The sequence below is a fragment of the Pseudorca crassidens genome, chromosome 7, assembly GCF_039906515.1.
Source record: "Pseudorca crassidens isolate mPseCra1 chromosome 7, mPseCra1.hap1, whole genome shotgun sequence".
NCBI lineage: Eukaryota > Metazoa > Chordata > Mammalia > Artiodactyla > Delphinidae > Pseudorca > Pseudorca crassidens.
In genome coordinates, this window is record NC_090302.1 from 114572237 (window position 1) to 114634143 (window position 61907).

The window sequence follows — 61907 nt, forward strand, 5'->3', positions numbered from 1 at the left end:
CACGCAATCTAACGAATTCCTGATTTAGATATGTGCAAATCCAATCTCATACACTTTTGTCAATAGGTTTTTCTTGAATAACCTATTGATAATCATTATTCTTGGAATAATTTTAAAGAGAGAAAAGAAAATATGATTCTATAGTTTTGTAATAATGCTACTAACAATGCATATTAATCACAGAATCTATATTTTGACGTGTCTCTGAAGATGAGTGCATCCTCCAAATTCTTCTTTTTATTTAGTAATCGTCAGCATCACCGGCACAGATGGCAAGCAGAGCCTTCTCGTAATGCCCTGAAGCGAAATGCTGAAAGGAAGAAAATGTAATGTATTTGAAATACAATGTCTTAGTATTTCTAAAAAGAAGCATAATTCCTCTGAACTATAGAATGAAAGACCATGGGCCGTTAGCATCACAAGAATTATTTATTTTTTTCATCTAAGTATTTAATATGCCCTGAGAACTATTCCCTGGAAGTTACTGAAAAATAATACCATGGTTATAGTCAATAGAACGAAGTTTATATAAAGTTGGTGGAACCCTAATGTGTTTTTATAAGAAGAATAACTTCCAGTAGAATCAAATCTTCTCCTCAACTTGAAAGAGGTGTCCTCATTTATTGTTGTAAATCAGTGTGGAGTCTGGAGGGCAGATTGGGCAGTATGCCTCAGATGGCTTAAAAATGTTTATACTCATTAATGCAGAAATTCTACTTCAAGAAATCTGTCCTAAGGAAATAATGATCAATTATTGATGAGCCCAAGATTTATGCTCCAAAATATACACCATAATATTATGTATAATAGTGAAAAAGTAAAAAGCAATAAATAATAATGTGGGGCAGTTTATGTACTTTAGAACTTTTACAGTGGGATCCATGATTTAATAAAAATATTACTTTAAGTAGTAAAACAGTTTTTAAAAGAAAACATGTACAAAAAATTTTTGTTATTGGTTATCTGTGGTGGAGAATTAGGGCCATTTTAATCCTTTTATCATGCTTCCGTAGTTTCTAAGTTTTCAAAAAAAAGATAGTAATAAATAAAAGGAATTATAAAACTTATCTTTGTTAAAAGTCAACTCTCACATCCATGTTCTCTTACACAAAGTTGTGTAATTATAATTCACTGCCTTAAATGCACATAGTAAAGTTGCATTAATCATATGTGAATATTAGTAGATTTTGAGGTGGCTGTCATTAATTGCTGTATAGGTATTAGAACTAGTTTATTCATTTAGAAAATGAGTTATGACACGCATTTCTCAATGAGAAATGTTTAGCACCACTAAAAGTTTAAGGTTTTGAAGGTGGCTGTAAGGAGAGTTTTATCAAAGACGAAGGAGGAAGATGTCTCTTAAATGCTCCCTTAACCCTTCCTCTTGGAAACCACTTCAGCTCCCTGAGGGCCTACAAGGTCTTCTGGGTTGTGTGATCTCTTCCTCCTTGGGTTGTCAAGTTTCTTCCGTATCTTTCAATAAACTAAAAAGCTATTTTATGCAATTGAAAATTTCAATGGAAACAACGTGGACAAGGTAACAGGACTTAGCTATGTGCAAAACATACATTAAGATACATTCTAGGGCCCTGTGCTTGGGTTAATGCTCTGAGGGTGCCGTCTTGAAGTTCTTGATACTTTTTTGAACGAGGGGTCAAACGTTTTCATTTTCCATGGGTTGCCCCAAATTACGTAGATGGTCCTACGTACTCTGATAATTCTTTGCTAGGTTTGATCAAAATCCAGGCTCAAGCTTAGGTGTATCAGAATGAAGAAACCATCGGCCTGTTGACTTCTGAGTCATCGCTTCTAGGCATGAGCTTCAAGGGCTCATGGGATGGCAGTGTGCAGAATTTTGCACCCGTGTGATGGGATCTGACTGGCTGCCCCCTCCTATGACAACACAGGAGAGCTGATCTCAGAAAGCTCTTCACAATTAATGGGCTCTTCTGGCGAAACGTTTTCTTGCTGGCGCTAATCATGCTTGGCCATTTAGCTTGTAGAGCCTCATCACACGATCGTGGGATGAATAGTTTGCATGACAAACCAATGACTTTTGCTTAAAACACATCAAAGAGGAATAAGTTTTGTCACCGAGGTGAAGGGATTTTTCTCACCTGTTGGTGCACTAAGGCTGCCTGACCTACTCATGTAGATGATCCCGGCCAGAATAGTTAACTTTTTAGATTCCACCGTGAGGTTACTTAAATTACAGCCCTTGTTTCAGTTTCGAGAAGGATCAAATATGGCTGCAAATAAGTCACGAGGAGGAGACTTACTTTGATGTCATGGAAGAGGGACTTCCCGTATCTCTCTTTGTATCGTTTCCTTATGGTCATCAGGTCTATTTCACTTCTGGCAATGAGAATCCTGATCACGGTTTTATTATGGAAACCAAAGTCCTAAAAGACACAGCCAAGGGGAGAAAAACAATAAGGAAACAGCACCTTAAAATCAGTCTCTCTAAAATCGACTTATCCTCTTTTCTGTGGCCGCAGGCTCCTGGTCCTGTATCCCTCAAGCCCTGGCATCCCCACCCACGGGCATCGACTCAGACTCCGCCTCCCCTCTGTGACCCGCCCCCCCCAGCCCCCCCGCACTGTACACACACAGTCAAGTGGTCCATCTACTCTGCTTCTTAAATGCCCTCTAATCTCTATTTCCAGGGTCACAGCCTTGATACTGGCCCTCATCACTTCACCTGATTCTGCAATAATCCTCCCTTTTATTTAAAAAAACATTTTTTTATTGGAGTGTAGTTGATTTACAATGTTGTGTTAGCTTCTGCTGTACAGCGAAGTGATTCAGTTATACGTGTACATATATATATATATATCCACTCTTTTTTAGATTCTTTTCCCATATAGCCCATTACAGAGCGTTGAGTAGAGTCCCCTGAGCTATATAGTAGGGCCTTATTAGTTATCCATTTTATACATAGTAGTGTGTATATGTCAGTCCCAATCTCCTAATTTATCCCTCTCCCCTTTCCCCCTGGCGACCATAAGTTTGTTTTCTACAACTGAGACTCTATAATTCTCCCTTTTAAACCTGGTCAACCTCCCCTCTGTCGCCTGAACACTGCATCTTAAGATGCAAATCTGATCATGTGCTCCTTCTAGGTAAAAATTCTTCCTGGGTTGGGAGGTGGGTCCCAACTCTGTTAGATGAACGTCAGCGTTTCTAAGACGGCAATTATATTTTTATTTTATCGTCTGCTTATTGTGGAAAACTGTAAAAGTAAGAATTCCAGGTACTCAAAATATTTGCTGATTTAACCTCCAATACTGAACAATACACAGCCATCCCTTTCTGTGTACTAGGTCCGGAACGAATACCGCTTCACAAAGCAATTTCAACTTGTCTGTTCAGATGGAGTACTGGTGACATCCAGTGGCCAGGAAGCAGCAGCTAATTTTTGATGTCTGAATGTTTTGGGTATAGACCTACTAACAAACTTTTCCATAATTTGAAGTGATAAAAATGAATGATCCAACCAACTTCCCATATTTAAGTTGTGTATCATTCGCTTAGAATACACAGGAGAAAAACAGAGATTTTCTTTGATGAGAGCTGGTGAAAACAGCTTTTGAACAATACTTGACATTGGCAGATGGCCCTTGTATATGAACACTCTGATTACTGGAATATACACTCCTCTGCTGTACCTGCAAACTGTTCGTGAGTACACATACCTTCCTTTTTGCATTGACACACACAGCAAGGGTAGAGTTTTTATTATTAGGATAATTGGCCGTCACTTTGGGCATAATTGGAATCGGAGTAATGTGATTATTTTCCCAAGGTCATTCACAAGTGAAGCTTTACTCTTTTTGTTGGAGAAGGAGATGGTTGATGTCATCCAACATCCTTGCCCAATACACTTTTAAATATATAGTTAATCAAATCCACCTTTATTCTTGGAAATAGAATCAAAAAGAAGCAGAGGACTGTGAACTCTGATCTTGATCCTGTGTTCTGAGGACACATGGGTTCTTGTACCTAATAAAAAATACTTGCACATCAATAAAAATAAATAAATAAAATATTCTTGATGATTCACGTATTATCCAAGCTTGCTGGCTACCTCTAAGAAGCTGGTGTATGACAATTACTTTGAGGATAAAATACTCCCGTGAAATTATTGTACCACTGAATTGTTTTTAATGATTTTCTTTGAGTTTTCAGGGCTATGACATGTATAGTGATTTGTATGAGACCTTTTCATTTTCTCAATATTTTCGTGCACATTGTGGATGAAATATGCATTGTCTCATGCACATAAGTGTTTGTTCCTTTGAAAATGAATGCACCAAAGATGTGCAGTTGACTATCACCCGAAACTAAAAAACATTCTCACTTAATTACAAAAATAGCTTTAGAGTTTATTGTTGTCTAGATGTCTCATTTTAAGTGTTTTTTAAAATAATACTTTATGTTTAAAAATGACCACTCACCTTTTGTGTTTTTAAAGCTCAGGAATGCAGCCATGTCTTTCTGAGAGTTTGTAATGCTTTGACATTTTCTGATTGATGCCGTATGTTGTGTAATTGCCTGAGTTTGAGGGGGTGGTCTTCATATGCGGTAAAAGTATTTGGACCTACCAGTTTCTCCAGATGCTAAGAAACGCTAAAGCACATCTCCCTGGGGGGAGAGGCCCCAAGGAATACTTCTTAGGTACCTCTGTTTGATACAGAAAGCAGAACATTATCTTTATTTGATGGGTCTCATTTTGGTGTATAATATGTTTCTTCACTGGAGCATATTTTCTCTGAAAATATATTTGCATACAAATTCAAATATGGGAATCAATATTTAAATAATTGAAGTAAAACTAGTCCTTTGAGAAAGTAGACATGATTTCTGGAGAAATTTTAAAAATTCGTGGCTCATACTTACATGGATTGCACTGTATAATCTGTAAGCAAAATAGCCTGGTTTGTCTCGAACACAGAGAACTAGGAAAAATCAGAGAGAAAAGAAGAAAGTTTGGGAGTGACAGTACATGTTTTCTTCAAAATTTGGGAAACAATGAGAATGCTTTTTTTTTTTCCAGTTACAATCCTGGAAGACTGATACTTTGTGAGTTCTCTGTGGGATCCCTCATTGTACATGGTATTAAAATGTCAACATTTAGAATAGCGGTAAAACCATAACCTTCTTTACAAGGGAAAGGAAGTTAGTATGTGCAAGATGAATTTAAAGGTGTGAGATCCCCATTACCTGAGAATTCAAGGTTTCCTAGTGTGAAAGTTGCCAGCTGTTAGGAAGGGTACGGGTTCATGAAAGTTATTAACTTGCCAGTTTAGTGCATTGTATCAGTAGCCGATGCATGTTTCCTCTACAGAGTTAACATTCTGTCTAAATAATTAAATTCAGGGGAAAGTGACTCAATCAAGAGCTTGCTCATGCATCTTTAATTCAGTCAGAGCTAATCAGCCTTCATTGTGCCAAACACATTATTACTCACCAATTGCAACTAGCAGCTCTTGAAAGGATCCATCGTAACATTCATTAATGGCATCTACTATGTCTTGCCCAGAAATAGTTTGAAATTCCTGGAAAACTTCAACAAATCGATATAATTCAAAGGAGATTTTATGAATATTATAAATTAAAAATGCAAACGTGGATTTGATTGCTTATACACAGTGCAGGTAAATAAAGTATGGGGTGGGTGTTGGGTTGCAGTGGGCCATCTTTTAAAATTTTTTAATCAACTTTTGTGTGTTATATATAGTAGAAAAAAAACAAAAAAGTATTTTAAAAAATAAGGGAGACAGGAAGGTACAGCAGTTTGGGGAAAGTTGAACAAAGTAGGACCAGTAAGGCAGCTTCACATAAATCACGACTTCAGTAATAATGGCCTTGGTTCATTATGGACTGTGTTCACCATATTCTTTTTTTTTTTTTTTTTTTTTTGCAGTACGCGGGCCTCTCACTGCTGTGGCCTCTCCCGTTGTGGAGCACAGGCTCCGGACGCGCAGGCTCAGCGGCCATGGCTCACGGGCCCAGCCGCTCCGTGGCATGTGGGATCTTCCCAGACCGGGGCACGAACCCGTGTCCCCTGCATCGGCAGGCGGACTCTCAACCACTGCGCCACCAGGGAAGCCCTCACCATATTCTTTTTAAGACAACATATGATGCACCTAACAGGAGATAGGTAATATAGGTAAGTTCTCCATCAGAAATAGAGGTGATTTTAAAAAGTTTAGTATTGAAAGGTTATGTGATTCAATTATTGGCAAAATAAAATTCTAGGGGAACTTCATCCTTAGCAATGTTATTAGATGAGGCACGTCTGTATAAACATAACCCTAAAGAGGTACCTTTGAGATAACTGGCTTTCCTCTCTTTATATGTAACACCCCCCTTTCCCAATTACCTACTTGCTTTTTATTCTCTAATCAGGGGATAGCTGTAAAGAACAGAGGGCAGTTACCCAGCCATAGCTGCTGGTAGCTCTTGTTACACAGGATCATTTGCAAAAGCGTTTTGTGCTCCCCTGTCCTCTTCTGGCAGCTCTCCCACAGCACCTGAAACATCACAGGCCGCCAGGTAGCACCGCGGCCGCAGGCTGGTGTGCCCAAGGTCCCGCGGTTGCCCCAGGGCTGGCCCGTTACCATGGCGTCCTGGGCAGCCGTGGCAGGGTCCGTGTACCCTTCTTCCCTGGTTCCCTGTGAAGTAAGCACAGGTTTCCCTCTGTAAGTGCTCTGAATTGACAACTTAGTAGGGTTACCGGGACGCAAATCTTTGAGCCACCAAATACACTGGAGACTCCTAAGAAAGTTCTATCATTAGTCGGAGTTAGTCTACATTTCTTGGGTACTTTATGCAATGCAGGTCTTTTTAAAAATGTGGGCACTTTTCATTTTTTCTTTGTAGCCGAGGTAATCTTTCAAAGGAGTTGACAAGTTTTTCGCTTTTCCAATTCCCTGAGCGGTATCTCTGCCGCCCACCCCTTCAATCAGCACCCACCGCCTGGCCGGCTGGTAGAGACGGGATTTTAACATCGTCAGAAGGAAAAGGCAGAGAGAAAGCGTGAGTTAATGCTCGGTCTCTGACTTGTAACATCTCATATTGGCAACAGTAAAATAACCATGAAATCCAGAGTGTGTGCAGTGAGAGTATTTTGTAAATTTGTTTCACTCCAGCCTCTTTATCATATGAAGAAAGAACAGACACGGCCAAGCTGCCCTAAGAGAAGTCCTTTCAAACAGGAGGGAAGGAGAGCTCACTAATGCAGGACCCTCTGGTCCCTGAGGGTTATGAGGACCAGAGGGCAGAAAGAGGTAGAGACGTGTGATGAGACAGTTTATTTAACCTTTCCTTTCCTTTGGGTCCAGATCTGGAGGAAATGCTTTTTTTTTCTTTTTTGACTTTGCTGGAAGAACACAGAGGTCACTGTCTTCTGCTCCTGTTGTCTTTTCGGACTCTGGAAATGAACTCGGTGACAGAGCAAGATAGGGCAGCCGAGGCCCTGAGGACACCTTCCTGAATTCATCTCAGTCCCGAAGCAGCACGAATGGGCCCCAAATCTCTCAGCTGCTCCTGATGGAGGAGCTTGGCAGCGGAGCCTGACAGGTGGAGTGGTTTATGGCCACAGCAGGGCAGACCCTTCCAGCAGGCCAGGGCTGTGAGACAGACCGCGCTGGCTGGAGCCCTGTGGGGAACACACCCGGGCACTAGTGGGAGTCTTAGGCTCCAGAGGGAGCAAGGGTGAGGCCAAACCATCATGAAGGTTACTTGGTTCTGATCAAACTGAGACAGAAAAAGCGATATAAGTTAACCAGCTTAACTGGTCAAGTCTCGTCTTCTCAGTGGGATTTGCCCTGACCAAGCTGTGCAACATCATAACCTACCCGCCATCCCCTCCCCTGCCCTGCTGTATCCTTCATCGCCTAACATGCTGTGAAAGGCACCAATTTATTAGATTTCTCCTTAGCTGTCTGCATCCCCCGACTAGAATGCAAGCTTCTTAAGACTGGGGTCTTTGTCTCTTTGGATAATTCCCAATTGTCCTTGGCACGTTGTAGGCTTTTGAGAAATATTCACGGAGTCAATACTAAACGAAGGAAGGGAAGTTAAAGAAATACCTTTTAGATGGCAGAATTTAAACACCAGTTAGTAGAAACGGGAAGATTTTCTGGATCATTGAAGTGTTTTTTGTGATTGCCAATCAAACGATGTAGCTAACTAAACACCTACGCATGCAAAGTTTGTGAGAAATATTTAAGAAATTTCTGCAGTTCTGAAATTTTTGTGAGATTTGATTTTTGGACATTTAACTTGAAATGGTGCCCATCTGTCTACTTCTTTGTGCAGTTAATTGCCAAAAGCACTTTAAGCAGACTGGTAGATTAAAAAAATGTGTATCAGTTTAATGTGTGATTTAGCTTTTCCCAGCAAGTGGATTTTGTTGTATTAAAAAGCCTAAGACAGTAGACTGGCAGGTGATGTAATTGCCAGAGAAATGGCGTAAATGAGAATTGGGGTTAAGGGCAAAATCAAAATGTGAAAGGAAGCAATGAAAGGAATTGAAATCTGGCTGGAAGTATTTGGAGCAAAGTGGCTACAGATGATCCCCAGAGGCCTCAGGGCATGAGTCTGAGGCAGCATCGCCGGAGACTCCCGGCAGCCAAGATGAGGACAGTTTCCATTTCTTTTGTCTGTGGAAACATTTATCATCTGCAGCGTGATTTGCACATATGGATTAATTGATCTCTAAGTGACTAACTTTTCATTATTTGACAGATAATTAGATCTCCTGTAAATCTGGTTTAATAAAAGCACAGGAAGTGCTGTGAGCCAGTTCAGTGATTGGCATTAGTTTTCAAGAAGAACGTGTTCTGGTTGAGTGGTTTTCTTATTAGAAATAGCCCTGTTGGAAAATTCTTTATAGATTAAAAGCTCTTTTTTTTCCCCAGAAAATATGACAGTAATTTAAACACTTCACGTTTCATGAATACCTTAAAGCTTCCAATTCCCTCAATCTCTATTAATTCACAAAAAAGAGGTGTATCTGAATGTTCATGATGTCAAAAAGATGAAAGCCATGGGCGGTGTTTCCCTTGATTCTGGAAGTGAAGCTGCAGAGGGAGGGAGGAGGAAGTGATTTTAATTGCTGAAGAATTTTAGAATATGGGTACTGGGAGGGAATGGAGCAGAATGGGTTCACTTCCTTTAATTTACAGGGTAAATATCTGGAATCTCAAGAAAGCAAAATGATAAACCCAAGGACACACAGCTGACTTAGAGCCAAGAGCAAAAGATACATAGATATATACCTGGTTGTTTTACACAGAGTATCTATCTGTCTGTTATCTATCCGTCATCTATCTACCTGTCTACCTATCTATATCTCTATCTGTCTATCTATCTATGTATCTATCATCTCTCTATGTATATATGTATGTATGTATCTATCATCTACCATCTATCAAACATCTATCTAGAGAGAGAGATAGGGGCAGAGAGAATAAGGATCCCAACTAGAGGGTAGAAGGAACTTGGTCATGTGACAGTGCCAGTTATTTGGCTGGAACTCATCACCTCTTTTTGTAAGATGTCTAGACAGAGTCTCTGAAATGGTGTACACCACAGACAGTGGTCAGAAGTGATAGACTTCTTCAATTCTCTAGTTAACGTTACATCATTTTCAGTCTTGGAAGTTTACTGATCCAAAGCCTAAACCAGGAGGTCCAAAATGAAGAGCCATTAATGTAGAAGTCAGAAGTCAGTGGTCAGACTTCAAAATATTTAAACATCTATGAGAAATTATACATTTTACTAAGCATTACATGGCACTCCTGATCTTGAAATATAAGTTTTTCACTTCCATTTTCAATTTTGAGTTAAGTGCTTTCTTTGAAATATGTATTATCTTATACTCGTAAATTGTGTTTTACATTTTAAGGGGAATATACTATGAAACCTTACAAATACATAATATTTAAGTAAACCTCATTAATTCCCCTTGGCTTCTTATAAAATCTGGGTCTTGCTTCACCATCAATTTTTATATTCTATGTTGAAAGGACAATTTTACTGCTCTGAAGAGCTATTTCAAGGTTAAACACACACACACACTTAAGTTCCAACTCTAGAAATTGAACTTAAGAAGTAATACTTTATCCTGTAAAGTCATAATCCAAATTAGGTGAAACCCAGTGATAAAATAAATTGTGTATTATTTTAAAATATGTGTGTCTATACAAATAATATTATATATACAAATACACCTCCTCACCTCCTCACATTTATACTCTATCAAAAATAAAGCATTATTGTTTAATTTCATTATTGTTTAATTTAATCTTATGCAATTGTGCATAAGATAGATAGCTCTATTACATCAAGGGAAAATATCGTTCACTGATTTTTTTCCCCTTGTGATTTATTTTCTCTCAAGTTTAGTTTTCAGAACTGTGTGTTTTTCCCTGAAATATAAGAGCTTTGCTTTATAAAAACACACTGCGATCCTGATTCTTGGCTGTCAGTTACTTTTAGGGGGTTTGTAGCATAACCTTTGATGAGGTGCAGAGATTCTGAGAGGTTATTTGAATACCTGATCATTGGAATTTTACCAGATGGAAATAGAACTGGAGTACAAATAGATGGGGTTGGAGGTGGGAGCAATCACATTTAACAGTGGAGGTGGAGGTATGGTGTCTTGGGGCTGTTTTCATGTTAGTCTCTCACTCAGCAGACGTGAAACGTCAGGCCAGCCACGGAGCCCATCTGAGTTCCCAGGGACGGGGTGCAGCCATTCGGCTCCCCTGGGGAGCTGACTCTGAGATGGAGACCAGCAGGTACCTTGTTATATTTTTTTGCCTTTTTAAAAAAACAATTATTGAAGTATAGTTGATTTACAGTGTTGGGTTAGTTTCAGGTGTATAGCAAAGTGATTCAGTTATACACGTACACATATTGAAAAGATACCTGCACCCCTATGTTCATAGCAGCACTGTTTACAATAGCCAGGACATGGAAGGAACCTAAATGTCCATCAGCAGATGAATGGATAAAGATGTGGTCCATATATACAATGGAATACTCCTCAGCCATAAAAAAGAATGAAATAATGCCATTTGCAGCAACATGGATGGACCTAGAGATGATCCTACTGAGTGAAGGAAGTCAGACAGAGAAAGACAAATACCATATAGCGCTTATATGTAGAATCTAAAACATGATACAAATGATCTTATTTACAAAACAGATTCTTGTTATTATAGGATGTGCTGGGGATCAACCATGGATGGGAGAGAAAAGAAGCCAAATTTGGAAGGAGAGGCTGGACTGTGATATAGGCCTAGTGGAATGCGACATAGTCCTAATGAAATATATTTTTTGTCTTCCTAGAAAGCTTATATATTTCTTTAATAAATTGACATAAATTTCTTTTCGGATACTAAGAAAATAAAAACGTGTTTGCTATTAAGATGCAACTCATGGATTTATAATAGGGCTTTTGGTTTTATTAGGGGCAGTCCTAATGCCAACACGAATTTCTGACTGGAAACTGTTGTTTTAATTTACATTACGGAGCATCAGTCCTAGAAAACCAAAAGATGAAGACCCTTCTAAATTGAGAGAATGTTTTAATTAATGTTACAACGTTGAAAAGTTAGAAAATATTCAACTGACGTTGCCAAGTGAGATTATTTTTAATATTAATAATGATTATTAAAACCTTTTTTCCTATAATGACTCAACTTCTGTCACAAATTTAAATAAGCTTATTTCTACAACACCTTACACAGAAGTCTCAAGTTGGACGATATCTATTCTCTATTGATGTTCTCATCCCAGAGATTAGGATCTTCAGAATAGGACTTGAGGAATTGATACAGGCAGCTTTATGAACTATGCGGCCATGCCATGCACATGCAAATTAAACCACAGCAAACCAAATTAAACAAGAAAGCAAATTCTTGATTTTGTTTTTACAAATAGAATTTTTACTTTAATTGAAAGGTCAATAGATTTGCTCAGTACTATGCCATTTTTTTCGGTTGAACAGTTTTGAAGAAATCCAACCAGCCCTAGTCACCAATCTCTCCTCTGTCTGGGGCAGCTAATACTTGCTTCTTCTGGAATCTTTCCTTTTGGGTTTCTTTATTCCTAATTCAGAACTGACAATAACTTGGGCTCAAAAAAAGAGACAAAAAAATTTTAAATCCTTGTTGCCTGGCAATGAATGGAATTGTTAGTTTGTGTTCTAATCTGGCTGATATATTTATTCATTCTTAAATTATAGAGACTGTTGTGAAGTACAGTATAAAGTTTTTAATCACAATAAACACACATTAAAGAAACCACACCTCCTGTGTTTTATTGGATGTGTTAATCCACCCCGAAGGAGGAAGATAGCAAAATTGCCCAATCAGAAAAGAAGGAAAATGAAGTAGTCACTTAAATTTGCACACTACCATTGATATTTTAAAAGAAAAAAAATCATTATCAATAGTTATTTTCTCATTTTAACTATTTTCTGTATATAGAGTAGTTCTAGACAGGGTAGAAAGAATTCTTAATTTTTATCTTTCTTGTGTAAAGTAATACAATACTTTAACTTGAGAAATAAAGTTGTTCATTTTTGTAAAAAAATCTTTGTAGAATTAAAAAAAAAGAACTCTCTCTAGGTAAAAGTTGGAACCTGCAATTTCAGAAAGAAAAATTAGCATATGGCTGTGGGTCTGTTTTCTGGAGTGGTTGGGAGATTTTCTGTATTTTTTTCCTGAACTGATGTTCCCTTGTTTCCTTTCATTCTATAAGTTCTATAACCTGCCCTGGAACATCGAGTTCCATCCACTGCTCTCCCTGCTAGAAGATGGCTAGTCAACAATCTGAGTGATAACACAGAGGAACCGAAATAGCTTGTCTTGCCTAAATCCAAGCCCCTTGTTTCCTGCTGAATCCTCTCCCGTTTCCTGCATCACTTCGTCGGGTACTGAGGGTGTGTCTGATTGATTTGGTCAACACAAGCTGAAGGAGAAGATGGAATTACAGAAATAAAGAGATGGTAAGAAGGGAAAACTAGTTTTTATTTTCAGTAATCCAGATTCTCCTCATTTAAAGTCATGCGTGAGGCTCCTGGATCCCTATGTGTATTGTACTCTCATCTGGTGATTCTAACTGTTCACCTGTTGGTGCGGTCCTGGGTCCCTGGGGCCTTAGGCAATGTTCTCATTCTAATTGTAACCGTAGTATTTTAAATCTGTTAACATCCTTGTAATATATAATCATTTATGCATTTATTGATAATTATAATCATTTTACTTATAGCAGATTGTTTTGAGAACAGAGATGGTGTCTTATTCATATTTGTTTCTATATCCAACCCAAGTTTCTATCATAGTGCCTTCAATTTAGCTGGCATTCAGTACTTGTTATTGTACAGAATTCACTGTTAAACTGGGGTAAACTGGAGTTTTCTGTCCTATTTTTTGAAAACGAAACATACCTATTTTTTTAATAGTGCAAAATGGTGTGAATTTTGGAGTTTCATACCTGGACCAAGTTCACCAGCGTATCTCTGAAGTGTCCCGAGGTCTCTGAGTAAATGTCCTCCTGCAGGTCCCGGCTGTATTCTGGGTACGAGAACGCGCATGTTGGAGGGTTGGTTTATGATAGAACCACGTATCGCTGTGCTTGCCTAGGTCAGCGCTACTTCCCCCGTATGAGTGGAAAGTGAGGAGACATCTAATCTGCTGACATTTCTTTGTCTTTTACCACATTCTACTCACATGAAGCCAATAAACAGTCCACCCAAGTAATTTGACAGCAATGGTAACATAGGCCCAGGTCGGTTTTCTTAAAAAAAAAAAAAGTACTATGTCTATTCCAAAACTGAGAAACAACATTGAGAATCATTTTACATTCTGCAATCTTTTTTTTTTTTGCGGTACGCGGGCCTCTCATTGCCTGGGCCCCTCCCGTTGCGGAGCACAGGCTCCGGACGCGCAGGCTCAGCGGCCATGGCTCACGGGCCCAGCCGCTCCGTGGCATGTGGGATCTTCCCGGACCGGGGCACGAACCCGTGTCCCCTGCATCGGCAGGCGGACTCTCAACCACTGAGCCACCAGGGAAGCCCGCATTCTACAATCTTTAAAATTCAGAATCCTGCCTTCTCTTTCCTTAGCGCACTGCCCAGCCCAGCTCTCCCCAAGTCTTTGTCCTGTCTTAATATTTTCAGTGAAGAGTTTTACTTCACTCCCCTTGGGAAAGTCTTGTTTTTGTCTGAATGCAATAGAGCTGATTGTCTGTAACATTTTCTTGACAGTTCAATGTCACATAATACACGATGCAATGGAACTTACGGCATTAAGCCTTTTTAAAAATGAAAAGAGTTAACCTTTCTACTTTTAAAATGTGTAAAAACCTGATTCTGAGGTGGATCGCAGTGGTTATGAGGTTTATGTAAATTGAAGTAGTTGCCCATATTTGTAGAATTTGCTGAGCGATCATCGCGCTTTGCTTTGTTCTGTCTTTATACCTGGTCCCTCCTAGGTAAGAGATACGATGCTCCCTGAGCCACTGTGCCAAGTACTTGCTGTCCTAATGTAAACACCCACCTCATAGAAACTAGTAATTATTTTCCTGGAAAGTCCGCTCAACTTGATTGTCTAGGGAATTGTTTCATTTTTAGTACCCTAATCATCGATTCTACCTAGTGAATTAATTAGTCTTGAGTGAGTGGTATTTCACACATGAGTGTCTTAGAAAATTCTTTAAAATACATAAACTGGAATATTTTACATGTTATTTGAAAAATATAAAGTTTATATGAGTGTAAAACATATGTACAAATGTGTATTTCCTTACGCAAATAGTAGGCTTCTCGCATCTGGAAAATTTCTCCGTTTGTTCTTGAAGCTAATATATCAATGAGGCAATTCTCATCAGTGCCTGCTCCCTAGAAGGACAGAGTGAGAGAAATATAAAGGCATCTGTGCTGGAAATAACAGTGCACTCTGTGCAGTAAAGGGATACAGCCTCCCTGGTGTTCTGAGAGGTGGCAGAGGGCAAGGAAATAATGTTTGGGTTAAAGACAGGCCCAGTTCAGTCTGCCTCTGCTACTTACTAGCTCTTTGGTCCCAAGAAGATAATATTATCTGAAACTCTGTTCCTTCATAGAGTAAAACAGCATGGGCATTTCTAAATAATGTGGGAAAAGATGTTTAAACAATGCTCATGACACTGATTTTTTTCCTGCTAGAATATCAATTCTTGGGCAAGCTCGAATTTGATCCTGGGTCTCTTAATTTTGCACAGATGTTTTAGAGACGTCTCCCTGCCTCTCCCAGGATGTGGACTTCTGCACCGTTTGCCTAAACATTTGGACTGGCTACTTTCTGTAGTCTCTTTCAGCCATAGGCATAAACTCTTCTCTGATGGTGATTTTAAAGACAACACATCTTTTTCAGAAAGCTTCAGAAACCCTTTCCATCCTATGAGACATCGATACAATGTAACAGTGGCATCTAAACAGTAACATAGGACTTACTTCACATCATTTTGCAAGAGGTAGGGATTGACATTATGCAACACTCAATACTCTGTAATAGGCTATATGGGAAACGAATCTAAAAAAACAAATAAAAGTGGAGTGGATGTATGCACACGTATAACTGAGTCACTTTGCTGTACACCTGAAACTAACACAACAGTTTAAATCAACTATACTCCAATAAAATTTTTTTTAAATAGTAAAAACAAAAATCAATACTTTTGAGATTCATATCTACTCACTGAATTTTAATTGAGTAAATTCCACATATGGAATTGTAAAAAAGAATTAGTTGAAATTCATATTTTACATAAGGCTTATTCTGATCTACAAATATGATGGCCAAGATCCAGATTCCTTAATATTTTTTCCGTTTCCCTTTTCGAGTCACACATTGTTCCCAGACCAGGGTAATCAGGTCATTGGCAGGCATTGTATTGGAATGATTGCAGCAGCTCTGCAGGTGTTTCATATCAGCATTTGGAAAGATGTGAAAAGCCGTTTGGCCTCCATCCCTAGCCAACAACCCTCTAACAAATCTGTAGTTAATTTCTTTCCTGTAAGAAAGAATTGCTCTAATCCTTCAGAAGTAACATTTTGCTACATTTGAGCAATAGTGTTTGTAAAGGATTATTTTAGGGTCACAGAAATAAAGATGTCATCTATAGTTTGTCTCTGACTCAGCATTACTGCTGACTCATTACTTTATGAGCCCAATTTATATCACAGTGTAAAGAGATTCACATGAATTATCATATTTCCTCTTAATGTATGAAGATACACTTGGGAGAGACAAATCCAAACAGCCCCGGAAGCTTTCCTTTTGGCAGATTGCACAGAGCGGGGTTGGTGGGTCTGAGTTTGCACAACAGGAGAATCCACTGATCCCGCCGCTGGTCTCTGGAGGTCCCCCTTTTCCTGACACCCCCCCCCCCAGCATTTCTTTTGTTTCTTCTTTGTGCAGAAGTTCCCTCCCCTCCCTGATCACACACAGCAGCATCATAGGGCAGGGCCCGCACTATGGAAATATTTTCTCATCCGACCTCTACCTTCATGGCGTGCCAGAGCTCATGGGCATCGTAGGAGGGCGGTGGGTACATGAGGCCCACCATGACTTCCTTGAAGTGATTGGAAAGCTTCTCCTTCAGGTCACTAACCAGGTCCTGTGGAGGGAAAAACAAATACCTTCATTATATCGCTTACCAATTTTATGAGAGAAATGGGATAATTGCAGAAAGTCTTCTAGCACGATTTCCTTTTCCACGTCACTTCACATAATAACTAGTCTGGTTTTAGTTCACACGTGTGTACGTGGATTACACGAGATCGTGGACTTGAGGGTTTGAAAATGACTGATGTGATGACATCTCTGCATGAAACATCATCTGTATGGATATTCTAGTCAAGTAAACACAGAGGGATACTCCTTCCCTAATCCCAACCCGACCCCTCTTCTCATCTCATTATGAAAATAAATAAAATTTGAAACCTGAAAGCATATTACTTGGGAGTGCTTAGTTTTCTTGTGTGGAATTAATGAAAGAAAGTCCTTAAAGAATATATGCATTTTATTTTATCATTATAGCAATGTCTTTTAGCAAAGAGTTTCTGGTTATACTATTGCCAAAAAGCTTATATAAATGAATTAAGTAGTCTTAGAACTTTCTTCAAATAGTCACATGAATATACTTACTGAAAATATTGAAAATTAAATGCTTAAAAGGAAAAATAAGTGTGCTGGATTTTTGGCCTTGAAATACAGGTACAAGAGCATGAAATTGATCATTTTAATGTGACTTTCCTTTTACTCATGTAGAATGGATTGTTTAAAAACATATGTTCAATTTATTTTTTGTAGGGTTACAAAGATATCTGAAAGATACTTAAAATTTACCATTTCTTGCTAAAATGTATAGTGTATATTCAGTTTTATGTTGAAATACACAATATTTTAGTTCTGACTTGGTTCAATAATATAATTCAATAAGGCATAATAAATAAGCTTTGTTACAATAAAAACGAAATAGTCATAATTTTCATTTTATTTAGTATAATCTGGAAGCACGTTTCCTATACTGTGGGTTTTCTTTTTTAACAAATAAAAGCATCATCCACAAGGTGATAATTGGTAACAGGGAGAATCTATTGAATTTGCGCCCAGGTCAGTGCAATTTGTTTAATGAGCAGTTAATAGGTGTCTGGAGTTGTGGCAGGTGCTTGGAGTAGATAGATATAAGACTTATAAGATCGCTTCCTCATGGAGCTGGTAGTCTAGTTAATTCCCTCGTTCACCATCGACTGTTTCTAATCCCTTTACCAAATAGTCCTGACGGTGCTATTAGGAGACAGGTGATAGCAATGGATAAAGCTGACGTGAACATCTGAGCTCGTGAAGGCTTTGTTCTCATGCTTCCATGAGCTCAATACATCTTTTTTGAAGGAAAGATGGCAGTGTATTCAATGAGTGTTTATTTCTACTCTTTCCCAGACATGGTGGTAGGAGCTGTAGAAAAATAACACAGGGTCTCTGTTTTCAAGAGGACCAACATCCCATAAGCCCAGACGTAGCGTAAGTAAAAATGTGAGCTAATGCTTTCGAAGGCTCTGATCTTCATTTTTCACTTTATAAGATCCTAAAGCAGTAGTTCAAGAGAGTTCTAAGAATTCAGATAAGATATCAGAATGGCCTTACAGGATCAGAGGACACAAGACACAGTTACACAAGGAAGGACAAGTGGCATGGAGATAGGAGTTCAGATGCCATTTGTGATGGTTAATTTTATGTCAGCTTGGATGGGCCACAGCACCCGGACATTTGGTCAAACGTTCTTCTAGATGTTTCTGTGAAGGTATTTAAAAAAAAATTTTTTTAAATTGAAGTATAGCTGATTTACAATGTTGTGTTTGTTACTGCGGTACAGCAAAGTGACTCAGTTATACATGTATATGCATTCTTTTTTCCTATTTTTTTCCATTATGGTTCATCCCAGGATATTGAATGTAGTTCCCTGTGCTCTACAGTAGGACCTTGTTGTTTATCCATCATATATATAATAGTTTGCGTTTGCTAACCCCAAACTATCAACCCATGCCTCCCCCACCCCCCTCCCACTTGGCAACCACAAGTCTGTTCTCTATGTCTGTGAGTCTGTTTCTGTTTAATAGATAATGTCATTTGTGTTGTATTTTAGATTCCACATATAAATGATATCATATGGTGTTTGTCTTTCTCTTTCTGACTTACTTCACTTAGTATGACAATCTCTATCATATCATGTTGCTGCAAATGGCGTGATTTCATTCTTTTTTTATGGCTGAGCAGTATTCCATTGTATATATGGACCACATCCTGTGAAGCTATTTTTTAGATGATTAACATTTACATCAGTGGACTTTGAGTAAAGCAGATTACTCTCCACCATGTGGGTGGGTCTCATTCAGTCAGTTGAAGACTTTATAAGAAAAGATTGATTTTCCTTCAAGAATTCTACCAGCAGCCGGCCTTTGGAACTGAGCGGCTACCCTCTCTGAGGCTCTAGCCTACCGTAGTCTCTGCTGGCCTGCTGTGTGTATTTGGGCTTGCAGGCCTCTGTAATCACGTGAGCTAATTCCTCAGAATCTCTCTCTCTCTACACATCTGTTGACATCGTTCCCAACAGTGAGGACCTTGCATAGTTGGAACAGCATGTGGTTGAGATGTTTCCTTCAATATGGCTCATAATGTGCCTCTCACAGGTGTTTATTCTCCCACTACAACAAAATTAACTTCAAACTAACAATAAAAATATAGCTGGAGAATCCCAAATGTTTGGAAATTTTAAAATGTACTTTTGTATGATCCAAATCTCAAAGAATATATCACAAGGGAGTTAGAAAATACTTTTAATTTAATGAAGGTGAAAATGCAACATGTCAAAATTTGTGAGATGTGGTGAAGATAGTAATTGAAGATACACTTTTAGCTTTAAATATTTATGTTAGAAGAGAAACATACAGTCAATGACCTAATCTTCCACCTCAAAAAATCTAGAAAAAGGAAGAGTAAATTAAGTCCAGGATAAGAAGGAAGGAAATAAGAATAAGATCAGAAATCAATGAAACTGAAAATTAATGAATACTAGAAACTGTGAATGAAATCAAAATGTAATTTTCTGAAAAGATGAGTAATGTTAATAAAATTCGAATTAGACTGACAAGAAAAAAATACAAAAATATTGGCAAAGTAAGAGTGATATATACAAATACTACAGACATTAAAGGAAAAAAGAATATTATGAACATATTTGTAACACTATATATGTAAGTGAAATACAGCTGATTTACAATGTTGTGTTAGTTTCAAGTGTAGAGCAAAGTGATTCAGTTATACATATATATATATTTTATTTTTTTCCAAATTCTTTTCCCTTATAGGTTATTACAAAATATTGAGTAGCGTTCCCTCTGCTATACAGTAGGTCCTTGTTGTTTATCTATTCTATATATAGTAGTGTGTGTCTGTTAATCCCATACTACTAATTTATCCCTCCCTCTCCAACCTTGGCAATCACAAGTCTATTCTCTGGGCTGTCAGTCTGTTTCTGTTTAGTAAATAAGTTCATTTGTGTCATATTTTAGATTCCACATATAAGTGATATCATATGATATTTGTCTTTCTGTTTTACTTCACTTAGTGTAATTATTTCTAGGTCCATCCATGTCACTGGAAATGGCATTATTTCATTCGTTTTCATGGCTGAGTAATATTCCATTATATATATGTAGCAAATCTTCTTTATCCATTCATCTGTTGATGGACATTTAGGTTACTTCCATGTTTTGGCTATTGTTAATAGTGCTGCAGTGAACATTGGGGTGCATGTATCCTTTTGAATTATGCCATCATCAAAAAGTCTACAAATAATAACTGCTGGAGAGGCTGCTCACCACCTATAGGTTATGTTTATTGCCTTGCTGGTGCATCCCTAGAAGCTGCCTGTGGCTGCCTCACAGAAACAGCCAAGCAGAAGCTAAGGCTTGACTTGCTGGAGAGGGTGTGGAGAAAAGGGAACCCTCCTGCACTGTCGGTGGGAATGTAAACTGGTGCAGCCACTATGGAGAACAGTATGGAGGTTCCTTAAAAAACAAAAATAGAGTTACCGTATGACCCAGCAAACCAATTCCTCAGCATATATCTGCAGAAAACCATAATTCAAAGATACACCACTATATTTTAAAATTTAGTTGAAATGGTTCGATTCCTTGACAGACACAAATTACCAGAATAAACTCAAGGAGAGTTTGAAACTCAGTCGAAATTTCCTTATATTTATTTTGAAAAACTGGATTCACAATTAACCCACACTCTTAATCTCTAGACCCAGGTGAAATCACTTGATACAATCTATGAAACATTTAAGGTGGAAGTAAAATCCACTCTACACAAAATCTTGTAGAAAGCAGCAGATGAAAGAATACTTCTCAATTTATTTTATGTGACTAGTGCTGTCCTAATACCAAAAAAAAAACAACCCAAAACAAACAAAAAATTAAATCCAGCGCAGTGCCTTAAAGGTTTAAATGCAAACAGACCAATGGAATAGACTTTTATGTAGAGAGTAAAGGGTCCTGGCAGCTGATGGAAAGATAGAAATGTTAGAATTATCATCACTTTTGCGAGACTTCCTCTGACCCTCGGGGAAGCTGATTATTTCTTTGCCACCGCTGCTCCACCCTCGCACTTATTACAGTAGATTTAATGACCATATTATATGCATTTATGTCCCCCCAACGTCTATCAGACACGGACTTTCTCACAAATGTCCCCAAATCCATCATCTCGCTCTGGCACAGTGCTGAGTACTCAAATGTGCAGAGTACGTGGTATATAATGTATAAATGAACATGTGAACAAGTGCGAGAATAAAGGAATAAATGTGGGAGGAGAAAGCCCTGAATTTACTGATTAAATGTAAAAGATAAAGGCAATGGCCTGGGCACTGCAAAATCTTCCATTTGATCTTCAGTCACTTTTTGGGTCCGTATCCCTCCCAAACATTCATAACAGCATCTTCCCTTACTTCACCTGTGATCGCCTTGGGCGCTGACCCTGAACACCTGTGCGGTTTCCACTGCTGATAGGGATCAGCGCGGCCGCTAGATGGCGCGGGGGAGCTTTGCTTTGGAGCGCAGGCGTACGTGCGTCTGTGCGCGCGCGTATGCGTGTGCGTGCGTGCGTGTGTACATGGCTCTAGCAAACTGATTTCATAAGGTAGCTCGAGGAAGTCAGAGAATTTGGGTGGAACAGGCAGTGCCAGGCGTCTTCCCAACCCGTCGCGCCCAGGCCTGGGGGTGGCGTGTGGTTCCGGTCCTGGCCGAGCATCAGCTGTGAGGTGACAGGTAGGTGCCCTTACTTCTGTGTCTCCTTCCCGTATGTACAGTGAGAATTCTAACAGCACCCACCTCATAGCATTGGCCTTAACAGAATATATTTAACTCAGGTGGAATTCTTAAAGTATTTTCTGGGAGGTATGAGGCACTCAAAATATCTTCCCCCCGCCAAATATTAGGTAATTTGCTGCAGATTAAAAATGGCTGATACTAGCTGTTTCCTCTCTCCCCTCTTTCTGTCTCTCTGCACCCCAGAAGTTTGCGTGTTACACTGCATTTCTCACACGTTACCAATATCCATTGTCAGTAAATTCTATGGTCTCTAACTTACATCCAGAAACTGACGATTTTGTCCCACTTTTACCGCCATGACCCTGGCTTCGGCACCGTCGTGGCTCCTTACGACAATGCAGCAGCCTCCGAGTGAGTCCCCTTCTGCCCTTACACCTGTCCTCCCCACACACACCTGACAGGTGCTCCTGGAAAAATGCCGATCAGTTAGTCACTCCTCTGCAGAAACACCCTTTGCCACTCCCAACTCCAGGATGAGTTACAGCTACTTTTGTGCATCTGAGCTCGGGATAAACAAACATGCAGGTGTTTTATGCGATGGTCACCAAGGCGCACGATGTCCCCTTGGCCAATCTGTGCCCTCACCTCCTGCCCCTCCTCTCCCTGCTCACGACCCCCCTCCACCCCCTGGGCTTCCGGTGGCTCCTGGCACAGCAGACCTGCCCCCTCAGGGCCATTGCTTTCTCTTCCCTGTAGCTTGAATGTTCCTTCTCTAGCCCAGCACGTGGCTCGCCCCTTGGACTTCTTCACAGAGCCTGCCATCGTCAGGCTATTTACAATTACAGTAGGTCCTCTACATACAAACGGTCACGGTGTGAACTTTCAGAGATGTGAATGTGCCCAGAGAAAGGACAAAGAGAGAGAAGAAGAAGTAACTGAAGAACCGAAGAGGTTCACGACGCAGGAAACGGCAAGGGGATTTTCTCTATCTGAGGAGGCACTGTTAGTTTCTGAGGCACAGAACCCGAACGTAGAACGGTACACGAAGGTTGCAGCAGCCGTTCAGAATGCAATCCAGTGCTACCGTGTCATCTATGACGAGAAAAAAAGAGCTACTACCCAGATATCACTGGATCGTTCTTTCAAGAGAGTAGATAGAAGTGAATCCAGCAAGGACCCCAGAACCTGTGCCATCAGCGTCAGGCGTGAGTGAAATTGCAGCTCGCCCTCCGTCCCCAATTGCTGACGATCCTTCAGCTCTGCCATCGCCCACCGCCTCTCCCTCCTTCAGTCAGTAACTCTTCTTGCCTGTTCCCTCGATGCCAGCCCCTGGATGCCAGCTGTTGTACTGGACTACTGTACTTTACAAGGGACTGTACTGTAAGATTAAAAAGCTTTTCTCTATTTTTTGTGTTTCTTTGTTTTTTATGTATTCTTTGTGTGAAGAGTATTATAAACCTATGACAGTACATACTATACAGCCGACTGTGTCAGTGGGGTTCCTAGGCTAACTTTGCTGGACTTACGAACAAATCGGACTTGCGAACGCGCTCTGGGAACGGAACTCGTTCGCACGTGGGGGGACTTACTGGCCACTTGGTCCGCCAGCACTCCCTGTCCTTCTCACCAGGCTTCATCTTTTCTCCAGAGCACTAGTCCCTTCTAACAGGACACGTTTCACTAATTTTTCTCTGTCTCACCAGGTAAAGACCCTGGCAGGGCTTTTGGTCTGTTTTATTCATGGCAGTTTCTCCAGCCGTAGCACGGTGCCAGCTACACAGCATTGGTATAAAATAATGAACGAATGGGTCCACTCGTATTTCCTCAGTTGTTTGTTTGGAGGCATTGGCTGCTCAAGGAAAAACAAGAAACGTTCCCCATCTGCACGCACTTTGATTTCATGGAGGGGCTGGAACTCAGGAATTACAGTGCCCTTGCACTGCAAATGGGCAAAGAGTGCTACAGTGGTTTTTCAGGGCATCACAAGAACATATCACTTTCATTTGCGAAGATACATATTGAATAATATGTTTAAGTAGCTAAACTTTGCAAGTTCAAAGAGGAGCCTTCAAACACATTCTCTAGTTAGAGTCTTAAATTCTCTTTGGGAGGGATAGAAATAGCTTTGCCAATGCAACCTTTGGAGTGTGCCTTTCCCCAGGCCGACTGCCTCTGCTTTCTTGTTTGCCCTACAGGGACGCTATGGACCTCACAGCTTGGCCCTGCATTAGGCTAATGAGTACATGCTGTTCAAGCTGGACTGCTCTGAGCTCCTGGGGGCTGCAGGTGGGCCACCCACAGCAATTCCGACAGCTCCATTTAAACAAAGTAACATGACGGTTCCTTTTACTTTCTTCTTTTTACCTTTATCTAATTGTGTGCACTCAGGGGCAAGACATAGAAGGATGACTAGCACTCTGTCTGAATATGCTCAGGGGAATAGTTTTATATGCTTTTAACTTGTATGCCTTTTCTGTTATCATAAAAAAAATACTTGCTGTTGAAACACTCTGTGATGTAGGCCTGTACAAAGTGTAACTTAGAAGTTGTCTTCATTCTACCCCCACTGGTATTCATTGTGTAAATACTTGGGCAATTTTATATTATAAAAACACTTGTGCAAGCTGCTTTGTCACTGTGCAGTGATAAGTAAATTTTTTAAAAATTTATTTATATTGAAGTATAGTTGATTTATTATATTGTGTTAGTTTCAAGTATACAGCAAAGTGATTCAGATATAGGGTACTACAGGATGTTGAATGTAGTTCCCTGTGCTATACAGTAAACCCTTGTTGTTTATTTTATATATTCAGCGTGTATCTGTTAATCCCAAACTCCTAATTTATCCCTTTCCCCCACTCCCTTTCCCCTTTGGTAACCATAAGTTTGTTTCTATTCTGTGAGTCTGTTTCTGTTTTTTATATAGATTCATTTGTATTATTTTTTAGATTCCACATGTAAGTGATATCATGTGACATTTGTCCTTCTCTGTCTGACTTAACTTCACTCAGTATGGTCACCTCTAGGTCCATCCATGTTGCTGCAAATGACATTATTTCATTCTTTTTTATGGCTGAGTAATATTCCATTGTATATATGTACCACATCTTCTTTATCCATTCCCCTGTTATTGGAAATTCAGGTTATTTTCATGTCCTGGCTATTGTAAACTGCTGCAGTGAACATTGGGGTGCATGTATCTTTTCAAATTAAAGTTTTCATGTTTTCCAGATATATGCCCAGGAATGGGATTGCAGGATTATATGGTAACTCTATTTTTAGTTTTTTGAGGAACCTCCATACTGTTTTCCATAGTGGCTGCAACAATTTACATTCCCTTTTCTCCACACTCTCTCCAGCATTTGTTATTTGTAAATTTTTATTGATGGCTATTCTGACTGGTGTGTGGTGATACCTCATTGTGATTTTTATTTGCATTTCTCTAATAATTAGTGATGTTGAACATCTTTTCATATACATATCGGCCATTTGTATGTCTTCTTTTGAGAAATGTTTATTTAGGTATTCTGCCTATTTTTTGATTGGGTTGTTTTTTTGTTTTTTTGTTTTTTTGATATTGAGCTCTATGAGCTGTTTGTATATTTTGGAAATTAAACCCTTGTCTGTTGCATCCTTTGCAAATATTTTCTCCCAGTCCATAGGTTGTCTTTTTGGTTTGTTTGTGATTTCCTTTGCTGCACAAAAGCTTTTAAGTTTGATTAGGTCCCATTTGTTTATTTTTGCTTTTATTTCTTTGCCTTGGGAGATTGATCTAAGAAAATATTGCTAGGATTTATGTCAGAGAATATTTTGCCTATGTTCTCTTCTAGGAGTGTTATGGTACCATGTCTTATATATAAGCTTTATGCCATTTGGAGTTTATTTTTATGTATGGTGTGAGGGAGTGTTCTAACTTCATCGATTTACATGTGGTTGTCCAGCTTTCCCAACACCACTTGTTAAAGAGACTGTCTTTTCTCCACTGTGTATTCTTGCCTCCTTTGTTGAAGATTAATTGACTGTATGTGTGTGGGTTTATCTTTGGGCTCTCTCTTCTATTCCATTGATTCATATATCTGTTTATGTGCCAGTATCACACTGTCTTGATTACTGTAGCTTTGTAGTATTGTCCAAAGTCTGGGAGGCTTATGCCTCCAGTGTTTTTCTTTTTTCTCAGGATTGCTTTGGCAATTCTGGGTCTTCCGTGGTTCCATATAAATTTTAACATTATTTGTTCTAATTCTGTGAAAAATGTCATGGGTAATTTGATAGGGATCACATTAAATGATAGGGGAGTATGGCCATTTTTTTTTTTTTTTTTTTTTGCGGTAGTCGAGCCTCTCACTGCTGCAGCCTCTCCCATTGCGGAGCACAGGCTCCAGACGTGCAGGCTCAGCGGCCATGGCTCACAGGCCCAGCTGCTCCGCGGCATGTGGGATCCTCCCAGACCGGGGCACGAACCCGCGTCCCCTGCATTGGCAGGCAGACCCCCAACCACTGTGCCACCAGGGAAGCCCGAGTATGGCCATTTTAACAATATAAATTCTTCCAAGAGCATGGGTTATCTTTCCATTTCTTTGAATCATCTTCAGTTTTCTTTATCAACATTTTATAGTTCTCAACATATAGGTCTTTCACCTCCTTGGTTAGGTTTATGCCTAGGTATCTTCTTTATTTTGAAGCAGTTTTAAATGGGATTGATTTTTTAATTTTCTCTTTCTGATATTTCATTGTTAGTGTAAAGAAATGCAGCAGATTTCTGTACATTAATTTTGTATCCTGCTACTTTGCTGAATAGTTTTTGTGCGGGGTCTTTACAGTTTTCTATGTATAGTATCATGTCATGTGCATATAATGACAATTTTACCTCTTCCCTTTGAATTTGGGTAATTTTTATTTCTTTTTCTTGTCTGATTGCTGTGGCTAGGACTTCCAATATTATGTTGAATAGAAGTGGTGAGAGTGGGCATCTTTGTCTTGCTTCAGAATTTAGTGGGAAGGTTTTCAGCTTTTCACCACTGATTATTATGTTGGTTGTGGGTTTGTCATAAATGGCTTTTATCATCTTGAGACATGTTCCCTCTATACCCATTTTGGTGAGAGTTTTTATCACAAATGGATGTTAAATTTTATCAAATGCTTTTTCTGTGTCTATTGAGACTTTGTCCTTTCTTTTCTTAATGTAGTGCATCACATTGTTAGATTTGTATGTGTTGAACCATTGTTGTGACCTTGGAATAAGTCCTACTTGTAATATGCTGTTGGATCCAGTTTGCTAATATTTTTGAGGAATTTTTCATCTATATTCATCAAAGATATTGGCCTGTAATTCTATTTTTTTGTAGTGACTTTGTCTGGTTTTGGTATCAGGGTGATGGTGGCTTCATAGAATGACTTTGGGAGTGTTCCCTCCTCTTCCGTCTTTTGGAAGAGTTTGAGAAGGATAGGTATAAGTTCTTTGTATGTTTGGTAGCATTCCCCAGAGAAGCCATCCAGTCCTGAACTTTTGTTTGCAGGGAGTTTTTTTTTTTTTTTTTTTTTTTAATTGCAGATTCTATTTCACTTCTAGTATCAGTCTGTTCAAATTATCTGTTTTTTATTGGCTCAATTTTGGCAGGTTGTATGTTTTTAGAAACTTGCCTATTTCTTCTAGATTGTCCAATGTGCTGGTATATAACTGTTCAAAGTATTTTCTTACAATTTTTTTTGGTATTTCTGTGGTATCAGTTGATATTTTTCCTCTTTCATTTCTTTCTTTTTTTTTTTTTGGCGGTACGCAGGCCTCTCACTGTTGTGGCCTCTCCCATTGCAGAGCACAGGCTTCGGACGCACAGGCTCGGTGGCCATGGCTCCCGGGCCCAGCCGCTCCGCAGCATGTGGGATCTTCCCAGACCGGGGCACGAACCCGTGTCCCCTGCGTCGGCAGGTGGACTCTCAACAACTGCGCCACCAGGGAAGCCCTCTCCTCTTTCATTTCTTATTTTGTTTATTTGGGTTCTCTCTCTTTTCTTCTTGGTGAGCCTGACTAGAGGTTTGTTGATTTTTTGTTTATCCTTTCAAAAAACCAGTTCTTGGTTTTACTGATTTTTTTTCTATTGATTATCTCTATTTATTTCCTCTCTGATCTTTAATATTTCATTCCTTTTGCTAACTTCGGGTTTTGTTTTTTCTTCTTTTTCTAGTTCTTTTAGGTGGTAGGTTAAGTTGTTAATTTAAGATTTTTCTTGTTTCTTGAGGAAGGCCTATATCACTGTGAACTTCTCTCCTGTAACTGCCTTTGCTGCATCCCATAGGTTTTGTAAGGCTGTGTTTTCATTGCCATTTGTCTCGAGCTATTTTCTGATTTCCTCTTTGATTTCATCATTGACCCATTTGTTTTTCAGTAGCATGTTGTTCAGTCTCCATGTGATAATTTCCCCATTCTTTCTGTGGTTGATTTCTAGTTTTATGCCGTTGTGGTCAGAAAAGAGGCTTGAAATAATTTCTCTCCTCTTAAATTTCTTGAGGCTTGTTTTGTTCCTAGTATGTGATGTATACTAGAGAATGTGTATTCTGGCATCTTTTTGGATGTAGTGTCCTGTAGATGTCAATTAAGTTAAACTGTTCCATTGTGTCATTTAGGGTCTCTGTTGCTTTACTGATTTTCTGTCTGGAAGATCTGTCCATTGATGTCAGTGGGGTGTTAAAGTCTCCTACTATATTGTATTTTTGTCAGTTTCTCCCTTCATATCTGTTAGCATTTGTTTTATGTATTTAGGTGCTCCTATATTGGGTGCATATATGTTAATGAGTGGAATATCCTTTTGTATTGATCCTCTTATCGTTATATAGTGTCCTTCGTTGTCTTTCTTTATGGCCTTTGTTTTAAAGTGTATTTTGTCTGACATGAGTATAGCTACCGCTGCTTTCTTGTCATTTCCATTTGCATGAAATATCTTTTCCGACCCCTCACTTGTAATCTGTGTGACTTGTGCCCTAAAGTGAGTCCTTGTAGGCAGCATATTGTAGGTTCTTGTTTTTATCCAATCTGCTACTCTGTGTCTTTTTAACAGAGCGTTTGGCCTATAGACATTTAAAGTAATTTTTGATAAGTATGTATTTATTGCCATTTCAAACCTTGTTTTCCAGTTGATTTTGTGTTTCTCTTTTGTTCCTTTCTTCTTTTTGTTTTTTCTTTTGCAATTTGATGATTTTCTTTTGTATTATGCTTGAGCTCCTTTCTTTTTGGTTTTTGTGAATCTCTTGTATGTGTTTTATTTGTAATTACCCTGATTTTCAAGTATGTTAACCCTTAACCATATCTAATTGCTTTAGACCGATAGTCATATAAGCTCAAACACATTCTAAAAGTTCTACATTTTCTTACTCGCCTTCCCACATTTTGTAATTTTGATATCCTATTTTTATCTTCATGTTTATTCTTTTGCTGTTAATTGTAGTTACAATCACTTTTACAAAAATTTTTGATTGTTTTTAATCTATGTATTGGCCAATTTAAGTGATTTTCAGTCCTTTTATATATTTGCCTTTCCTGTTACGTTTTTCCTTTTCTTATAGATTGTTGTTTCTTTTCTCTTTTGAGAAAACCTTGCAATATTTCTTTTAGGATAGATTTAACATTGCTATATTCTTTTAGCTTTTTCTTGTCTGAGATTCTTTTTCTTTCTGTTCTAAATGATAATCATGCTGGGTAGAGTATCCAAGTTTGCAGATTTTTCCCTTTCAGGACTTTGAATATATATTGCCACTCCCTCTGGCCTGCAAAGTTTCTGCAGAGAGATCAGCTGATAGCCTTATGGGAGTTCCCTTTGTGTTTCTTTTGCTGTCTTTAGAATCCTCTCTTTGTCTTTCAATTTTGCCATTTCAATTATGATATTCCTTGGTGTGAGTCTTTTTGCATTCATCTTGTTTGGGACCCTCTGTGCTTCATGTTCCTGGATAGCTGTTTCCTTCTTTAGGTTTGGGAAGTTTTTAGCCATAATTTCTTCAAATACATTTTCAATCCCCTTTCTTCTTTTTTCTCCTTCTGGGATCCCTATTTAGCATAGGTTGGTACACTTTATATTATCCCATAGGTCTCGTATGTTGCTTTTTTTATTTGTCTTTTTGTCTGCTGTTCTGATTGGGTGATTTCCATTATTCTGTCTTCCAGATCACTTATTTGTTCTTCTGCATTATTTAGTCCGCTATTCATTGCTTTTAGCTCAGTTTTTGTCTCAGCAATTGAGCTGTCTAATTTTGACTGGCTCCTTTGTATAGTTTCTAGTTGCTTGTTACAGTGATCTGCGTTTCTATCGAAATTTTTCTTAATTCCTTTAGCATTTGTATTACCTCCTTTTTGAACTTGGGAGCTGTTAGACAGGAGTCAAATATATAATAATACGTATTTATGGAACATGCCTAGAATTGTACCTTACTCAGTAGCTAAGAAAATAATTCCCTCTAATCTTGATTATTCACATTAATAAAAATATAGGAATATCAATGATTAACATACAAGAAATCTATAAACTCTCCCACAGAAAGGGAAAGCCAGCAGAAGACACACCTTGTCCAGGTGGAAGAAATCATTCTGAACGTGAGCACTGGGGGAGGTCAAGGGGCCCTCACCAAGGTCAGGCAGGGTGACCCGGGGCAGCCAGAGCAGGGAATGAGGGAGAAGGGAAATGTAGGCAGTTTGTGAATGTTCTTTTTAACTATTGGATTCTAAAGTGATGTTTTTCTTTTTCTCCTTTGTTTTTAGAGGCAGAGTGGAATTCTATAAATGCAGTGCCTGTTCTGTGTCAGACCCAGGCAGGACTCTGGAGGGAAGGATGGCGGCCAGTAAACCGGTCCCTGATTTCCAGGAGGTGATGGTTGAGGGGTCAGGAGGTAAGTAAACCTGAACCCCTGGCGGGGAGGAGGACAGCATGACCCCCTGACCTGGGCGCCTGCAGGAGAGGGTGGGGCAGCAGCTGGAGAGGATGTGGTGCAACGGTGTCAGGTGTCAGGGATGCGTGTCTAGGGTGGCCTGGCTGTGCAGGTCTGGGCCCTGGAATACACGGAGGACCAGGCGGGCCAGGCAGCCTGCTGTCAGTTTGCAGACCGCAGGGCCTGCCTTTGATGTGGTGGATGAAGCAGGAGGTGGTGAGCCGGCTTGAGGTGCGGAGCAGAGAGGGGCTGGGGGACTCGGTGAGCCTGTGGGCAGGTGGGTTGAATTCGGTGCCCAGATGGGTATTTGTGAGGGGAATTGAGATTAATGCTCAGGGATTAAAGCAAGAAAGTGGAGTTTTAGATTTGGACTCTTTCTGACTTCAATTTGGGGGGTACGCAGGGGAAGGGCTGGGGGGCAGCAGCTCTGGGGGCGAGGGGCATTTCCACATCCATCTGGGTAACACATGGTGAGGGCCCAAATCAGGACAGTGTGAGCCAGGGACACGGGACAGGAAAAGTGACTCTGAGACCTGGTAACTGATGTCTGACGGGGCATTTCAGAGCAGAGAGGCCCCTATCAGCTCGCCTAAGGGTTCCTAAGTTCCCCGGTGCCCAGGGACCTCAGCACAGGGGATCTGACCACTCTGAGACCTTGGGCGTGTGGTAAGTGCTCTACCCTGGAGGATCCGTTGTTCGATGAGTTGTAAGCACCTCATTTCTGAATTATTTGAATCTGTTTTAGGGTAATTTTGTAGAGAGTGATAAAGTACTGCTGTTACCGAAGTTAACCTGATCTATGAAAAGCACAGATGTATGCAAAGTTTTGGGTTAAAAATTTACTGCAAAATGACCTCTCTTATGGCAGTGTGCATATTAAAACAATATTGGATTACTAATGCTGTAACTTGTATAGCTTTTACATTCTCTTTCAAAAGAGAACTAGCACTGGTGTCATTGGAACATAAGAAAAGTAACAGTTTTACCTGGAGAAAAAGCAAAACTGGTTTCCAACTACGGCTTAATTCAGCCAATTTCATGAGCAGCGGTGGCTTTTTGGACTCGTCATTCATTCTAAAGCAGAAGTATACCCTTGTTTTGCGTACCGTAGGTGTTGAGACTGAGGTTTGGAGATGGAGTACGTTTTTAAGGACTAACGTTACAGAGAAAGATTTATGATGGCGTTTCATGGATAAGGCTCAGTTGACAAAGAAATTGCTGTTGCAGGTCCTTTTGGCCTGAAGAGTTTCTGTTCTGAATCTGTGGTGTAAATGCATAACAAAAGAAAGCTTTAATGCCGCTTGCTTTGAAATTGGGGGCGGTGACTTTAAAGCCCTGTGGGTAGTTTGATTGCCCGAAACTATTTTTAAGCGCAAGGGCAGCTGTGGGAAGGAAAGCTAGTGGGGAATTTGCTTGGGTTGAGAGGTGGGTGAGGACCTCTGGAGAAATGCAGGAAAAGGTCTTATTTGGGGGCCTTGGATTGTCAGCCCCTTGTGCACCTTCCCTAGAGCCTGACGCAGGGGTGTTTTCAGCCTAACTGGACCAGTGGTGGTGTCGGGCTACCAGAACTTTTACTTCGTGAAGCTGAACAGTTTCTGAGAAAGGGCTGGTGGGATCACAGGCACATTGATGTGTTTCTTTCCGACATCCTGTGCAACACATTTGAGGCAGAAGAACCGTTTCTGATGTTTGGTGAAGTCGGGAGCCTTTGTAATCAGAGGCTGAAAAGGCTAACGGTACCAGTTCTGAGGCTTCTCAGGCATTTCCTTGGAAAGGGGTGGGGAGGGAGTGACTCACCCGGCCGAAGGTGCTCAGGTAGGCCTCCGCGATCACCAGCCTCTGCGCGTTGCAGCGCTGGGTCAGGATGTCGATCAGCAGGTCCTTGTCGCAGCCTGGAAAAGGGGCGTATTTGGAGAGTCGTGAGACTGCTACCCTGCAGGTAGGAAGAACTCAGTGTCCAGGGATTAAAGGCAGCATGCAAGCTTGTCCCCGTGTTGCTTCCAGCAGGCAGGGAACGATTCCAACTCAAATGGAAGTCACAGGGCAGCCCCTGACATGGCGAGGGACCTCCCGTCTCTCCTCTTGATGCTACAACTACAGATTTTCCTTCAAAAGGATTCAATAAAAATACAGAGGAGTGAAGAATGTGGTCTTTCTTCTACCACCCTCCTACCCCACCAACAAAAGGCTTTCCTGGACGCCAAGCTGATTCCTGTTTGAATTGGCCACGTGTCTTTCTTACTGTACGGTTTGATATGACTTACAACAAATGTACATTAAGACAAAAGTAACTGCTGTGGTGCTGATGTCAGCAGGTGAGAGGATCCCGGCCATTGTCTCCTTTGGAGAAAGAATCCCACAAAGAGACATTGTAAAGCAGGCACAGAGTTTATTGGAAGCACAGTATGAGAAAAAAGAAACGATTTATTTAGAGCAGAAGCAAAGCACAGATACACACCCAGAGAAGAGTGCAGGAGTCCTGAACGAGGAGAGTGGATTGAAATCACTTATACGGGACAGTTCTTCCAGGTCTCTGTTCTCCTCTGGCCAATTATCTCCCTTCTTCTCCCACATCTGACCTGTTTCAGGGCCCTCCCGGTATGTGTGCACATCTTTTTGCCAAGATGGATTCCAGCGCTGAGGCTGACGGGAGGTGTGACAACACGTATTATGGGGTAGTGCCCCCTCCCTTTTTGACCCCCTGAGGAGCCTCTCTGTGCATGTGCGCTTGGAGAGGTTTCCCTGACCTCAGGAGATGTGATAGTCATGGTCATCTCACCTCTTCAGCAGAGCTCAGCTCCTGCCATTAACTTTGTCCTTGGAGTGTCAGGGGAAAACAGAGCTCCAGTTGAGTCCACTTGACAAACCCCAGCTGCTCAGCCCAGGGGTGCATCTGCCTCATGCCTCAGTCCAGACCCCAACAGAAGGAAGAGTCCTGGGGAAGGGGCTGTGAGGGGGGGACCATGCCCCTGCCCAGGGGTGGGCGGCCCCTCCCCATAACAGAGGCTCTGCTCCTGGGCTCTGAGGCCCCGCTTCCTCCTGCACCAACCCATGAACCTGAAAAAACGCCTGAATGCACAGCTGCTTCAGGGAAATTTAGCTGCAACGTTAGTGGTGGTAGAGTAACCAAGAAGGTGTTAGCATCCCCTCAGCTTGACCAAAATTCAGACAAACTTCTCCTGATTAGAAGCCTTTGACCTCTTTCCTTCCTCCTTTCTTTCTTTCTTTCTTTCTTTCTTTCTTTCTTTCTTTCTTTCTTTCTTTCTTTCTTTCTTTCTTTCTTTCTTTCTTTCTTTCTCTTTCTTTCTTTCCTTCCTTCCTTCTTTCTTTTCTTTCTTTCTTCTTTCCTTCCTTCCTTCCTTCCTTCCTTCCTTCCTGCCTTCTTTTTTTCTGAGAGCATTTACTTCAGAAAACTTGCAGTTGTAAATTCTTTCTTTTCCCCCAAGACATAAATCTTGTCCCAACCACCTGCCAGTTTTAATGCCCAGAAATGCCTTTCTCAAGGACTTGGGATGCATCCCTTTGAAATACAATCGCCAGGAAAGATAGAGCCACTGTCTCCCAACCTCTGTGGCAGGCAGGACCCTGAGTACCAATGAGCAGCCTCAGAAGTCCTCATTGTGTTGACCAAGGCCCCCGCCCCTGTGACCTCTAGAACATCCCAGGGCTCAGACCTCGCCTGCCTTTTGTTTCAGAGGAGCTGAGTTCAGTCTCTCTCCTCTTTCATAAAGGCTTCCCTGCCTGTTGAATTCTGTGTGGTATACTTTCCCTTTGACAAATGATGGAGATGAGGAGAAGAATGAGTTGAAGTGCTAGGATGTTAAGCAGATCATCTTTTTGGAAGTTAAAGCCATCCTGGATGTGTTCGGATCATGGGAGAGTGATGAGCTGCATGTGAAAACGTCCAGTGAATGAGGGCACGGGACTAGATATACACAGATGACCGTGCCTGGAAGAACCCAAAGGGAGAGCGAGGTATTTATGCAGGTGAGAGAAATGGTCCGGCAGCTGCAGAATGGAGGGAGGGAGGCAGAGGATCAGCTCCAGAGCCTGGGATTTCGGGTTTGGGAGCAAAGGCAGCCTGTAGAGAAAGGCACAGAGCATCAGGTGCACGGGGCCCCAGGTTCAGCGCTGGAGCCAAGGGACATTAGGTGGTTCTGAAGGGATCTGCTGACTGCGTGATGGGCGGTCCAGAGGAACGTATTTTTAATAATAAATAGAAGGTTTTTCAATTGGATCCATTGTTGATTTTGCTATCGTCACACTTTTGTAATTTTTGTAGCCTTCTGGTTTTCGTTGTTGTTCTGTTGGGATTATCCACAACCTACCTCTCTGAATTACTCTCCATTTTTCAAAGTTCATAGCAACTCTGGCTCATTTATCCCTCTAGAGATATTTCAGAGTAATATCATATGGATCTCAAAAATATTATTAAAATTTCAATTAAAATAACTGTAAACTTAGGAATCGATTTAGAGAAATTATATTTCTGTCACTAACATGATGAATCTGTTGAATTAATTATGTGTTTTTCTTTTCTAAAAGACTTAGTAAAGATTTGTAGAGTTTTTACAAATAACAAGAAACTTGATTTTGTTGAAATTATTCATATTTGCATTTCTATTGATATTTCAAGCTATATTATTTTTGCTTTGTTTCTTAACACATAATTGCTTAATGAAGTAAATGATGTCAAATTTTATGTTGACTTTGTATCCAGAAAAATTATTGAACTCTCACAGTTTTTAATAATGCTTTTGCTTGATTACCTTGGATTTTGAGATATATTAATAATGTCCTCTGCAATTTCAGAGAATTTTGATTTGTTTTTTAGAATCATCGTATCTATTTCTCTTTCTTGTCCTATTATATTAGGGGCAGGAATATCTAGATAATTCCTATCCGATAGTTTAACAGAAAAATCTGACATGATGAACCATAGCAGTCTTATAGGTTTTTATGATGTACAGTTGATTCTTGTTCTTAGTGAAAGGTTTCTACAAAGTCACCGTGAGCATGAATTAGTAAATGCTGAACGACTGCTTCTAGGGGAAATATAGGAAAACTCAGCCGCTAGGACTAGAGGGAAACTCCCTCCACTTCTGTAAAGAAGGTCTACACACACCCTACAGCTCACATCATATTGGTGGTCAGTGAGGCCTGGGGCAGGTGAGGACGCCTAGTCTAAGTAGCACCCAGTGTTTCACAAAGATTCATTTTGTCCTGTACGCAGCTTTACCATGAGTTAGGCATATAGGTTAAAAATAGTTCCCCTTGCCCAGGATCTCATAGGCATGATCTGGAAATTATATATGTTAACTGAGACAAAAGAAACACAGTTGTTGTAAGAGTGCGTGGGTGGGGAAGTAGCTTGTCGCAGTTAGGACTTGGCAAGTGGACTGCACTGTTAGACATTGTTACCTGAGAGGTACTCCTTTTCCTTGGTGAATTGTTATACAACTTAAGACAATTTTTGTTAAAACTACTCATTTCCATTTGCGTCAGAGAATATTTTTGCTTTCTGATTTTTCTATGTAAGACACAGTCAAAAACCAACAAGTGAGACTACATTAAACTCAAAAGCTTCTGCAGAGCAAGAGAAACAGTCAACAAAGTGAAAAGGCAACCTATAGAATGGGAGAAAATACTTGCAAATCATATACCTGATAAGGAGTTGATAGCTGCAATGTATCAGGAGCTCATACAACTCAATAGTAAAAAAGAATAATTAATAATCTGATTGAAAAAAATGGGCAAAGCACCTGAATAGACATTTTTCCCAGGAAGGTGTACAAATGGCCAAGAAGTACACGAAAAGCTGCTCAACATCACTAATCATCAGGGAAATGCAAATGAAAACCAAAGTGAGATATCACCTCTCACCTGTCAGAATGGCCATCATCTGAAAGACAAGAGATAAAAAGTGTTGGCAAGGATGTGGAGAAAGGGGAACCCTCCTGCACTGTTGGTGGGCATGTAAATTGGTGCAACCACTATGGAAAACGTTACAGAGGTTCCTCAAAAAATTAAAAATAGAGCTACCATGTGATCCAGTAGTTCCACTCCTGGGTATTTATCCACAGGAAATGAAATTGCTATCTTGCAGAGTTATCTCCACCCCCATGCTCATTACAGCATTATTCACAATTGCTGAGACATGGAGACCACTTAGGTGTCCCATCGACAAAGGAATGAATAAAGAAAATATGATACACACACAATGGAATATTACTCAGCCACGAAAAGAAGGAAATCCTGCCATTTGTGACAACATGGATGAATCCTGAAGGCGTTACGCTAAGTGAAATAAGACAGAGAAATGCAGATACTGTATGATCTCACATACATGGAATCCACAATAGCTGAATTCATGGAAACAACCAGGGGCTGGGGGATGGAGGAAAGGGGGAGGTGACAGTCAAAGTGTACAGACTTCCAGTTATAAGAGGAGTGAGTTCTGGGGATCTAACATCCGTCATGGTGACTACAGTTAACAATACTGTATTGCATACTTGAAAGTGGCTAAGAGAGTAGAGGGTAAATGTTCTCACCATAACAATAATGACAAAAAATGGTAATTCTGTGAGAAGAAGGATGTGTAAACTAACCTTATTGTGTTGACCATTTAGCAAAATATACGTCTTTGAAATCATCACATGGTACACTTTAAACTTACACAATGTTATAGGTCATTTGTGTCTCAGCAAAGCTGGAAAAAACCCACAGTAGCCGAGGAAAACATTTGCAATTGTCGTTTTCGATCGCCCTTTGCCAGGGGTATCAGGATGGATAGACTTTCACAGCATCTTGAGCTGTGTTCTTGGTTTGTCGTACTAGAGCAGAGGTGTGCCGTCAAACCCCAAACCTCCTGAAATTCTTCAGCTAAAACACTGACCAGCAAAAACCTACAAGGGTCAAAATGAATCCAAATTCTGACCCTAAAATTGCGATGACAGGAAAATTGAAACTGGCACAAAGAAGAATTTTCAGTGAATAGATTGCTCTGATTTATAGTTTTAAAGCAAAAATTATTCTCCTGAAGAAAAAGTTAATCCATAACTGTTCGTTGCCCTGTCTCCAGATTTTTCTAGCGATGATTAATATTTTTAAAGGCATAAGCATTGCAGACTCTTAATGTTGACTTTAGAGCACATTCAAAGTCCTTTATTGTTTTCCTCCAGGGTCCTGCTAGTGGACACACACACACACACACAGTATAGCTTGTGTAAAGATGACCTTGTCTTCAAAGCTGAGAGCTTGCTTTCTCATGAAAGGCTTTTTATGTTTCATGCAAACGTTTCCTTTCTGTTGTCAGTGTTCATCTTCGTGCTCACCAGAAGTCTCCTTAGGACAGGTTGGATGTTTAACAGCTCCATATCATATCTTAAAGATTAAATCTTTTTTAAAAGAACTCAACAATTTCCCACTTCTCTCTACATTTCTTTCCTAAACTCTAGTTCATTCACTGGACATGCACTTACAAGCACCTGACCCAGCCTCCCGCCCTGGGAGCTCAGAGGCCAGTCAGCAGGTGACAGGGGTGGGGGGAGGGGACAGGCCTGGTGGAGGTGGGGTCAGAGGCAGGACCTTGCAGAAGCAGGTGCTGGGCTTGGGACGACTGATGAGTTTGGAGGGCAAAGAAGGGTTCAAAGAGGAAGGCTCAATTGAAGGGATTCCTGAAGGAAGAGAATTTGAATTCCAAGTAGATGGGAGAAGAATATAGCCTTCCAGGCAGGGGGATTACTGGGCCAATTTGCAGGGATGTGGAAAAGCAGATCCCCCGGAGGGGCAGCAGGAAGTCTGATTTGGCTGGATGTGGGAGTCTCAAAGGAAACAGGCTAGAAAACAAACAAGGGCGAAAAAAGGATGTTTATCCCAGATTAAGTTTTTTGGTTTGGAATTTCATTTAGTTGTTAGGCATTTAAGCATCTAAGGCAAAAACATGTCAAGGTCAGATCTGCAATTGCGAGAGGCAATTCTGTTGATCTTTTCTATTATTTTTCTTGTTCTACTTTTTTGCCCAGCTTTTTGTTTGAATCAGTGTTTGCTTTCTGTTAAACATCAGCTGTTTACACCCATATTATAGTCTTAAGACAAGGTAAAGCACAGGAAAAAAATGATCAAGAAAGGTGCTAGAAATCACCAGGCTTACCAAATCCCTGGAGTGCTTCCCCCAGCATTTGGGCGTCCATCATGGGGTTGAAATTGGGAGCTGGGAAGATGGTTCCCTGCACCTGGTGGGGAGAGTCAGAGAGAAAGGGATTGCAGTAATGCACACCAAAGGTTTCAACATTTTTTTAGATAAATAAAAACAAAAGTACATTCTGTATGTTTGAATTACTCTAAGACATACACACAGGTCTATTAAACAAATGTGTTAATTGTATGTCAATTGCAGAGACTTAATTGTGTTCTTTCTACTCTATTGGCTTCTCCTGCACTGGCATCTATTGTTCATCTAGGAAATGGAGAAACTAGAACTAATAGTAGAAGAGTGTAAGAATCAAATAAATACATGTCTTCTTAGTAAACAGTAAGCATTTTCTTAGGAATTGGAGACTATTTTATAGAAACTGAAAAGAGATGAATTGTGGGGATTCATCCCATTTAAATGAGTTATAAGTGGCAGTTAACCACCACAGCTTTTTTTTTTTAACAATTCAGGGGCCCTGAAATCATATTAGAGGAAATTGAAACATTTGAATTTGGATTAGGGATTCATGATGAAGACGGGGCAGAGATTTTTGGCAAAGCCTCTGCAGCTACAGAGGAAGACGTGAACTCCTGATAATTCTCTGTTTCAGTTCTCATTCATGCTAATAATAAAATGGCAGAAGACATAGGTGAGGCTTTGAGTCGCTTATTTGAGACAGAGCCAGCAGGACTGGGCTCTGTAGGATGACACTCAGACCACCAAAGTGTATTAAGAAGGGGAGCTCTCCCCTGTTTGTCGTGAGTTTGCCCAGAAACATTGGGAAAAATGTCTTCCTGTAGAAAACAGGTCTCCAGGCCTTCAGCGGGCAGGTTCACCGAGCTCTTTTGCAGCAGGTGAAGTTTTCCAGGGCCCATCATCTAACAGCAGAAAATTAATTAATTGATGAGCAAAAGACTGGACCGAACTTCTAGTCCAAGAAATATGCATATACCGATGCCAAAATATTTATGAAAAGATTTTTGGGGGATTAAGAAAACTGTTCACTTGAGTTAAAACTAAGAATTCAATTCCATTTGTATTCCGCTTGACTGATGTTGATAAACAGGAAGCTGCCTGTTTGAAGTAGACTGGAAACCATAGAGTAGTTGTAATATGGACATATTTTCGTACGTAGAAGTACAACCAAGTTAGTGAAACATTCTTCTTAAATCCTAGACGGACAGACATATGTAATTAAAATATGAACACAGTTTGCATCTTATGATGCCCGTGCCTGAGTTTACAAACCAATGTCCAATTTGCTTCTAATAGTTCAAGCTTCTTGGCAATGATCCAGAAACTAAGTTCTCTTGAGTCAACCCATGATTCTAGAAGCTATTTATTAGGAGACATCATGAATTTTATCTCCCTTATTCACTAGCCAGTCCCATTGGCTGAGATTCTATCAGGAAAACAGACTATGATTCTTCTTATATTTACTAAATTAAGTTCAGAGATCAGATTCTAAAATTAATTTCCTGATTGAGTTCTCCTCACCTCAGTCATTTTGTTTTGAATCTTATAACCCTAGAGAAATTTAAGATTTAAACTTTTGAAAGAAGAGCCATGCCTTTAAATGTAAAATTTCTTTTCTGCTATTTGTCACTGCCTTTTACTAAATCCTTTTTGTCTGTGTAGCTTTTTCTGTTTTTTTTTTTTCATTGGAAATATTAAAGGTTTTTTGAGGCATGGGAAAGAGGTAACTTTAGTTCCCTGTTTCAGGAGTTAGAAGGCTTGTTTGGACAAGTCTGGAGGGGCAGTACCATTCATGCCTGGTGACCTTAGTCTTGCTGTGTGCTCTCAACCAAAGGAGTGTTGTAAAGTATAAAAGAGAAAATGTATTTGAAAACAATGGGACATATTGTTAAATAAGTATAAGTTCCCTAGGCAATTTCAGCACTGAATGTGGAAATGTCCATCACAAAACAGAACATTTCATTCCTGGCCGGGCTAGGATCCCCCAGTTTTCTACCGGAGTATGTGCTACAGAATGAAACTGTTTATCTTTTGCACAAAAAAACCAAATGAAAGATAAGAAGAAGAAAGAAAAAAGCTCTGAAAGTTATACATAAAGTTGGAACTGCCTATAGTGATTTATCAGACACGATTTGTGTGTGAAATAAGAGTCCACAGTTTTTTTCTTCACAGTTTTTTTAATCCTTATATAGACGACTAGTACAATGTATTTTTACAGTGTAGTGCAAAAATTATTATTCATTTATTTATTACAGTTCCAATATCCTTTGTCACTTAAAATTATCTCCTTATCAACTGGCCTTAAACGAATACACTAAAAATGTTTTTTTTAAGAAAACATTGTGAATGTTTAGTAATTCAGGAAATAGTTTTATAGTACTTGTCATTCATGCCCATTTATATAGCGTATTAAATCATTGTATTCATTTTATGTCAATTATACTTCAGTTAAGCTCAAGTGAGCAGCACTATTCCATGTAAGACACGTACTTAGTGTTCCTTTTACTTATTTTCTCATTGGGATGATGACTTTGTCTTTTAATGGTCATATCTTTCCAGTTTCATTGGGGTATAATTGACATGGAACATTGTGCAAGTTTAAGGTGCACAATGTGACCTGATCCACGTGTACACTGTGAAGTGACCCCACGGTAAGGTGAGTTAACACACCCCTCACCTTGCACGTCCCTTTTTTCTGATGAGGACATTTGAGACCTGTGCTCCTAGCAGCTTTCCTGTATACAAGACAGTGTTGAAAACTGGATGTGATGAACTGGGATTGACATATATACACTAATATGTATAAAATGGATACCTAATAAGAACGTGCTATATCAAAAAATAAATAAAATTAAATTAAAAAAGAAAAAAAGAAAACTGGAATCACCGTGCTGTACATGACATCCCAGGACTTGTTCACCTCAAAACTGGGAGTTTGTACCTCTGACCAACATCGTCCCTGACAATCACCATCCGTCAGGGGCCATTTTGACTGAACTGACCAGTTAAGCTATGGAAACAGTTTAGTTACCAGTTTTAACTTTGTCCCCTGAATTAAACAATTATTTGAAAAAATTCATTGATTGATTAATTGCTTTGGGCCATAAAACTTTTTTCAAGTGATTACAGTATACCTGTAGGTATATGTTCCTCTATTTTCTTTGGACTGTTTTCCAATATTTGTGCTCGGCCGCATTTTGTGCATCCTCACACCCAACACCAGGCTCCCTGATGACGTCAGTCTACACTGAGAGCTTCTTAAACTTCCCTACCACTCACTGACCTTTTATTTTTCATTAGTATCTTACATTTTTCTATTTGATATAGTTCTTTTTTTTTTTTTTGCGGTACGCGGGCCTCTCACTGTTGTGGACTCTCCCGCGGTGGAGTACAGGTTCCAGACGCGCAGGCCCAGCGGCCATGGCTCACGGGCCCAGCCGCTCCGCGGCATGTGGGATCCTCCCAGACCGGGACACGAACCCGTGTCCCCCGCATCGGCAGGCGGACCCCCAACCACTGCGCCACCAGGGAAGCCCCTCTTTTTTTTTTTTTATTTATTGAAGTACCATTGATTTACAATGTTGTGTTGATTTCTGCTGTACAGCAGTGACTCAGTTATATATATATACATTCTTTTTTATATTCTTTTCCATTATGGTTCATCTCAGGATATTGAATAGAGTTCCCTGTGCTCTACAGTAGGACCTTGTTGTTTATCCATCCTGTATGTACTAGTTTGCGTCTGCTAATCCCAAACCCCGAGTCCATCCCTCCCTCACCTCGCCTACCCCTTGGCAACCACATTGTGTCTGTTCTCTGTGTCTGTGAGTCGGGTTTTCTTTCGTAGATAAGTTCATTTGTTGATACAGTTCTTAAAGTTGGGGCTTTGCCTATGTCAAGTACAATATTGTTTTATAATTTGCTGCCGTACAAGTAGTTGTTCTGTGGCTTCATTCCTTATCCTTCTAGTTATATTTTATGTCCCTTGTCTGCAGAGGGTACCTCAAAGCTATGCGTGATTTTCTATGCAGTGAGACATCTTTTTAAAATGTTCTCATTCACTGGTGATGTCACTTAAGTTAAATGATTGCTTTAAAAAAATTCATTAATGAGATTTTTGGCCAAATGACCTGGCTTTATATATAATGAATATGATAAACTTTCTTTTTGTTTGTTTTTTTTTTACAAATACAGAGTGTACATGAATTAATCAGATTCTTGAAGTCATTATACTGATCATATTTATTGTTTGTATCAGGAAAACTGAAGAGAGACAAACAGATCAGACAAATGAGAACTGTCCTGGAGAAGAGGGTGTGGGGTGGGAGACGGGCCTAGTTAATGGGGCACGTCTGGCTTGACAGTGACTCGGGCGGGAAGCAAAGGTAGAGGTGAGCTGTCACGTGATTACCAAGGGACATCGAGTGTTTTTTTAAGCAAGAGAGTGAAATAATCTGATTGGAGTTCCACTCTACAGCCACTTAAAGAAAGAAACCAAAAGAAGTGATAGAGGTTGTAGGCATGGCTAATTCAGAACCTCTAGCAGGTATAATGCACAGCTGAACTGAAGCAGACTGTGTGTTCTTGATGAATGCAGTTTTGCTTGTTGACCGAGAGTAATTTAACTTGCTAATTTTTGAGGTGTATTTTAAGTTAACCCAGTCACGTTAGTTTAACCTTCTGAAAGCGTAAGAGGCTGTCGTGTCAGGCATGTCTCAGCGTGTATACCTTTGAAAGCAAAGTCCTTTTTAATGTGCGTGTTCCTAATTTGTTCACATCTTAGAGCAGAATGGAAATTTTGAAAAAGTGGACACTTTCCAATGTGACATGAAAATAATGTGTATATGGTAAAATTATTTTTTTTACCTTGAAAATGGTCAGATTTAGAAATAGTATCACTTGTCGCAGGCAAAGTAAGTCCCAGTGTCTGTCATTTCCATTTGAACTCTCACCACAAGGTGATCAAAATATAATCTTTGCTTCTAGTCATTTGCGAATTTAGGTTTTGACAGAGGCATAAAAAACACTCCCTTTTTAAATGACAGAATAAACTGCGTCATGAACTCACTGTGCAGGAGATCATGAGTGATTTGAAGATTTAAAATTCGTTCCAGAATCTACCCCCTGAGCAAATAATGAACGGAGTTCTTTAACTGACAGAAGAATTTCACAGTTATTGTCTGGAACTGAATACAGACTGGAAAAGTCCCATATGGACGGCTCATGAAGTTGATAAACACATGTTCATCATCTCATATCAATAAGTACATGGATAATGCGTATTTCACTCATTCACAGTGACCCAAGGGCCCGGGGTCCATAAACCCATGTTGCTTCTTATTCAACACCCACATTGTAGTCCTTTCTCTCATCTGGCTTTTAAGTCACCCTCATCCCGACCACCTGAGAACCTAAAGAGTTTGGACTTTGAAATATCAGCTGGACTGACTGGGCACCTGCCAGCATGTGGGTTTCAGCGAATAATTCAGCTTTGTTTCGGTGTAACGGAGATTCTTAGATTTCTAGTGAACTGAGGGTTTTTGGAGCCCTCTGAGGAAATCCTACAGAAGTCCTGGGCCTCCGTTACCATAGGGCACATACGCACCTTTGGGGCACTGGCCCCTGGATCTCCAAACGCCCTGAACCCCACTCTCCTTTGACTTCTGTCTGACAAGAGCTTCCTGAATGGTTTCAGTGGCTTCAGCATGACCAGCCCTAGGGGTTGAGTAACCAGTGTGTTAACCCACCCTCTCTCATCTTCCACGAGTGTGTCCTTCAGTCCAGTCCCGTCCATCCTCTCCCCACAATACCTTCCACGGGGCCCCCTCGTCTTAACCTCTGCTACTGCCCCCTTTACCCCTTCCCCCGGGTCGCACCCAACAAGCTGTTGCCTCAGCCAGAATGGTCCTCCCCAAGATCAGACACGTCCTGTGTCCTTCTCTGCCGAAGTCCTTCCTGCCCAGAGCAGTGCTTCTCTGTTTTCTGCTCTGGCCCACGGGGTGGTTGATTTTCACATGAAAGAAACATCCCCTAGGAGCACCTAGGTTTACAAACACATCCCAGTGTGCTAGCCTTGAGGACACTGCAGTGTCGTCCACTCAACAGAGTATATAGTCATAGGTCGGGGTGAGAATATCATATATTGGGCAAAACGTGAGTGTATAGAATAGAAAAAGACGTTCGAGCTTTGGCTCGTTGGTCTTGATGGGAGTATTTTCAGTGTTTGCGGCAACTCGTTCCCATGACTGAGAATAGATGACTGTGGGACTCAATCGGATGTTTTAACAGTGTGAACAGTGCTCTTCAGGACTGTTCCCTGACCGTCTGCATGAGTTCGTGTCTTACTTTCTCGCCCTGAACCTCTTGGCTCCTATACACGACACACAACCTACACCCCAGCCCTGAGTGACTCTGGCCTTGTCCCTTCTGTTTGGATTCTTCTCCACCCGTGCCCATCTCCACACACACTCCCATCCTCTGACTCCACCGTGAACATCTGTTCAGGATTTAACTGATGGCTCCAGGGCCCTCTGTGCAGGGAGTCCTTCCTGACACCACCCCCCCACCTGCCGCCCCAGGAATTGTCTACCCTCTTCCTGGTGCCAGAGCTGCAGGACATCCTGCTCAAGTGCCAGGAGCACAGCAGAAAATATCCATTCCTAGCTCTACCAGGTTTCCAAGAGTAGTAAGTCTCATTAACTGGGCGACCTTTGTTTTGTGGAAAACGGACCTGAATGTGAGTGGTTGTGCAAATTGAGAGATTGGACTGTTCTCGTGAATGAAGGAAGAATATTTGGATTTCCAGGAAACAGTGTGGGAAGAGGTATGGTATGACAAGTAACGCGAATGGGTAGTGATGCAGAATTACTCTCATTCCAGCCAAACTCTGGACTCAACTCAAATTCCACCTGTTATGTGGGGTCTTTCCAGGTTTCATCGAGTATTACCTATGGTTTACTTTGCACCTCTGTTGACCACGGCCTTGCCTTTTTTGCATTTGCCTTTTCTTCTAAATTTTCAATTTCTGAAGGGCAGGGACACTTCTTCTCTTGCTTTCCAAAGCATTTAGGGCAGTACCTTAGGTAGAAAGTGGGCTCTAAGAATGTTTATAAAATACTACATAGAAAAATACACGGACTCAGAGACATCTGCTTTCATCCAGCAGCTTAAAAATTCATTATTCATACATGCAGGCTGTACTCTGGGCATTTCCTGGATAATCACCTCAGCGGTCTTGTGAAGCTGGTGATACTAAGCTTATTTCACAGATGAGGAGATTCTGAGGCTAAGTTGTCTGAAGCCATGCGGGTCATGTGTCGTGAAGCTGACACTCAAATCCAGATCTAACTCCCTGGCTGGAGCCTTTTCCCTTAGAGCTGAAACTGACGTAAAATAACATGTACGATTGAGGCCCTTTATTCATCTTTGCAACTGAAAAATACCTCTATTTGCAAAGGATCTTGTGGGTAAAACCAAAACTCTAAAAGCATAAGTTCTTCTTCTTATACCAATTCTAAGAGAAAAAGAAAGGGGCGTGTGTGTGTGTGTGTGTGTGAAGGAGGGATTGAGGAAATTAGAGAAAGACAGCCAAAAATAGATTCCCATTAGCTGGGTCACCAAAGTGCATTTAAGAACAGAATGTCTAATATTTAACTTCAGTAGAACCCCAGTATAGATCCCCCTGTTATCATGAACCCCCATTGTTTTCTGTCACTTTTGGTGACCGCTATGGACGAGAACGGCGCCAGGCAGAGTAGACACCCTGGCCCGGCACCTGGCAGGGCAGTTGGCACGTCCAGCTCCAGCCCCAGCTCCAGGACACCCAGACCATGTCCTCGAGCGGGCAGGAGGCCGGCTGTCCAGCTCGTATGTCCCTGGCCAGTCCCTCTGAGTGTCTGAGCTGCTGCCTGCACGTCCCCACCCCTCCCTCGTGGTGGGGCTTTTGGGCACACAGAGTGGCAGCCCCCGGGGTTCTGCCAGCCTGCTGCCGGCCACAGGGAGTGGGGCTGGCATGGGACGTGGCAGGGGGCCAGGCACAGTGTTGGTGGGGATGGCTTTCTCTTGATGGTATTTTGCAGGAGGGAAGGAATTAGGGTTGTCCCATGATGGGTCACCAGCCACTGAGAAGGGACAGCATACATGAACAAAAAGAAATGGAAACATCGCTTACAGTGAGTGAGAGAATGATTGATCTTTATTCCCTGTGTTCCCCTGGCCTCAGATAAGAATCTTTAGGGAGGAAGAGTAACCGGGAGAAGAATTTTTGTGAACTTAATTTGAGTCGTAAAGGACAGGATGACTGCAGCTTACATCTGGGTTACACTTGCAAAGGAAATATGTATCTATCATATAATCAAAATAAAGCTTAATGATCTGATGTCTGCCACAGCTACTGATATTAAGATAGGCTGGGTTGGGCTTCCCTGGTGGCGCAGTGGTTGAGAGTCTGCCTGCCGATGCAGGGGACACGGGTTCGAGCCCTGGTCTGGGAAGATCCCACATGCCGCGGAGCAACTAGGCCTGTGTGCCACAACTACTGAGCCTGCGCGTCTGGAGCCTGTGCTCCTCAACAAGAGAGGCCGCGATAGCGAGAGGCCCGCGCACCGCGATGAAGAGTGGCCCCGGCTCGCCACAACTGGAGAAAGCCCACTCACAGAAACGAAGACCCAACACAGCCATAAATAAATAAATGAATAAATAAATAAATTAATTAATTAAAAAAAAAAGATAGGCTGGGTTATATTTTCAGATTGATGCAGAAGTGTTTATGACTACGGACCAGTTACTAAATTAGTTACTGTAAAATCTTTACAGCTTAGTAGATGGATGTCAAGGAGTTTGAGAAGAGCATGGAGGGACCTGGACTCACCCACACAGCCTCTTAGGATTACCATCCAAGAGCGTCTTCACTCACGTGACTATGTTTTGAGGAAGCAGTTGTGTAGGAAGGTACTGTAAACTTTATCTTAGTAATATGTAGTAGAAGACTACAAAACTTAACCTCATTAGAGTAAAATCGATGGCATCAAATGACTGCTTACTCTTGAAGGCTCAAGATACTCGATTCCTAAACCCTGGAATCCGCGAATGTTACCTCACCTGCCGAAGGGGACTTTGCAGGTGTGATTAAGTGAAGGATTTTGAGAGGCAGAGATTATCCTGGATTAACCTGGGAGGCTGTAAATATAATCCCACCTGCCCTTATGAGAGGTGGGCAGAGGGCGATTTGACTACAGGACAAGAAGGTGACAGGAAGCCGAAAGCAAGATGCCGCAATACTGGCTGTGAAGATGAAGGAAGGACACATGGTCCAGGGACGTGGGCGACTGCTGGCAGCTCGAAAAGCTGAAGAGGCCATCCTTCCCAGAGCCTCCAGGGGGAGCCAGCCCTGCTGACAGCCCCACTTTTGCCTGGTAAAACTGTTTTCAGATTCCTGACCTCCAGAACTGTAAGAGAGTACATTTGTTTTAAGCCACTACCTTGTGGTAACTTGTTACAGCAGCAACAGAAAATTAACAGTCACCATGGAATCCTTGTTTCCACGCGTCCTCCCATCCTAAACGCTTACATCACAAACTTGGTCATTCCCAGTCAGGCCCACACCCCCTCATCAAAGGATACACTTAAACCAAACCCCCCAATTCTCATAAATATCCTGCTGTTCCCCCTCTACTCTGAGATGCTATTAAGATCATCAAGGTAGACCTTCCCCTTAGATGGGCTTCATCCTCGGAGGGTTTTTGGTGCTGTTTTGGGGAAGTTAGCATTTGATAAGATATAATGAGGAAATTTGAAGTACCATTCTGTCTGGATAAATAAAAGGCAATGGGTTATTACTGTTCTATAAGTAAGTCAAGAAAGTCACTGAAGTTACCAGAAAGAATATGTTTCAAGTGTAAAAGATCATAGAAGAGTTTCATGTGACTGATGCCCCCTAAGGAGGATTGTAAGGAGATTATTGCTACTTGATGATTCTGTCCGGGGTCTTTCAGAATAAACAGAAAAAAGACTTGGCGATGAGGTTATAAATTATGGAAGAAACAATAAAATATGGAGACATGATTTAGGACATACTTAATGTGTATACAGCTGGGAGAGAGCAGAACAATGGAAGAAAAACAATAATAAAAGAAAAAGTAGAAAAAATTCAGGCAGTGAAAGAATCACATTCTTGTGATGTGATGAAAAGGGACCATCCGTATTGGGGAATATTAATGAAAAAATCAACACTTAAGAGACAACGTATTCAAGTTTGCTTACAAGGGAAATAATCAAGCTGGGATCCGAATACTCTTCCACAAAATTCAATGTTAGAAGGCATTTGATCAGTCTTTCCAGAATTCAGAGGAAACAATTTAGGATTCAAAAGTTTTAAACCCAGCAAACTGTAATTTAAAAGAAAGGGCAAAAGAAAAAGATACCACCTACATACCCTTTTCAGATCATGGTAAGAATGATTCAGCCCAGTGAAGCTGAATCAGCGCAAGGAAGTCAAGTAAAGAACAGAAGTAGTTCAATACTATTAGTACCTCAATCCACTAGTCAGCACCCATTGAGTTTCCAGTATGTCCCCCAAATCGTGTTAATTTACACTACTGAACTCCAAGGAATTAAGCAATCAAAAATACACACAAGCCAGGTTGGTACTATTGCTGCGAGGTTTAGAGAGGTCAATTTCTGTTCGTAGATCACATACTTAGTGAGCGATGGTGCCCAGATTCAGACACAGCCCGGTCTGATTCCAGTCCCTGTGTTCTTTTTTTTAATTTAATTTTTTAGTTTATATTGGAGTATAGTTGATATACAATGTTGTGTTTTCAGGTGTACAGCAAAGTGATTCAGTTACACATATACATGTATCCATTCTTTTTTAGATTCTTTCCCCATATAGACTATTACAGAATATTGAGTATAGTTCCCTGTGCTATACAGTACATGCTTATTGATTATCTTTTTTTTTTTTTTTTTTTTGCGATATGCGGGCCTCTCACTGCTGTGGCCTCTCCCGTTGCGGAGCACAGGCTCCGGACGCGCAGGCTCAGCGGCCATGGCTTACGGGCCTAGCCGCTCCACGGCATGTGGGATCTTCCTGGACTGGGGCATGAACCCATGTCCCCTGCATCGGCAGGCGGACCCTCAACCACTGCGCCACCAGGGAAGCCCTGATTATCTATTTTATATATAGTAGTGTGTATCTGTTAATCCCAAACTCCTAATTTATCCCTCCCCCCAATGTTTCCCTTTTGGTAGCCATAAGTTTGTTTTTGAAGATGTGGTACATATATACAGTGGAATATTACTCAGCCCAAAAAAGAATGAAGTAATGCCATTTGCAGCAACATGGACAGTCCTAGAGATTATCATACGAAGTGAAGTAAGCCAGACAGAGAGAGAAACAAATATCACATGACATCACTTACATGCTGAATCTAAAAAAAAAGAAAAAAGTTACAAATGAACTTATTTATAAAACAGAAACAGACTCACAGGCTTCAAAAACCAACCCCTGTGTTCCTAACTGCTAGACTCCCTTCTTGAACATTGAAGGAATTCAAGTGGGAATTTTTTATCATTAAATAATAAACCTACACTCAATATAATCGAGTTAGCCAAAAAGAACATCTCTGACAAAAAGTTAAAACATCATTTATGATCTCATTGTCTACAAATTATTGTTAAATATTTAATGTCTATAACAGAAGGAAATATCTCCCACATCCTCTTCTTGTGCTTTTCCTATCTTTACATATAACTGTATTTTTCCAAATGGAATCATGTGTTACATATTTGGTAGTCTGTCTTTTCCTGGTGTACCACTCTATAGGAGATATCTTAAAGTCTCTTCTGCTCTTTTCTTATCTTTGAAGATAAAAAGATCGTGCAGCAGATCTAAAAATACTGCTCAACCTTACGTATGAATAGTCTAATGAATACTGTGTCCTAACACTCTGTTAATTTTCATCCATAATATACTATTTAAGAGACCTGAAATCACATTTAAATCTAGTAAACATATCCACGTGCCCAATAAGACAATGTGTAAGGGTATTTTGCAAACCCGATTTTCTGAGGGGAGGGAGGCTCTATACTTCTTGCTTGCTGTATAGCTACTTTGCAGTTTCAACAGCGCCTTTGCGTTCTTTGTTTAATTTGAAGTTATCAACAAGGCTGTATCAGGCAAGGCAAGTGTTCTTATTTCTACATTACATATAAAAACTGATGACTCAGTATTTATATAACACCATTGGCTTAATGATTGGCAGACCAGAATAATAGTGTTCTGACTTTAGACCCAGTGCTTTCCCTGTATATCCTACCTCTCATTCTTCTTCTTTTTTACTATTCGTTGATTATTATTCTTATATTTCAAAAACCTAATGCTACTTTCATATTTGTTTATGTCCCTTATAAAAAGATTAAAATATCTTAATGCCCATAACATAGTCTAGAGGAATAGAGCATATCATAACTTCAACTTTTTAAAGGTTAACTAGGAAGCACATTCAATATAGGATCTATAGCTCAAACTCAAGGAACACATGTAGTCCTGAATTTCACTTTTAAGATAGAGATTATGTTGACATTTAATGTGTGAAGAATTGCATCTCATGGGTTTATTAGAACAATTTCTACAAAATGAGGTTGCAGCTCTTAGATGAATGGTGATTTTAGCCACTCTCCTCTAATTTGATATTTTTAGAGGTTAGTAACCAGCACTCTCAAAGCCCAATAATCTGTTTCACAGATAGAAACAGCCTCCTGGTGATAAGAATTCTTCAGCTTTCCTTAACAGAAATCAGTGATAATGTTATCTAGTGAACTGCATGTTCTTGAGATGTTAATGAGAAAAAGAATGGCTTCTTTGGCCTACCATTTACTTCCTTTTAAAATGCTGAAAGGCTACTGTGAAAAAAATCATGATGTTCTTTTCCCAACAGATTTTACCTTTATAATAATGCTTGGTTCTAGCTGGTATGACATTTTTTCTTTTCTCTGAGTTAATGTAAATTAAAGCAAGAGAATATGTTTTTCTTTTTTTTAATCTCCAAACAAGCTTTATTTACATTTACTTTTAATAAGAGCTATAAAACAAATATCAACAGCAGAAATTTAATTACATCCATGCATTTGATCTGATGAACATACTGTTCACAGTAAAGCTTTACCTGTAAATATATGTTGAAAATACAAATTAAGCATCCGTGTTAAGCAGTGTGGCCTGTTTTCTAGATATCGTAAATTTTGTTCTGGAATTATCTGTATAGTCTCAGGAAGGGCCTATGTTTTTATTTTTATTTTTTTTAACATCTTTATTGGAGTATAATTGCTTTACAATGTTGTGTTAGTTTCTGCCTTATAACAAAGTGAATCAGCTATACATATACATATATCCTCATATCTGTTCCCTCTTGCATCTCCCTCTCACCCTCCCTATCGCACACCTCTTGGTGGTCACAAGGCACCGAGCTGATCTCCCTGTGCTAGGCATGAACTTATAAATACTACCAAATGTAAAATAGCTAGCTAGTGGGAAGCAGCCGCATAGCACAGAGAATATGGTTTTTTTAAAAAAACAATTCTCAGCTAAATAAAGTTTTGGCTGGATAATCCGTAAACTAAGTTGTTTAGCTGTAAAACGAAGAAAGTTTATATTTCTCTATTGAGGGAAATTTAACCCAAACAAAAGTTTTAGAATTTTGCAATTAATTTTGATAGATATATGACTAATATATTTTACAGAGTTAGGCTAATGGCCAGTTTGTTTAGGGCAATTTTTGCTTTGAACTGTTTTAAATAAGTATCCTGCAAAGCATTTCTATTTCATTCAGTGAGTGAAGATGTATAAATCTAAAACTAAGCAAAACCAAACACCCAAACCCAAAAACACACACAAAAAACAAAAACAAAGAATTATACTGAAGAAAAAATATGGCATCACAATAAACATGGGCAAAATATGGAATCATAATAAAGGTGGAAATATGGAATCACATTCGTTACTAGAAGATTTCTTTATAGACATTAGTTGTGCCTCAGGCCATCATTTGCTCTGGGGATGAAGGAGGCAGAGGACCACCTTGTACCTTGACTGGTTTTACATCAGTTGGTTCACAGCTTTCTACTTCCTTAATGAAATACATTGATGGCATCATAGTAAGGAATCCAAGATCAGGGAGACATTAATTAACTTTACTAATAGATAAAACGGTTTTAAATTGTTTAAAGTATTTAAAGGTAATTTTTGATTTCTCAAGAGTACCTGGGTTCTTGGATTTACATTTTGTTATGCTTTTACTTGTAAAAGTTGGTGAAGGTTATGATAAATAGCAATTAAGAAGTGACCTGATTGTGAAGACTAGATCTCAGAAGTCATCTAATGTTTAGGAAGGGAAAAATTCAGAAAATATTGATGGCCATCTGATTATATGGTAAAGGTGTCCCCCTTTTTTGAATCTTCAAAGTAATCTGTCAGCTATTTGTCAAACCCCACAGTGATACCAGGATACATTCAGGAAATGATCGTCACCTACTCAAGGGGGGAATCCAGTCCTTTTATTTTTTAAAGTAATACTCAATTGGTTACTTTTACACTTTGAAGCATTGGTAATGCACCTGTAATTTTCCTAGTATGCACTTAAGTACAGTGCCATAGTCTGCTCTACATTGCATCTGACATGCTTTTATGTTACTTTTCTTCATTTAAAAAATGTAATAGCTACAGAAATGTAAGCGTAAGAGGTAAAGCAGTACTAGTATTCAGATACTTTACAAAACCTGAGAACACGTGCTGAGGAGACCAAAATCCGTCAACATTCATATGGTGCCTTATATTAAAGGGAAAATTTCTACCAAATAAAATATGGGTGTGTTAGATGCGAATCAGTTATGGGTTGCACCACATGAGACATATATTAATCTTCTTTCTGGAAAGTGAAGATTGGTAGAGAGGTTCATTTGATAGATGAACAACAGGGAAAACGTGGCAAACAGTCAAGATGTGTACGTAACACTGTAGTAGGATTTTAACTTTGGTCCCTTCATAGTTCCATTTCCCTGAGGCTCTCATTTTCTGGCAAAACAGTGGCTGCCAACGGCATCCACACTCCAAAGTGAAGGGTGGACCACCTGGGCGGAGGTCGCAAAGAAGGTTCTAGAAACCAGTTTTGTAAATCTTAGCCACTCAGCAACCTGGAGGAGGTGCAGTGACTCTGAAATTATAGCTGGGAGTATTGGGGTCGAGGTGATGGTGTTCTGAGACCTTCCTGTGCTGCCATGGGAACCGGGGTGAAGGGTACAGGGCGGGGGTGTCTTCAACAAGGGGGCTGCCTGGAGAACTTGAATATGTCCACAGAGTTCTGGGGACCCAGTGACACACACTGCAAATGGGGCTAAAGCCGAGACTCTGGCTAAGCAGTTGCCCAGTGTGAGGAGGGCGGCTTTACTGGGGATGCCTCAACCCCAAGTGTTTATTCCATCCCAGAGCTAGTGGGGATGTAGGGCGTGTGCGTGTTTACTGGAGACCCAGTGAGAGCCCCAGAGTAGGACACGTTCGTCACAAGTCATTTTGAAGGGATCTGGCTCCAGATCTTTCTTCGGGGGACTAATAGGAACTCTGAGAGCAGACGGATAAATAAACTTCAGGAGAAGATTCCTGCCAGTGACAGGTGTCCTGTAAACCCACAGTGGTCCCAAAGAGACATCTTCTACGGCCACAGAGCATCAGTGACTAAAATACCTGTTAAGTAAGACCCAAGACGGTCCTGAACTTTTCCCCCACGTACACACTCTTCCCCAATCCTGGGGGTGTTGGGTGCCTCAGTCAGGGGACTCACAGGTGGAGGGGGCCACCCACGGAAGGATAAAAAACTCAGTCTCACCCTCTTTACTAATGCAGGGTTTTGACCTGAAGCTGGCAGGAGTAGGTGAGGGAGAGATGCTTTAATTAAGAAGAAATGTTGCTTTTATATATAGAATGGATAAACAAGGTCCTACTGTAAAGCACAGGGAACTATATTCAATATCCTATGATAAACCATAATGGAAAAGAATATAAAACAAAGAATTTGTATATATATGTATAACTGAATCACTTTGCTGTACAGCAGTAATTAACACAACATTGTAAATCAACTATACTTCAATAAAAAAGTAAATAAATTTAAAAAAGAAATGTTCAAAATTTTCACCTTGCACAGATCTAGATATTTTTAATTTCTATACATTAAATATATAGTGAAAGTGATTTATGAATATTTAAGTGCCAAACAGCAAAAGCCAAGTCATGAGATCTCTTATGTGCAGAATGTTTGTGTCCCCCAAATTCATACGATGAAGCCCTAGTCCCCAGTGTGAAGGCGTTTGAAGTAGCCTTTGGGAGGCTGGATGAGGTCATGAGGGTGGGGGGCCCCATGATGGGATTCATATCCTGATAAGAAGAGGAGGCCAGAGCTGAGTGTCTCTGTCGTATGAGGACACAGTGGGAAAGAGGCCTGTAAGCTGGGAAGATGGTCCTCAGCAGACCCAGAATCTGCTGGCACCTTGATCTTGGAATTGTAGGCCTTCGAACTCTGAGAAACAAATGTTGGTTTAGCTACCCCAGCCTATGAAATTTTCTTACAGCAGCCGGAGCTGACTAAGACAGGACCCAGGGGAAACTAGCCCTGTAGAGTTTAAACGGACAAAGTAGGAATCAAGTAAAGGTATATATTGTTTTCTCTCTGATAAGTAGTCCAAGTTTAATTTAACTACCTGAAAAAAATTGTGTTTTTTTCCCAAAGTACCTGTTAAATAAAGTATAAATAATAGTGCATTCATTTATCTAATCAGAAAAGTTAAATTAACAATGTGTCAGAGATTCACTTAAAAAACCTCTTAGGACTTGCTCCCCACCTTTCACTGAAAGTCTTCATTCTGCTTTGCTCTGTTACCCGCTTTGTCGATTTTCTCAATCTGTACTTATTTCATTCCCAAAGAACTATCTAACCATGGAAACTGCAATGAACTATGAGCCATTTTGACTACAAATTATAAGGGTTTGTCTTTATAATTTTTTTTATTAAAAAAAAAAGCCCAATCTAATATAAGAAATTCCAATGCAGCAACATATAAAAAGAATAAGTAGCATGACCAAGTGAGGTTTATTCCAAGAATGCAGGGCTGATTTGACATTCAAAAATCAATCAATTTATTTCATCATACTGAAAGTCAAAGGAATTAGAACAGCTGAAACAGATTTGAAAAAGAAAAACAAAATTAAAGGAATAATGCTAATTGATTTTAAGAATTATTATGAAGTCACAGTAATAATGAGATTGTGGTATTGGCTAATGTTATAGAAAATAAGATCAGTGGAACAGAATAGAGAATCTAGCAATAGATCCATATAAATACATAATTTTTTTTTTTTTGCGGTACGCGGGCCTCTCGCTGTTGTGGCCTCTCCCGTTGCGGAGCACAGGCTCCGGATGCGCAGGCTCAGAGGCCATGGCTCACGGGCCCAGCCGCTCTGCGGCATGTGGGATCTTCCCGGACTGGGGCACGAACCCGTGTCCCCTGCATCGGCAGGCAGACTCTCAACCACTGTGCCACCAGGGAAGCCCAATACATAATTTTTGACAAAGTTGTAAAAGCAATTCAATGGAGAAAGAAAGTTTTTCCAAGAAATGGTGCTATAAAAACTGAACATCCATATGAAAAAAAAATTAAGCTTGACCTATACCTCACACCTTATACAAAAATTAACCCCAAATTGATCATAGACCTAAATAGAAATGTTAACTGTGTGAAATATCTGGAAGAAAATATGGGAGAAAATCTGCATGACTTTGGGTTAGTCAAAAATTTTTAGACATGACAACAAAAATACAATCTATAAAGAAAAAAAGATAAATTGAACTTCACCACAATTGAAAACTTTGGCTCTATGAAATATGTTGTTAAAAAATGAAAAGACAAGTCACAGAATGGGAGAAAATATTTGTAAATTGCATTTTTTATGAAGCCCTTTTATCTAAAATATATAAAGGCCAATAAAAAATAAACAAAAAAACAACTTAGAAAATAAGTAAGCATTATAAACAGACACATTTCCAATGAAGGTATAATAAATAAGCTTATGAAAAACTACAGATATCATTTACATTAAAAAATGCAAAGTAAGACTACAGTGAGATACTGCTACATACACTGCTGGTTGGAATGCAAAATTGTGGGTCACTTTGGAATAACAATTGGACAATTTCTTATAAAGTTTAAACACAGTCTTAGCATATAACCTGGCAATCCGACCCCTAGATATTTATCTAAAGCAATGGGAACTTTACTCAAAAACCTTAACTTGAGTGTTCTTAGAAGATTTGCTTGTAATTATCAAAAGTTGGAAACAAGCCATTTGTCCTTCAAGCTGAATGGATAAACAGACGGCGGTATACTCATTCAAGACTGCTTTTCAGCCATAAAAAGACAGCTAGTGATTCATGCAGCAACTTGGATAACTGTTAAATGCACCCCACCAAGTGAAAGAAGCCATTTCCAGATGGGTTTATAGTCTGTGATTCCATTTATATGACAATCTGGAAAAGGTAGAACTAGAGAAAAGGTAAACAGGTCAGTGTTTGCCAGGTTTGAGGGCTGGGGTGTTGGTTGACTACAAACCGGGAGTGTGGAGGATGTTTGGGGTGATGGAAGCCTCTGTAAGGAAATGGATCGGATACATGACTCAAAACTCTTACGAGTGCATATACCACAAAGAACACATTTTACCACACATAAATTTAAATGTAACAAAATCAGCTATGAAGTACGGGAACCCGACGGGGAATGCAGATGGTAGCAAACAAATCTGTCTAAATTACACACGAACCTTGTAGCCACAGTGAAGTGGGCTGGGAGAAGGGACGTGCCCTGAGTAACTTCACAAAATAGTGTTTGTTGGGAGACTGTAAAGCTAAGGATGGAAAGAACCCAAACAACGTCCTCTCCTTTCTGACAGGGCTATGGCTTAGCACACTCTAAACTACATGTACATGTATGATGGAGTTAAACAAATGAGCACATGTATTTTAGACATTGATAGTTACCGTTTTTATTGTGTGAGAAAGAATTTGTAACTAATGGTGACGGTTAAAATGTGGGGCTGAATTAGATTGGATGTATCACTATGAAGGTAGATGACAGGTAGCTAGAGAGAGAGGGAGAGACAGAGAACCAACACCGTAGGTAACTTTAATATGAACCAGGTGTGTCGACAGGGAGGGACCTGCAAAGTCTGTTAAGATCCCTTCTGTGCCCCTTGTCTCTGCTGGCCCAGCAGACACGTGTTTATCAAACGTGTGCTTTTCCGTCTCCATGTGAATTGCCTTCCTCCCCTTTGAGGTCCCAACCCCTACCCCCCAACATTCTCTTTTATCTTTGAAGATGTTGTATAAGCTGAGGGTTTCAGCCATTTTGGCAAGTGACTCAGTTTTCCTGGGTCTCTCGCATGTATACATGCTTTTCAACTTTTGTGTGATTTTCTCCTGTTCATCTGTCTCATGTCCGTTTAATTCTTAGACCAGCCAGAAGAACCTAGATGGATAGAGGAAAATTTCTTCCTCCCTGACAGGCTTACTATTTGTACTTATTTCCCTCTGCTAAATAACTAAAGTAACATTTTCCAAAACCATTTACATCTTTGAAGCATTCAAATTACTCCAAATCAGTATTATTATACAGAAGAAAAAGACCAGGCTTCCCTGGTGGCGCAGTGGTTGAGAGTCCGCCTCCCGATGCAGGGGACACGGGTTCGTGCCCCGGACCGGGAAGATCCCACATGCTGCGGAGCGGCTGGGCCTGTGAGCCATGGCTGCTGAGCCTGCGCGTCTGGAGCCTGTGCTCCGCAAGGGGAGAGACCACAACAGTGAGAGGCCTGCGTACCGCAAAAAAAAAAAAGACCAAGTCCACTAAATCAAGAAATCAGCTCCTTGAAGGAAGACTTGGCACATCTGTAATGGTCACCCTATCAGGCAGTGTCTGGAATAACACAGAATAAGGGCTGTAGGGGCCTGAGATCTCCAGGAGCGTCTACTGGCAATTAAGTTGCTGTATGTTCAGTTGTGACCACGGGTGCACCAAAAATTCCCATTTCAAAACCAGTAACTGACATGTCATTGAGAGTTCACCAATCTGACCCTTGTTTGCTTTGAAAGGACTACTGTACTCACTATGAATATTTGCTTTTTTTTTATGAGTTACATGCTTGATTAAACACACAGTAGTCGGTAAACAGGTGATGAAAGGTACACAGAAGGTGTGTGGCCCCAGGTACCAGTGTCTCTATCTTTCAGCACCCTTGTCTTTTTTTTAATTTACCCTTTAAAACAACATTTTGAGACTGGCAACTAAATGAAAACTTAGCAGAATGTGTACATATATTCAGTATCTCTAAAGAACTGAACAATAATTCAAGCAGATTAATATTGTAGTGATGACAAGAACACAAGAGTCATCCACCTATAAAATACAGTAGGATTCATATATTTTTTAAACCATTACTAATACACATTTCTAAGAACAATGTGTCTGCTGGGGTTAAAGTGCTTTTTGTTAGTAACTTGAAAAAATATTTCTGCCCTGGTATCAATTCTCACTCATTTAAAAATAAAATAGTACAAACATTGCAATTGAGAGACAGGATGATAAAATACATTGATATTCAGTTGCTTTACTACAGACTGCCACAAAATAAAGATGAAAAGACAGTCCAGAGTAGCCTGTGAGTGAAATTGATTCCCACTTTCTCCATAACAGGACAATGTAAAACACGGTATCTTGTGCACAGATAGCCTAGACTTACATTTGTGTTTCGTACATGATACATGTCACGGTCTGTTAACATTTTATTTTCCTGGTTCCTTTGAGCATAATTACCAGAATGTCTGAAGGATATACATCAAAGTATAATTGAGAAGGAATATAGTCACAACTACGTGTTGTGATAAGATGGGATGCTGGAGAAGAAGATGGGTCTTAAGAAGCAGTCTTTTCTACTCCCTGGATGAGAAAGGCATGTCCGCAAACTGTAAGCAGAGTTTTAGGAATTCCTGGAGGCAATTCGAAAGAGGCTGAGGCAGGGAGATTGACAGCGTGAACTCTGAAAGACTTAAAAATATTCCCATAATCCTTTCGTTTTTGGTGAATGATTACAAGGAATTTGTGCTGATAGCAGAAATCTGTGGTAGATAGAGGGCTGGGTGTTGGTCTAGAGGTGGTGCTCCAGCAATGAAAAATCAGCAAGTAACGCCCTCTAAATGGTGTCTCTCTATCTGCTTTCCCCAGTTCCCTTCGTCCCAGGAGGACGTGACTCATTAAAATCACTCTGAGCCTCATTGCTCCAACGTCATTTCTTCAGTCTTTAACCTCGTGACTTAACAAAAGAAGTACAGTTTTTGAAAGTGATTTGTGATACTCCAATGACATTCTTCTTGTACTGTTGAAGTGGGTTGATTAATTCGAAAAAGTTAAAATATCATCAACCATATTTTTCCTGTTCGTTGGGTTTTACAGCCCCCAGTGCTGTTGACATTTGCAGCGGGTTCTGGCTTTGCCATAATGCTTATTGAAATGAGCACAATGTATTAATGGGACGTTAATACATTGTATAACGTCAAAATCTGGAAGCCTCTAGCATTTAAAAGAAGTCAGCATATCCAGAGAGGTATGTTAGAAAGGTGTCTTATCTCCCATAGACCCTGTGGTCCGTATACTGTAAGCACTTTGGAAAATGGAAATGACCCTACACATTGAAGCCTCATTCTTCTTCTTCCTATCATGGTAAATACTCTAAGAACGGGTAAACCAGGACCAAAAGCTTGTTCACAAGCTCCTCTTTAATGTTTTCACCTCCTACTCTGTAACTCACTCCAGGATGATGATGGCTCCTACACCATCATCAATGTGTCAATAGAATGCATGTTTTTGACAGTCATTCTCACTGTTGTGTCCCCAAGACATAGAAGCTAGAGCAAAGATAGAAGCAGGGGACCAGGTAGGAGGCTACTGCATGGAGTCGACAAATGATGATGTTGCTGGCGGGGACCAGGGCAGTGGGAGAGGGAGTGATGAGAGGTGGTCATATCATGAATACTGTGAATGTGCAGAGCCAAAAGGTTTTGCTGATGGACTATTTGTAAGGTATGAGAGAGACAGAGGAATCAGGGATAACTCCAATTTTTAAGTTTTTACTTTTTTTCCCCCCCTTTGACCTAAAAGGAGGATAGAGTTTTCGCTTCCTGTGTAGACACCTGGTTTTACGAATCTGGGGTTTGGGCATAGATGCTGGGTTGAGGTACATATTCAAAGAAGACTCTGTGTGTACGTTGTAATTAAAACCGTCAGATTGGGCACAATGACCAAAAGAGTGGCTATAAGTTGGAAAGAGAAAAGTTTCCAGAATTTAGCTCCGGGGCTTTGCTGGCAAAAGGAGACTGTGTCAGACCACACTCATATCTAGCAAGAAAAGGCATGAGAGTCGGGTATGGGGTCAGGAACGTGGAGGTCGCTGCTTACCTCTGTCGGACCCTTCAGGCGGAGGGGCTTTGGGTGAAAGCCCAGTTAGGATGGAGTCAGAGATTTGGAGGAAAGGAATTGGATACAATTCCTACAATGAGGCCTTTTGCCATAAAAAATAGAATTTGGCAATAACTGATGCGGTAAGTAGGATTGTGAAATTTTTTAGCATGGTAGAAACTATTTAGAAGTAAACGTTACGCTGAGTTTAAGAGAATATAATTTCCACCCATGAAACTTTTGATGTTATTAAAATTTATGCATAAATGTTATGAATAATCACACACATATATGAATATACATATATATATGTATGACTATGTGTAGGAACAATCACACACACATATATGAATATACATATATATGTATCTATGAATATGTGTAACG

At 40.2% G+C, this 61907-nt stretch overlaps 1 protein-coding gene across 1 annotated transcript; it reads right to left on the reverse strand.

Moving 5' to 3' along the window:
* Nucleotides 1-241: 241 nt before the first annotated feature.
* On the reverse strand, nt 242-44769 carry ANXA10 (annexin A10). Its single transcript, XM_067745503.1, has 12 exons — nt 44581-44769; nt 38958-39039; nt 32603-32697; nt 16564-16677; nt 14830-14920; nt 13516-13595; nt 6624-6677; nt 6443-6536; nt 5471-5566; nt 4900-4958; nt 2280-2402; nt 242-310 (listed from the first exon to the last, which is right to left on the reverse strand). Exons 1-12 carry the CDS (start codon nt 44767-44769, stop codon nt 242-244), a joined length of 1146 nt encoding a protein of 381 aa, XP_067601604.1.
* Nucleotides 44770-61907: the final 17138 nt, after the last annotated feature.

Bases quoted from the DNA above. Each gene is read 5' to 3' on its own strand.
- ANXA10 (XM_067745503.1), bottom strand. From the start codon at position 44,769: ATGGACGGGACTGGACTGAAGGACACACTCGTGGAAGATGAGAGAGGG. The intron at 39,040-44,580 runs GTGCGTATGTGC...TCTCCCCACCAG, and splicing joins CAGGGGCCAGTGCCCCAAAG to GTGCAGGGAACCATCTTCCC. The intron at 32,698-38,957 runs GTAAGCCTGGTG...CCCCTTTTCCAG, and splicing joins GGAAGCACTCCAGGGATTTG to GCTGCGACAAGGACCTGCTG.